The following is a 60948-nucleotide window of genomic DNA, read 5'->3' on the forward strand; positions in this document are numbered from 1 at the left end:
TGTCACTTCTGCTAAACTCTGTTGTCAAGGCCACTCACCAAGTTCCACTCAGATGCAAGAGGGAGAGCACAGAGACCTCCCCACTTGATGGGAAAACATCAAGGTCACAACATAAGATGTGAGATGCTATGACAGGGAAGCGTTGTGGTCATCTTTGGGAAATATAGGCTGCCACCCACAGGCAAGCCCAACATCGATGGGCAAAAAAATGTCCTCCATCGAAGTGCAAATGGAGAGTGTGGGGAGGAAGGCAGAATTATGAGTAAAGAATACACCCTACCACTGAGGTGTAGAAATAACCAACACAAAATCAAGTTGGCAGAAACTAAAACTGACCAGGTTAAGTTGGAAATTGACTAAAATTCAAACAGAATGAAAATTTGACATTTAGATAATCAAATGTGACCTGGAAAAAATTGGACCAATTGAAGATAATGAACAGAGTAGATGTCGCACAATGGCAGGAAACTGGTGAAATCAGATGTGAACTAAAAATGACTGAGAAAAGAATAAAATAGTCCTGGTAGCACTTACTCCATGAAACCATGTGATTGTCATGAAAAAATTACTTTGTAAGATTAAATTTAAAATAGGGAACATTAGAAAGATTTTAACTTTGGCATAAAATAACTTATCAAAGAAATTGTCTGCATGCAGCTTGCTCAAGAAAACTCTGTCCTGATGTATTAGAATAGTGTAATTCTGATAAAAATTACTGGGTTCAAAACCCAGTCAAAATAATCTTTTGGTAAACACATCTATGAGGTCAAAACATTTGGGTCAAAATATCGTGAATAGTAGAATTTTCTGTAAAAACCAGAGGAAGAAATTCCAAAGACAAGTGAGGAACTCAAAGGTATTTATATGTATGAGAGATAAAGGGTTGATTTCTCTAATATGTTTTTTAAAAAACAACAAACCCGATCTGAAAAATCAGTAAAAAACAAAAAACAAAAAACAAAAAAGGAATGCAGCCTGGCAGGCACGGCTCAATGGTTGAGTGTTGACCTTTGAACCAGGAGGTCATGGTTTGATTCCTGGTCAGGGCTCATGCCCTGGTTGTGGGCTTAATCCCCATTGTGGGGGGTTCAGGAGGCAGCCAATTAATGATTCTCTCTCATCATTGATATTTCCCTCTCTCTCCCCCTCTCCCTTCCTCTCTGAAATAAAAAAATCCTATCTAATAAAAGAGTAATATGCAAATTAACCATCACTTCGAGATAAAGATGGCGGTGCCCACAGCCAATAAGGAGGGCATATGCAAATTGACGTGACAAAGATGGCGGTGCCGGCTGGAGCCACAGAGCCAGCCTGAGAGCGGGCAGGAAGGCTTGGCATCCTCGGTCGCCCCCACAGACCCAGGAATGGGATTAGGGGTGATCAGGCCAGGAGGGGAGGGCAGTTGGGGGCAATCAGGCCAGTAGGGGGCGCATTTGGGGGTGAGCAGGCCAGCAGTGGGGGGCAGTTGGGCATGATCAGGCTAGTGGGAGGGGCAGTTTGGGGCAAGCATTCCGGCAGGGGGGCAGTTGGGGGCAAGCAGGCTGGCAGAGGGGGCAGTTGAGGGCGATCAGGCCAGCAAGCGGGGGGCAGTTGGGGGTGAGAAGGCCAGTGGCGGCGGGGCGGGGGGGGCAGTTGGGAGCGAGCAGGCTGACAGGCAGAGTGGTTAGGGGCAATCAGGCAGGCAGGCAGGTGAGCGGTTAGGAACCAGTGGTCCCGAATTGTGAGAGGATATATTTGTCCTAAACTGGCAGTCGGACATCCCCCAAGGGGTCCCAGATTGGAGAGGGTGCAGGCTGGGCTGAGGAACACCCTCCTCCTAATGCACAAATTTCGTGCACTGGGCCACTAGTCTATAAATATTTCAGTATGTGTCTCTAAACAATAAGGACTATTTAAATACATATAAGCAAAATATTATGAATATACATAAAAAGTCTTAATCTTTCCTTAATATCAAATATCCAGTCAGTTTACAAATTTCCCTAATTGCCTCATAAGTTTCGTTTATTTGAATTTGCTTGGAATGAGGATCTAAAGATTGAGTTGACTTGTCTGAATCTTTGTCTAGTTTTGATATTAGGGTAATTCCCTTCCTTCCTCTTCTATTTTCTGGAAGAGATTGGGTAGACATAGTGTTAATTCTTCTTTAACTATTTGGTAGAATTCTCCAGTGAAATAATCTGGGGCTGGAGAGTGTTTTGGGTGAGAGTTTTTAAATTAGTAATTCAATTTCCTTAATTGTTATAAGGCTATTTAAATGATCTATTTCACATTGGGTGAATATGGTAGCTTGTGTCTTTTAAGTAATTGATCCATCTACGTTGTATTTACTGCTAAAAATTTCCCTCTGAGCACTGCTTTTACTGAATCCCATAAGTTTTGGTATGCTGTGTTTTCATTTGTCTCTAAGAATTTTCTAATTTCTTTGTGATTTCTTCATTGACTAATTGGTTATTTAACAGTGTGTTGTTCGATTTCCACATATTTGTGAATTTCCCAGTTTTCCTTTTGTCATTGATTTCTAGCTTTATTCCATTGTGATAAAGAAGATACATTACATGATTTCAATCTTTTAAATTTATCGAGACTTGTTTTGTAGTCTACCATACAGTCTATATTGGAGAAAATTTCATATGCACTAAACAATGTGTATTCTGCTGCTGGTGGTGGACAGTCCATATCTGTCTGTCAGGTCTAATTGGTTTATAGTATTGCTTAAGTCTGCTATTTCTTCTCACTTCTTTTGTGCATACTTTTTAAAATATATATATTTTATTGATTTTTTTTTACAGAGAGGAAGGGAGAGGGATAGAGAGTTAGAAACATCGATGAGAGAGAAACATCGATCAGCTGCCTCCTGCACACCCCACATTGGGGATATGCCCGCAACCAAGGTACATGGCCTTGACCAGGATCGAACCTGGGATCCTTCAGTCCGCAGGCTGATGCTCTATCCACTGAGCCAAACCGGTTAGGGCCTTTTGTGCATACTTTAAAGGTATTTTCTTAATAGCCATCATAGGGATTACAATTAACACCTGAAATTTATAACAATCTAGTTTGAATCTATGTCAATTTATCTTTGGTAATATACAAAAACTGCTATATAGCTTCATACCTCCCTCTTTGTATTATCTTTGTCACAAATTATATCTTCATACATTGTGTGCCCATTGACATAGATTTAAAATTTTTTAAAAATATCTTTTATTGATTTTAGAGATGAAGGGAGAGGGACAGAGAGATAAGAAACATCAATGATGAGCCAAACCGGTTTGGCTCAGTGGATGGAGCGTTGGCCTGCGGACTGAAGGGTGCTGGGTTCAATTCCGGTCAAGGGCATGTACCTTGGTTGCGGGCACATCCCCAGTGGGAGGTGTGCAGGAGGCGCTGGTCTATGTTTCTCTCTCATCGATGTTTCTGACTCTCTGTCCCTCTCCCTTCCTCTCTGTAAAAAATCAATAAAATATATATATATAAAAAAAGATACATCAATGATGAGAGAGAATCATTGATTGGCTGCCTCCTGCACACCCCACACTGGGGATTGAGCCCACAACCTGGTCATATGCCCTGACCGGGAATTGAACTGTGACCTCCTGGTTCATAGGTCAATGCTCAACCATTGAATCATGCCAGCTGGGCAGATTTGTAACATTTTTTATGCATTTGTATTTTAAATCATGTAGGGAATAAAGAGAGTTACAAACTGAAAATACAGTAATACTTCTTTTATAGTTACCTATGCAGTTGCCTTAATCAGAGTTCTTTATTATTTCATGTCTCCAAATTTCACTGATTTCTGTTTTTAATCTTTACAACCTTCTTCCTTCTGCTTGCTTTGAGCTTACTTTGCTTTGCTCCCTCCCCCCCACCACATAGGTCTTGAGGTGGAAGCTTATGCTATTGTCTTAAGGCTTTTATTCTTTCGTGATGCACACATTTCTTGCATAAAGTTCCCTCTCAGCACTGCTTTAACCATGTCCCACAATATTTGATATATTGTATTTTAATTTTATTCAATTCAATGCATTTTTAAAAATTTCCCTGGGGACTTCCTTTTTGACTCATGAATTATTTATTTATTTATTTATTTATTTATTTATTATTGTTTTTTTAAATATATTTTATTGATTTTTTACAGAGAGGAAGGGAGAGAGATAGAGAGTCAGAAACATCGATGAGAGAGAAACATTGACCAGCTGCCTCCTGCACATCCCCCACCGAGGATGTGCCCGCAACCCAGGTACATGCCCCTGACCGGAATCAAACCCGGAACCCTTCAGTCCGCAGGCCGATGCTCTATCCACTGAGCCAAACTGGTTTCGGCGACCCATTAATTATTTAGAAATGTGTTGTTTAGTTTCCTAGTGTTTGGAGATTTTCCGTTATCTTTCTGTTATTAATTTCTAGTTTGATTCCACTGTGGTCAGAGAACATACCTTTTGTGATTTAAATCCTTTTAAATTTATTGAGTTTTCTTTTACAGCCCAGAATATGATCCATCTTGGTATACACTTAGTGGGCATTTGGAAAGAATGTGTTGAGTGTTTGATAAGTGTTAATTGGATCCTGTTTGTTGGTGGTGTCTTGAGTTCTATATTGCTGGTGATTTTTCTGTCTAACTGTCCTATTAAGTGTTGAGAGAGGGGTATTAATTGTAGATTTGCCTGTTTCTCTTTTTAGTTTCATCAGTTTTTGCTGCTTTCCTTTGATTGGTGATTGCATGATAAATCTTTTCTTATCCTTTTTCTTTCAATCTGCCTATATATTTAAATTAAGTTTCTTATAGATTTATACTTAATATAATTATTGATAAGTTAAGACATATCTCCCAATTTAAAAAATATTTTTATTGATTTCAGTGTGCATGCCCCACACTGGAGACTGAGCCTGCAACCCAGGCATGTGTCCTGACTGGGAATTGAACCGTGACCTCCTGGTTCAACTACTGAGCCACACTGGCTGGGCTCTCAATTTTTTTGGTTTGTTTTCTGTGTGTTCTCTCTGTTATTCATTTCACTGTCTTTCTTTTTTTCTGCCTTCCTGAGGGTTATTTGATATTTATTTTTTAGAATTCAAATTATCTATACTGTTATATTTTTTAATAAAGATTTTAAAATTGATTTTTAGAGAGAGAAGAAGGGAGAGGGAGAGAGAGAAACATCAATGTGAGAATGAAACATGGATTGGCTGCTTCCTGCACTCACCCCATCAGGGATGGAGCAGGCAACCCAGTCAAATGCCTTGATTAGGAATGGAACCAACAACCCTTTGGTGCACGGGACTATGCCCAACCAACTGAGCCACACTGACCGGGGCAATAGTGGGGGGTTTTTAGTGTCTCTGTACAGCTTCTGTAGTGGTTGCTGTAGCTGTTATAGTACATACATATAACTTGTCACAGTCTACTGGTGTCATCAGTTTCCTGATTTGAGTGAAACATAGCAACCTTGTCTTCCTTTATGTTTCTTTACCCACTTTTGGATTGTCAGGTAGGGGTGGAATTCCAGGCTCCCGAAGCGTTTTCTACCGACAGTGTGGGGAAGGGTGTGGCAGGGTAGGGCTCATGAATGGCCAGCAGAGATCAAAGCTTTGGCCTTCTCTCACAATACCCTACATTGGTGGGGTAGTTGAATACTTTGACCCATGAAGCTGGAAATCTAGGCTCCCCACTTGGCCTTTGCTGATGTGGATAGGGCCATAGTAGAGCTGCTATTGTCTAAAAAGTTTCTGTCTTGCTAGGTTGTTCCTTTCCTAATCCTTTGCCCAGAGAGAATGGGCTGTTTTTTCTTTTCTGTGCCCATTTGCTTTTTGGACAGCCAGCTCCAGCTTCTTCAGCTTCAAGTCTGGGATCTCTGAGGCAGAAAAAACCCACTTGTCCAAGGGCACCCAGCTACCCCCGGCAGTCTAGTTGCGGAGTCTTGTTCTTAACCTGTTGCTCCTCTGTCCCCGGCTGCTCTACCAGGAGGAGCTGAGCACCACCAAGCTTGGGCTCTTCCCTCCTGGACAACTACTGCAGTGGTCGGCCCAGAGCACATGGCCACTGCCCTGGGAAGGCCACGTGCCCTCCACAAAGTCCATGGAGCCACTACAGTTTGTTTTCCAGGGGCCCAGGGGGCTTGGCACAAAGCCTAGGCGAGATTGATGTGCCGTGCCTAAAAGCGTGGGCCAAGCAGCTGCAGTGGGGTGTTCCACCACATACATGGTTTGCCAATAAGGCCTTGACGTTATTTTTATTTATTGTTATTATTTTTACAATGTAATAGGACAGGGCACAGTTTTTTTTCTAGGCCACTACATTATGTTTATAGTCTTTATTTTCAGATGACTTTTTTCTTACTTTATGTCCATTTTCTCAATACTTTAGTGTTTTGTTTTTTTGTTTTTTTAATTAAATATTTATTGTTGAAAGTATTACCTATGTCCCTTTCCCCCTCATTGACCCCTTCCAGCCCGCCCCTGTACCCGCCCCAGGTCTTCACTACCCTATTGTCTGTGTCCATGGGTTATGCATACATGCATACAAGGTCTTTGGTTGATTTCTTCCCTCCCACCCCTGCCTTCAGTACTTTAGAGTTTTAATAATGGCTTCCCCAAAATTTAAGATTGGCTTTATAGTAAAACCATTTAAATTTCATAAGAATTCATAAGGCTCTTTCTCATGGAATTATTCAAGCTACTTAGTCATCTGTGAACCTACTGAAATGGAATGGTTTAAATAATTAAGGAGGGAATTGATACTCCATATGCCCAAAATTCTAACATTAGTGCATGGATAGTTATTAAAAATCAAAGAAGACAAATTTATAGAGATCATATGAGTTGATTTCTATCTTCTTTGTATTAAGAAAAAGTTCTTGTTATTTTTGCCTCATGACAAAAGCTGTGGTGGAAGAGAGAGAAAAATGCATAGCAGGACATTATGTAATGAATTTGATCATGATATAAGACCTGATTTTTCTGCATGACTTGTTTTTAAAAATTGCACAGAAATGCATACAATCATTATTTTAAACTTTTATAGAATTCAGAAGCATGCAAAGAAGTCAAAGTTAACTTTCAATCCTTGCCTTGCTAAAAGATATATTAAAAAAACCCATTTATAGCCTTAGCTGGTTTGGCTCAGTGGGTAGAGCATTGGCTTGTGGACTGAAGGGTTCGATTCCGGTCAAGGGCATGGTCAGGATTCGCCTAAGAGGCGGCAATTGATTTGTTTCTCTCACATCAATATTTCTCTCTTTCCCCCTCTCTTCCAATCTCTCTAAAAATCAATGGAAAAATATCCTCAGGTGATGATTTTTAAAAAGCAAGGCACAGTCTGTTACCTTTTGTGTTAAAAAAAAATCAAACTGTATTGATAGCTATATATTTGCCTGTGTGTGAAAAGAGTTTCTGGAAGGATATCGAGAACCTGGGGAGGGGACTTGAATGGCTAGGTTAAGGGCCGGGGACACTTCGCAGACGTAGAGGTGGGTGGGAAGCTGGAGGCTTTGGTCTTGAACTAAGAATGGTGATCCTGAGCCCCGGGAGAACCCAAGGGTTGGAAGTGCAGACGTCCTTCAGGTGAGCAGGAAGGACTGACACCAGAGAACGCTGGCCAGGCAGGAGACAGGCCTGCAGGGAGGTGTCTTGGGGTGGGAGTGGCTTTCAGGTCGCATTCCCCGGCCACCAGGGGGCAATCAAGCCCGCTCCTGTAAGCGGGTGGGTCGGAGCGCCAGAGGCAGGTCCCGCCTCCAGGCCCGCCCGCTTTCCCAGACCTCTCCCCGACCCATCTCAGGTCTCAGCCACTTGGAACTTCATGAGGTGCACCTCCTCCCTCCTCCTGGGGAGTCCGCCTATTAGCGTTTCTCTCACATCAATTGTGAGAGAAACAAATTGGCCGCCTCCTGTGCGAGTCCTGACCATGCCCTTGACTGGAATCGAACCAGGGACCCTTCAGTCCACATTAGTGATGACCTGCAGCCCCTTCAACATCCAGTCCTCTGTTGGGGTTATCTCATTCAATCTTGACCACCACCACCTAAGAGGAGTGCTGCCATCATACCCATTTCATAGAGGGGAAAGTTGAGGTACAGCGGTTGGTAATTTGCCCAAAGACCAGGAATAGTGACCCAAGATACACACCTGGCCTATCCTCGGAACTGGAGCGTTAACCAAACCACGTCTTCTTTTTGACTCAGCTCCTCCTCCGGAACTTTCTTCACACAGCAGCCAGCGCGCTTTGGGGGCCCTAAGGGGCATGTCATTCCCTAGCAGCCTCTCTGGCTGCACTCAGGATCAAGCTCAGTCCGCTCTCCCCATTTCTCAACTCGACACCCCAACTTTCCTTCAGCTCGAAGGAAACTGTTCAATCTGGACACCTGCTGCTCCATCAGGACCCCTCGCCCCTGCTCCCCTCTTAGTTAACCTGTGTAGTCTTCAGGCCTGGGCCTCTGGGTCACCCCGAGGGAGGCCGACTTCCTGACTCCCAGATATGCCCAGGCCCCGAATGAAATGCTGTTTAACCAGACGTGCGCTTCGTTTTTGTAACTGTCATGGCATCATTATTTCAAAAACTCAAATCACCCTTGACTCCTTACGCTCTAGAACTCTCTCTAAAACAGCTGATCTTGTGATATCTACCTTTAATGTTACCTCAAGTCTGATCCCTTATCTCTTTCCCCACTAGGTCCGTCTGGCCGTGCTTCCTCATGGTCGTTTCCACCTCTGCAACAGCTGTCTTTGTATTTGTCTGTCTGTCTGTCTCCCTGACTAGAATGAAAGCTCCGTAAAGGCAAGGACTTTGTTCACTACAGAATCCCGTGTCTAAGACTGTGCCTATGGCCATCTGACTGTTTCTCCCACCAGAATGTCAGCTCCTGGGACCAGGAACTGCCTGTCCTGTTCACATACAGCCCCAGTGCCCAGCACACAGCAAGTGCTCAATAAAAAGCCCATCAATATGCAGGTGGAGAAACTCAGGCCCAAGGGAGAAAGCAGCTTGTCCACAGGCCTCCCCGGAGGGCAGCTCAGCCAGCACCAGCACCCAGCTCTCCTCCGGCCTCTGTGTCGGGCAAGCAGTCCCTTCTTTCCCGTCCCAGAACACACAAGAGCGCAGGCCCTTTGCTCAATGATCAACACAGTTTATTACTCCACTTTCACCGTCACACAAACTATTTCAAAGAGCTGGGACAAGTGTGGGGTGGGGGTCGGGGGAGGGATAGGTGCCCCTCAGGAGCCAGGACCCCTGGTTGGCTTCCTCGGACCAGGGCAGGGAGGGAGCGTCAGGCTGTTCAATCTCTGGGCACCAGCTCTCCATGTGCACACGCACAGCAAGCCAGCAGCTCCTCACACATAAATACAGACACGCTTAACAAAAATAGTATATCTTCACAAGGAATAAAAACTAGTTTTGAATATGTACAGCAGAGAGCCCAGAGGGTGTGGGTGGGGGGGCAGGGCTGCTAAGCCGGGACCCCCAGGGATGAGACAGGCTATGGGTAGAGCAGAGGAGGGAGGGAGGCCTGAAGGGCTCCTGGCCAGGCCATTCTGACCTGGCAGCCCAGCTGCCTAGGCTGAATGGGGGTGGGGCACAAATCTGTTTGGCCAGGCAGGACTGGCCCCTCCAGGCAGCCCTACTTCCACCCTGCACACCAGGCTCTCCTTCCTGCCCTTCCTGCCTGAGGTAGGGAAGACCCTAGGGCTCCCATAGCTACTGCCTGTAGCTCCCCTTCCCCCCTGGGCCGAGGCCTCTGAACCCCATGGGCAGCAATCCAAAGCAAAGATGCCACAAGGCTGATCTCCTTGCAGGAAGTGAGGCAGCTGAGGCCATAAACAGCTCTGGGGCACCTGTCTTGGGCCCAGTTGGTCCCTCAGTCACGGTCATGGGAGCCAGGGGAGGGGAAGGGGAGGGAAGCTGGGGTAGTGCTAAACTGCAAGGGACACCCAAGCTTTGGTATGGGGTGCTTCCTGCAGTACAGCCCCCTCCTCCTGGGTTAGGCTGGCCTCTAGCCAGACACCTCTAGAGGACATTGGGGCTGGGGTGGGAGGGGAGACTTTGGTCAGGCCAGAGTTGGGGAGGGGGTCCTGGTCCTTGTTTCTTTATCCCAAGCAGCCTGAATCCCTAATTAGTCAGAATGGGCCCCTAAGTGGCCACTGGAGGGTGGGAATGAAAGAAAGGGGAGCCCAGGTCCTAGAGGGTGGGGTGGGGAGGGGATAAGAAATGATCAATTCTGAGGCCACAAACATGAAAACGAAGGCAATCTAGTCTTTCTAGGAAAAGGGGTCAGAAAACTTTCTAGCTCCCTGGCAGGAAAGCATTCTAGGGGAGGCTAAGGGATAAGGAGGTCCCACCAATCAGGTAGGGCCCTTCCAGCCATCAGCCATGAACTCCCACATGCCTGCCAGCTCCATGGGGCAGATTTTGGGGAAACTTTGTGGGTTTTGAGGCCAGGAGAACTGAGGTGTGGGGGAAGGCAGCTCTCACAGAAGCATAGTAAATTCTAGAAAACTAATTGTGGGGGACCAGGTCTAGGCCCAACCCTGTGATGTGTAGGGTGGCCATGGGCTATATGTAGTGGTTCTCCTGGTGGCAATGGTGGCTGAAAGGAGGGATGTGGTGGGGGAAGGACGGGCGTGGGAGGGTGAGTGGATGGTCAGTGTCTGGTCATTTCCGACTGAAGAGTGAGCCCAGCAGAACCACGCCAGCCACAGTCATGCCCGTCAGGAACCAGCGATTGAAGCGTTCCTGGCCCTTCCGGCTCTCGGCTGCTGCGTTGTTCCCGTAGAGTTCCACAAAAGTGTCCTGCAGGGAGAGAGAGAGAAGGAGAGGTGCTATTGGAATCCTCAAACAGTAATGTGGGTGGGCAGGAGAGGGGGCCATCTTCATGCAGTGGCCTTAATGTGAAAAACTGCTGTCATCCTTGCCCACTCTGGGCCTGATAAAGGGTTAAGAACTGCCCTCCTTCTTGACCTCCAGTTGGAAATGACCAACCCATTTTATTGCTGAGAAAGCGAGTGTGAAGTAGGAAAAGAGCCTTGTTCCAGGTCAGACAGGTAGGAAACGGTACTCTAGAACCTGAGGTGGGAAAGAGATGGGCAGGAAATGACTGGAGGCCAATTGCTGGAGTGGAGTGCAGAAGGAAGGGATAGGAGAGACTAGGGTACAGGGGTGAGCAAGAGCTGACCACGTGTGATCTAAGCCGCAGAGAAGCCTGGAGTAGAATCTGAGTGAGGGCAGGGTGGAGCCATAAGCTTTCCACTGCTGTGATGGAGAGAGGGAGGGAGAGAAAAGGGAAAGTGAATTCCCAGAATGATTCCTGGCAGAGGATGTCTCCCTCTTCCTCTGCCCAGGGAGGCTGAGCAGGGCAACGCAGAGACCAGAACAAGCACACAGGCCTGGGGTGGGTCTATGAGCTCCAGCCCTGTTCCCCACCCCAGGGGGACATGATTCTGTGTCCAGGAGGAGGTGAGCAACAGCTCTGGGCCCTGAAGCTAGTCAGGAGGGAAGCACATGATATGGGAGGGAGGGGCTTCGGGTTAAATTACCCAGCCTGGGGTGGAGCTGGCCTGTGGGGCAGGGAAAGGGGAGCTTAGAGTACCCTTTAATGAGAAGCTTCCCACCTCATTTGTCCTTTAATCCTCCCCACAATGCTGCAAGGCAGGCTGTCTCTCCCCATTTACAGACCAGGAAATTGGCCTCTGAGGGCGGAGGGACTTGATCAGGTCACCCAGCTCTGTCACTGGTGGAACCAAAACCCAAGCCTAGCATGTGGCACCTAAAAATCAATGCGCTGTGTGGGTCCAGGGAGGGAATGAGATGAATTCCTGGCTGGTTCCAGAGCCAGTGTTCTTGCCTCTGCCAAGCGCTCACCCCTTGGGCCACAGTTCCACCTGGTCCCAGCTGAGGGTGCCTGCTCCTCAGACAGGGCCTGCCGTCTCCAATTGGCCCCAGGTCGCACCCAGCCAGTTTGCTCTGATGCTGACTGGCCCACCTCTGGTCTTGATAACCCCCCTCAGTCCATGCTCCACACAAAGAAGATTTTTAAAAACATAGATCATAGTACGCCTGTGCTTAAAGCCCTCTAACAGCTTCTCTCCGCGCTCAGAAAGCCACTGTCATGTCTGTTCATATCCCTGGTATCCTAGCAAGTGCCACGTGCACTGAGCTGCCAACTTGACTCAAAGAATCCTCAACATTTATTCAGCCATTAGGAAGGTAGCAGGGACACATAAGCCACAGCCCTTACCAGAAAGCTTACCCTTCTGCTGGGAAAAGTCCCATTCAGACCACATCACTCCAAGCTCTTAACCTTCCCGAGGTTTCCCAGTCGTACCTGGAATCAAGTCCTTATCACAACCAGCAGGCTTAGCAGGGCCCCCCCCCCCCCCCCCCCCACTGCACACTCCACACGTAGCACGGCCTCCTCGCTGTTCCGGAGTATCTGCTGAGCTCAGGAGCTTGTTGCTCTTGCTGCCTGGAGCGCTGGACCCGAGATCATCACCTGCCTCCCTCCCTCACTGCGCTCCTGACTCTGCTCAAACGTCACCTCCTCAGAGGCCTTCCCCGGCCCCCGTGTCTAACATGGTATCCACCCCCATCTATCTATCTCCTTACCTTCCTTTATGTTTCTTCTCAGCACTTTGCATAACCAGATTCTACACTTTGTTTTTGTTTGATTTATCTCCTGCACTCGATGTGGCTTGACGAGGCAGAGATTCTGTCTTGTTTCTATACACCCAGAACACCATCTAGCACATCGCTGCTAGTCGATAAATACATGGGTAGAATACAAGTACTGCATGTCTACTAAGTGCCAGGCACTATCATCTCATTGCACCTTCATCATAATTCCCAGACTAGCGATCTGAAACTTATTTCACAGGTGAGACAACTGAGGTTTACAGTAGGAAGGCCTTGCTAAAAGGCGGCAAAGCCAAGATCAGAACTCAGGACTGCCCCGCTCCAAAGGGAGTGCTGCTCCATTCCCTGTGCAGGGCACTGGGGAGGACCTGTCCTGTCACTAGTGCTGAACGGATTCCCGTTTAAAAGGATGTGGGGTGGGGTGGAGGGGAGCCTTGGGCCTGGGGAGAAGGTATAGCAGCGGCAGCAGTCAGCCCCCCTTGAACTCTTGGCCTTGTTGCTGCCAGGCATGGCTGGTGTGGATATGCATCCCTGTCTCTCCATCTTTATCCTGGCTAGCCTCCATTTTTGTTGGCAAAAAAAATTCTTATAGGAGTTTTAATTTTTCTGATCCGAAGCAAAGTAGGCCCAGGTGAATTCACAAAAAAGACAGACCTGTGATGGGGGGAGTCCCTGGCTGTGGGGAGGCATGGCCAGAAGGCCATGGTTATCCCAAGGGGCCAAATGTCCCATAAGAAGCCCGGGACATTGGGGCTGTAGCCAAAGTGGGAGCGGCCTGGCTCCCTCAGTGGGAACTTTCCTGAAGTAGAGGGCTGGCAGCCACAGGACATTTTCGGCTCTGGGGCTGGGCTGGAGTAAACAGGCTCTGTCCCTGCAAAGGCACAAAGCACTCACTGTCCAGGAACAGTCATTCCAGGGTGGAGGGAACATTCTCATTTCGGTGCCATCAAGAACAAGGCTCTGACCTGCCCAGCCCCCACGAGTGCATTCCTGGCCAGAACAACACTTCATCTCCACTTCAAGGAGCGCCTTCTCTTAGGGGGGTGGAGGGGGGCAGGATTTCCAAGGCTGTGGATTCTGCGAATTGCTTTTGTAGACAGAGCACCAGCAGAATGGGGCGTGCTGTTCCAGGGCGGGTGCCGGGAGGCAGCGGTGTGGGTATATTTAGCCCACGGTTCACACGACACACTTGGAAACAAACACAGCCATTTTCTCAGCGGGCGGCTGCTCTGGATAAATAAACAGGATTGAAAGCAGCCCAGTCTGGAAAAGCAGAGATAAGCCCCCAGTGCTCCTCAATGGCTCCCACTGGTTTTAGCCAGAGCTGGCATGGTGGGCAGAGAGATGAGAGGTAAGGGTGAGTTGCAGGGAGGTCTCTGATGTCACAGAGGCTTTAGGAGACCCAGGCCTGGGAGACTGTCTACAGCCTCAGTGTGGGTTACAGCAAATGGAGGAAGTTCTCTTTGCAGCTGTGACTGCTACCACAGGAATCCACGTGGGAGTTTTCAGGGCCACTGGCGAGAGGCAGTGGCTAATGACCCCCATGGGAGAATCATGGGCTACTAGCCAGGCAGACCCCACAAGTCAATAAGGCCAGCACACCTGCCCATTCTAGTGTCACACAGCCAGTTTGTGGTAGAACTTGGATAGAAACTGGGGTCTCCCCGCTTGGCATTGGGGCCTTTCAGAATGGTAAGACAAGAACCAGGGTCCACAGAAGTCAAGGCTGGGTCCACTTTCAAGGCCCTGCCTCCCACAGTCCTGGGCCCACCCCACATGCTCCAGAGTGCTTCCTGGCCCTGTGCCTTTGCCAACACTGTGTCCCTCTAACTGGTCACCCTTCTTGCATCTCTCTTCCTCAGTTAGCCAACCTCACGTTGGAGTCCTGTCTTCCCAGAATCCTTCCCTACTAGTCCCTTCTCCAACTCTGGGACAAAAGTCGTCTTTGTGCTTCCAGGGTTTATGGACTTTCATTCACACCATAAATATTTACTGAACACCTTCCATGCACCAAGCTCGGCTCTGGAGACACAGCAGTGAGCAATACAAACAAGGTTCCTGCTTTCCTGGAGCTTGTGTTGTAGTCTGTGCATGCTCAGCTGGGGTGATATCAACTCCAATGGAGCCAAGTGAAAAATTCCGGGATATTGCAGTGGTTTGTGGCTTTGCAGCACCACAGCACATATAGACATACAAGTACAGTGGTGGTATTCAAATGTAATGGGAGGGCAATTAGGACAAAAATGTCTAAGAAGACTCCTTGGGGATGGTAATAAGGAAAAAAAGGCTGAGAAACACTGTCATAGTGGGAAGCAGAGAAGATAAGAAACAAGACAATTTCAGAGGTGATTGGGTTTTGAAGACAGTAAGTTATGGGGAGGTGACAATGCCTGGGGGACTGATGTAGGTGGTGGAATGCTCAGAGATCTTTCTGGAGAAGTGAGGTTTGACCTGAGATCTGAATGAGGAGGTGGAGGTGGCCAAGGATCAATCATCTCAGGTCAGCCCTAACCGGTTTGGCTCAGTGGATAGAGCATCGGCCTGCAGACTGAAGGGTCCCAGGTTCGATTTCGGTCAAGGGCATGTATCTTGGCTGCGGGCATATCCCCAGTGCAGGGTGTGCAGGAGGCAGCTGATCGATGTTTCTCTTTTTTTTTTTAATATATTTTATTGATTTTTCACAGAGAGGAAGGGAGAGAAATAGAGAGAGTTAGAAACATCAATGAGAGAGAAACATCGATCAGCTGCCTCTTGCACATCCCCCACCGGGGATGTGCCCGCAACCCAGGTACATGCCCTTGACCGGAATCGAACCCGGGACCTCTCAGTCCGCAGGCTGATGCTCTATCCACTGAGCCAAACCGGTTTCGGTGAGATCGATGTTTCTCATCGATGTTTCTAACTTTCTATCCCTCTCCCTTCCTCTCTGTAAAAAATCAATAAAATATATTAAAAAAAAATAATCATCTCAGGTCAAAAGAGCATGTTCCAGCAGAAGCAAGTGCAAAGGCCTGAGGCAGGAAGGGAAGGCAGGGCATCCCTACGCTGAGGCTCTCTATCTGTGTGTCAGTCTCTCCCATCAGTCACGGTGCCTCAGTGCAGCAGGAATCAAGTCTGATCCATGTCTGAAGCCAGGGGCCCATCCAAACCGTGATGACTAACGTTGGATAGATCTCTGCCCAGAAGCAGCCAACTGAATAATGCAATCCACCTGCAACCCTGGAGAAGCCAGGAAAAAGGCTGGCACAAGGATGTACCTACCCTATCAGGGCAACAATACAGTCCCTGCTTGAACCTGATCAGCTCTCCAATTCCCATTCTTCTCCTCTCTCACCTCCCATGTTTCCACGCTTCTTCCTAGGGTTATGACTTTGAGCAGGTTACTTCACCTCTCTGGCTCCTAGTGTCCTCACTTGTCAAATAACAATAAAATAATAACTGCTTGTATGGTGGCTACCCTTTACTGCACATTTAAATGCTTTACCTATGCCAGTCACTGAGCTAAAGCAATTTACCCTGACTGGGCCATATCCCTGATTACATGTCAATCATGGTCACCTGAGTGATGATTTTTTGTCCTTTTTCACACCAGACAGTGTGTGATTTTGTCACTAGTATCTCTAGAACCTGGTACTGTGCCTAGAACACAGCAGGTGCCATTCTAAATGAATCTGGTGACCTGGCTGGGTTGCCTACACCAACAGTCTGGCTCCAGTGTCTTTGCTTCTAACCTTGTACATCTCTCTGTCCACTTTCAAAGGGACAACACTTCTTGAGGCCCCACTGTGGGCCAGGTGCATATACTTCTGTGACTGAAGGAGGTCCTCATTCTAAACCCAGGTAAACTGAGGCTCAGAGACAGAGACCTGCGCAAAGTAAGTGGGGAGCCAGTTTCAAGCCCAGCACGTGCAGCAGCAAACCCCACTTTCTGGGCCAGGGCTATAGTCCTGAGTCCCTCTAGGAAGGGGAAGGTGGCCAGAGGCCACACGCTGAATGAATAAGCCCTGGCCCTGCCAGCTGAGGGGGAGCTGGTACCACAGGAAAAGGACGTGACGAAGACCAGGAGGGAAAGTGAAACCCTTCCGTCCTGGCTTCAGTGGGGAACAAGTGCCTGTGCCAGACGAGCCCTTCCTTCCTCTAGGGTGACCCAGGCCCCCTGCTTCCTTCCTGCGCGGTTATTTCAGGAAAGAAGTAGGTGGAGAAGAGGAAGGGGCTCCTAGCAGCCCAGAGAAAGTGCCAGGGACTCGCAAAGCCCTGCATGGGCAGGCTGTGACTCACAGTCTCCTGCTCCCAGCCTCAGTGTCCCTGGGAGAGAGGTTGATAAATGCCTGCTGAGTAGACCAATGAGGCCTTGTTAGGCGGTCCCTAGGAGATGGCAGGAAGGGTGGGGGGGCAAATGGAGAGGCTTTATCACTCTCTTGGCAGGGTGTTGCAGGCGGAGAGTGGGAAGAAGTGAGGTTTGTGGTTGAAATCCACTTCCCCTGACTTTCCCAGGGGACTTGGGCCTGGATGTGGGCAACTCAGAAGGGCGGCTTAGTGGGGCAGGGGCAAAGAGATGGGTGGCCAAACTCCGCCGGGCCTGACACTCCACTCTCGCCAGCCCAGCTGTGGGTGACATAGCAAGTCTCTCTACTTCTGAGCCTCAGTTTCTCCTGCTCTGACCCCATCCACAGGCAGCAGTGGTAAGATGAGGGGATGAAGGCACGTGGTAAAATAAGCTGACCTTGGTATTACTGGCTGAAGAGGGTGTCATCCGGGGCCCAAGCCATCTGGGCTTTAGGGGATATTTGAAGGCATCCGCACAGCAAACTTTGTTTTAATCTTTCTCCAACTCTGCCCTGTCAGCTGCCAGCCTCTTCTCTCCCTCCTCCTCCTCCTCCCCACCATTAGTTCTAAGAAGTTGAGCCTGACAGATGTGCTCATTTCTCAGAAAAGGAAGTGGTTGTGCCGGGAGGAGATAACACCTCAGCTGGGGAATTGAGAAAGCTATCTGGCCCAGCAGTGCGAGCGTGGGCTCTCCCCCTCCTTCCTCAGCTCAGAAACTGGGTGCTCGCCTTGGAGGCAGAGATAATTCAGAAAAGCATTTACTGGGGGCACAGATGCTCCTTTGGGGGCTCACATCCTTTCCTGGGAGTGACAGCTGATATTTACTGGGCACTTACCTACTAAGAGCTTCACTGTGTATACAAATGCACTTAATCCTCACAATAACCCCCTGAAGAAAGTGCTACTAATATGCTCCATGTTGCCCTAGCCGGTTTGGCTCAGTGGATAGAGCGTCGGCCTGCGGACTGAAGGGTCCCAGGTTTGATTCCGGTCAAGGGCACATGCTTGGGTTGTGGGCTTGATCCCCAGTAGGGGGCGTGCAGGAGGCAGCTGATCCATGGTTTTCTCTCATCATTGATGTTTCTACCTCCCTCTTCCTTCCTCTCTCTGAAATCAATAAAAATATATTTTTTAAAATTACTCTCCATGTTACACAGTGGAATCAGGCTCAGAGTTCAAGTGATCCTCCCATGGTCATATAGTTCATAAATGGCAGAGTTGGGATTTGAACCTAGGGAGTCTGGATCCAGAGCCTAAGCACGTAATGGCTCCTGGCTGGCCGCTGCATGCTCATATGCATCAATTCCCTGGAATTCCAAGGCCTGCCTCATCTCAACTCTTTCAACCCTGGTGACGCCCTATTCTTTCATGAGTAGATGACCACAGCCTTTCACTCTTCTCCCAGTATCTATAGTAAGAAGGACCAAGGCACACCCTTGACACACAGAAACTCAAAAGTGACCTAACAACAAACCCACCCACCTTCCATGGGATGCGCAAGCTCACCCCTAACATCGTCACTGCCCAGATGGGGTTCAGAAAGGTGGAGCACTCAGGTCACATGGTGGGGGTCTGCTTTACTCCAGATGGCCCATACCTATGGGAGTTCACAATCCTCTCTAGGGCATTCTCTGCTTACACACTTGTCATAGGGGCTCCTTCTCTCCCTATGGAACATTTACTTTTTGGACAGATCTACTGGAAAACATTTCCCTTTGTCAGCTCTACTGGAAATCCTCACCTCTTTCCCTCTATTCCTCCTTACCCCTGCCCCCATTGGCTGGGCCTTAGTTCGGCTCCTCTCTCCTCTGTTGCTCTTGTCCAACTGTCCCAGGGGCTGCCCAAGAAGGCAACACAAGCTGACAAGGAAACTCTGGTGGCCTTGCTCTGGGCCCTAGACCAGGTTCTGCTCCTCTCTGAGTATCAGTTGCCTCATTTGTAAAATGGTGGCACTATTGGGTGAAGCCAAGGCGGGTGACAAATTAAGTTCTATTTCTCTACCAAGCTGGACTGCCAGAGCAAAGAGTGGGCAAGGTACCAAAACAGACGAAGGTGTTTAGTTATGGTTCTCATCTGTAAAGTGGGGATTAAAAATCCCCATTGTACTTATTTCACAAAAACACTGTGAGGATTCAAAACATGTAAAGCTCTTAGAACTGCACAACACATGGTAGATTTTGAGTAAATGGTAGCTATATCACTGAGGCTCAGTTTGAGTCCTAGAGCCTTCTCCGTGGTCTGCAAGACCCTGCCAGGCTTCCTCAGCTTTGTCTAGGCCAGGCTGCTTCACTGCTCACATGCCATGTTCTGTTCAGCCTCAGGACCTTTGTCCATGCTGGTCCCTCTGCCTAGCTCTCTCCTACTTATCTCTTAGGTCTTAACCTACAGGCCACTTCTCCAAAGAGGCCTCCTGCTCTGTCTCCCAGTCTTCTTGAGCTCTCTCACCAGTTTGCTGAGCTGTTCATTTTTTACCATGAGCTCTGTTCCCCCAGCCTAGCCCAGTCAGTGCTGGGCCTAGAGAAGGTGCTGATGAGTGCAGCTGATTGGTAGACAGTGAGGAGGGAAGAGAAGGAAGGCCAGTTTTCTCTTTCTCTCCATCCCCATCCTCACTGTCTGGCAAAAGTAGGAGGAGGACCTGAGACACCAGATGATTGACTGGGTAGGGTGCCCAGGATTCCCCAGACACCAAGTTCTCCCAGGCTCAGGAAGAGGGACAGAACGCTATTGGAAGGTTGTGGAAAAGGCATCTTTTGCATTGTGTTGAGGCAAAAGGCAGGAGGGACTGTGGTAGCAACCTACACAGAACAGAGACTTGGTTTCTGGGGCCAACCCCTTCCCTAAAACTGCTTCATTCTGGGATTTATGCTTCCAAGTACTGTATTCCACAGTCTAAAGCAGCCACTCCCTCCTTCCTGCCCAATGTTGCATGCTATAAAGAAACCAGCACTGGGCTGAGAGTCAGCAGATGCAGGGGCCAGGTCCCAGCTCGATCACTGACTTGCTTGGGATGCTTGGAAAGCCCAAGACTTTTGCCATCTGGAAAGTGAAGAGGATCATCCCAAAGGGCTCCTCCTGTGCTCCAGCGTGAGGAGGATGAAAGTAACACACACACAGATGAATGAGTGACACCTGGGTTCTCTCTCAGGGGTATCTAAAAGATGAAGTAATTAGTGTGGAAGCTGACAGGTGACATTTTGGAGTAGAAGGGCTTGTTGCTACAAGAGTCCAATCCTCCTCCACCTCTGTTGAGCCTTGCCCTGAAACCTGCAGGATTCCAGGGGGAAAGAGCAAAACTGGGCCCACGTGACCCTGGACAAGCGCCTCAGATGGGCCAGACCTTGCGGGTCTCTGTCCCTGTGGCCTCAACCTCCTCACCCCAGCACTGCCTCCAACTAGTCCAGACAAGTCCAGGGTATTTTCAGCCACCTTTATCTGATTGGAAATGTTTGGAATTCCAAGCAGAAGGGGGTGGGAGCAAATCCCTGCACCACCCTTCCCTCCCCCGGAACGTGTGAGTGCTCACACACACCCAGGAAAGCAAAAGCTCAGCTGAAGGCTCCTGTGGGGCTTCATTTCCTACATTTCCATCCCTTCTATCCTTTTCCTCAATTCACCTCCATCCCAGTCCAAACAGCAAGATGCCTGAGATGGTGCCAGGAGAGCTGAAGTGCTCTTCTGCAGCGGATGATGTTGAGCCAGGGGCCACCTGGAGGTTTGTTATTCACAGTCAACACCCAGAGCACCAAGAAATGTCAGATGACCACCACCATCATGACCACCAGGAGACCCAGAAACCATGCGTCATAATCTGTGGTTCACAGAGATGTGAACTGAGATCCAGAAAAGCTGCTGGGACTCCCCCAAAAGGCCTCCTGACCCTTGAAGTCAGACAGTGTTGGTTCTGACCTCAGCACTGTGACTGCCTACTTGTGGGACTTGAGGCAAAACCCTACCTCTTCAAGCCCGGTGTCCTGTCTATAAGCAAGAACACTACACTCCACAGGCTTGGCAGCAAGAATTAAATGGTTCATGGAAAGTGCTCAATAAATGTTAGCTGGTGGTTTTTTTTAAATAGCTAAAAATGAGTGGCCCCATTGGTGTACCTCATTATTTGTAGCTACAAACAAAAAAGTAACAGCTAATATTTACTAAGCCCCTGCTTGATTCTCAAAATCTCCTAAGAAAAGTTGTCCCCATTTTACCAATGAGAAAGCTAAGATCAGAGAGGTGATGAAACTTTGCCCAAGATCACTGGTTACTGAGTAAGGGTGTTTGACTCCACAGCACATTAAATTTAGCCAGTGCAATAGGACAGACGCAGGAGGATGTTACTAAACTCCTCTTGGCTTCCCCATTTCACCCCACACACGCCCACTAATTACTGAGTTCTGCTACTCTTGGGCCCGAAAGTCAGAAATTACTTTAAGGACAGGGAAGAGATATGCCCCCTGGTCCCCTCAGGGTTGGGAAAGGGAGAGATGTGCTGATGGCTGCTCTATGCTTCTCCCGACCCCCAACCCAGCCTTGCAAGGCCAGTCCGTGCAGAGAGGGTCCCTCTCACTACCTGGTCATTATCTTGGAAACAAAAGTGATGCCAAGTAGCTTTGGTAGAGCTGTTAGCTGAGTTTTCTAAGGCAGACCATAACCCCTTTGTGGGTGGACTTGTGGAGTTGCAGGAAGGACCACACAAGCTGCCCTGCTTAAGCTCTGAACACTCATTCATTCCATACATCTTTATTATTAAGTGCCCACTAAATGCCAGGCACTGTGCTAAGTGCTATGGATAAAGCAGAGACTAAGTCAGATGAAAATTCTTACCTGCATGAGTTTACAATTTAATGGAACAGACAGGCAATATATGTGTCAGATGGCAATAAAGGAAAAATAAATGAGAAAAGAGGTTAGAGAAAAACATGGAAGAGGGCAGGATTAGAACCCATGGTCAGGGAAAGCTTCTTGAGGAGGTAACATTTAATCAGAGCCCTGAATGAAGTAAGGAAAAAGGCACTCTAAGGATCTGAGGAAAGGCAGAGGGAATAGCAAGTGCAAAGGTCCTGAGGTAGGTATATACTTGAGATATTCTAGGAACAGAAAAGACACCAGTGTACGGTAGCTGAGGCCGAGTGAATCAGGAAAGAATGGTAGTAATGGGGTCAGGCCCCAGATTGTGCAGGGCCTGAAGTCCATTTAAGGCCTTGGGCTTGTCCTTTGAGTGATACGGGAACACTGCAGGGTTTTGAGCAGTGGAGACCTCCAGGGGCAAGGGTGGAAGTAAGAGGTCTGGCGAAGAGCTGATGCAGTCATTTGGGAGAAATATGATGGTGGCTTAGCCAGGATAGTGACAGGGAAGCTGGTGAGAAGCAGGCAGATTCAGAATTTATTTATTTTTATTTTTATTTTTTAAATATATTTTATTGATTTTTCACAGAGAGTAAGTGAGAGGAATAGAGAGTTAGAAACATCAATGAGTGAGAAACATCAATCAGCTGCCTCCTGCACACCCCCGACCGGGGATGCGCCCGCAACCAAGGTACATGCCCTTGACCGGAATCGAACCTGGGACCCTTCAGTCTGCAGGCCGACGCTCTATCCATTGAGCCAAACTGGTTAGGGCTAGAATTTATTTTTAAAAGTAGAACTGTGCTGATGGGATGTGGACTGTGGGAGCTGCTTGTCTCTCTGGCCTTCTGTTTCTCATTTACAAAAAGCTGAGGAAGAGCCTTTGAGCATTTTCCCCCAGCTTGATAACTATGAGAACCCTATGGGATAAAGTAAGACAAAACCATTTCTGCTCTCATTGAGGCAAACCCAATTGCTCTCAGGCCCCAAAGGGTAAATGACAATAAGAGAAGGGAAGGCCCTAACAACGGGTTTGGATCAGTGGATAGAGTGTCGGCCTGCGGACTCAAGGGTCCCAGGTTCGATTCTGGTCAAGGGCATGTACCTTGGTTGTGGGCACATCCCCAGTAGGGAGTGTGCAGGATGCAACTGATCGATGTTTCTCTCTCATCGATGTTTCTAACTCTCTATTCCTCTCCCTTCCTCTCTGAGAAAAATCAATAAAAATACTTTGAGAGAGAGAGAGAGAGAGAAGGGAGGGACTGGATAGAGACAAAGGGAGGGCAGGGTCTGCCTGGGCTAAGACTGCCCACTTTTAGCAAACATCATTGGAGCTCCAGGTACGTGCAGGATCATGGAGAAGCCAGGCCTGGGATGAGGGTAGAGGCAGAGACAGCTCTATAATAGGAATTTGAGGACATCAGACCTGTGTTGTCTCCAGGGCCTACGAGGCAAGGTGAGGTGTAAGGTGCTCAGTGAATCAGTGCGTGAGTGAATGAGGCAATGCCAGGAGGCCAGGATGGGAGCAAGAACTTCCCAAGTCCTTCCAAATTAACAAGAGGTAAGCCTGGAGCAAGGGATCCCTTTCCTGTCATTCCTTCTCCATCGATTACATTCTAGGCTGAGTCTCAAGTTCCCATTCTTCATGAATAGGAGACTACAAGGCCGAATTTTAGAGCTGGAAGGGAGAACAGACACATCTAGTCCATCCTAGCCACAATTTCAGCCATCACTGTGTTGGCCTTATTCATGTATCACTATTATTATTAACATTTTTTCTGCCAATTGACCCACTTTTTAAAAAATGTTTTTTTAAAAATTGACTCGAGAGAGAGAGAAAGGGGGGGGGGGAGGGAGAGAAACATTGATGCATTGATGCAAGAGAGAAATATCGATCGGTTCCCTCCTGTACGCACCCTGACTGGGGACGGACTCACATCCGGGCAGCTATCTTTCGGTGCATGGGACAACGCTCAACCAAATGAGCCACACTGACCAGGGCTCAGTTGACCCACTTTTATTTTATTTATTTATTTTTTATATATTTCTTTATTGATTTAAGAGAGGAAGGGAGAGGGAGGAAGAGATAGAAACACCAATGATGAGAATCATTGATTGGCTGCCTTCTGCACACCCCCCACTGGGAACCAAGCCCGCAGCCCGGGCATGTGCCCTTGGCCGGAATGGAACCCGGGACCCTTTAGTCCGCAGGCCGACGCTCTATCCACTGCGCAAAACTGGCTAGGGCAGTTGACCCACTTTTAAAAAATGTAAATAAATTTAATGAAAATTCTTAACTCCCCTCCCCCTCAAACTTTTCTTTCTGTATCTTTACCCTTTTTAGCAAATGGTAGTAGTTTCATAATTCTAAGTGCTAAAGCCTGGAACACCTTGAAGTCATCTTTAAAACCGCTCTAGCTTTGAAATGTCAGCAAATTCCATTGGATCTCTATTAAAAACTGATCCAGAATCTACCACTTCTCATCATCTTTACCACCATCATTTGGTCCAAGACAACATCATTTTCTGCCTAAACTGTCATCGCTTCCTTACTGGTCTCCCAGCTTTTTACCTCCTGCTATGGTTCTTCACCAAACAGCAGCCAAAAAGGGTCCTTCTAAAAGCAATCAGATCTGTGGGGTCAAAACACTCCACCACCTTCCCATCTCACCCAGAGGAAGAGCCCGAGTGTCTCACCAGGGCTCACACAAATCTTTACCTTCTACCGCGCTCTCCTCTGCTCACTGCTTAGCCACACTCCTCCTCTGCTCCTCCTCAAACACGCCCAGCACACCTTTCTCACCTTGGGGGTCTCTGTACCTGTTCTGAAGGGTCTGGAATGTTCTTACCACAGACTGTTACATGGTTTACTCCCTCAGGTTATGCAGATCTGTCCATCCATGACTCCTCCTCAGAGAAGCCTCTCCCTTTCATTCTTTACTAAAAAAACACATACTTGCCCTGGCCCGGTAGCTCAGTTGATTAGGGCATCGTCCCGATACACCAAGGTTTCGGGTTTGATCCCAGGACAGGGCACATATGGGGTCCATTCCCGATCAGGGCACATACTTGGTTATGGGGCATGTACAGGAAGCAACCAATCAATGTTTATCTCTCACATTGATGTTTCTCTTTCTCTCTCCCTTCCTCTCTCTCTCTCTTTAAAAAAAAAAAAAATCGCCAAAACCGGTTTGGCTCAGTGGATAGAGCTTCAGCCTGCGGACTGAAGGGTCCCGGGTTCGATTCCGGTCAAGGGCATGTACCTGGGTTGCGGGCACATCCCCAGTGGGGGATGTGCAGGAGGCAGCTGATCGATGTTTCTCTCTCATCGATGTTTCTAACTCTTTCTCTCTCTCCCTTCCTCTCTGTAAAAAAATCAATAAAAATATTTAAAAAGAATCAATAAAAAACATATCTATTCTCAAGTGAGGATTAAATTTTTTTTTTTTAAAAAAAGAATCAACCAGTGAATGCATAAATAAGTGGAACAATAAATCAATGGTTTTCCCCCGCCCCTTCCTTCCTCCCTTTCTCTAAAATCAATAAGTAACAAAAAATTTTTAAAAATAAAATAAAAAAGAAAAAACAAATACCAAGAGCTGCCTAGTCACCCTCCACCCCCACCATCATTCTCAGTCTTCTTAGAATGTAATCTCCATGAAGACAGATATCCCTAGTGGCTAGAATAGTGCTTGGCATAGAGTAGACACTGAGTATTTGTTAAATAAATACATAAAATGAAAAGACAACTTACATTACTACCATAAGTAGAAAAGCAGTATCATTTGCCACAGATGAAAATCAACATAAAATAAAAATACTGACTATTAAAATAAAAGTATGTTCATTTGCATATCAACTATACATTATCTTGAAGACCAGTGGGTCCATAAACCAATCTTGGTCCCATATCTTTACAAAGGAGATAAGTGAGTCCTGGGGCAGAAGAAAGCTCAGAACAGAATGGCCAGCCAATTGGAGGCCAGTCTAGAGCAGCCACACAGGCGCCCCTTTCGTGCCTTAGAACCACAGCCCTGCCCACCGGGGGGTGCAGACACAGGGAAGAATGCAGCGAGGTTGACCCAACAGAGCTTGTCTGAAGGTCCAGCCACAGAACTGGCAGCTGGGCTGAAGAGAACAAAGGCCAGAGGAGTATGCTAGGCTGGAAGAGCCTCATGGGGCTGCATCGTGGGGACAGGCACACAGAAACCTGGAGGTGAGGCCCGTGGAGACCAGACAGCTGAGAACAGAAATGAAAACAGATCAGGTCCCAAAGGGTCCAAAAGGGTGGCAGCGTCAATCCCGTAAACACCAGACAGGCGTTGGGGTTCAGGTGCGGCCTGGGGGCACAGCTGAGCCGAGGGGGAGGACGGGACCTTTCCAATCAGCTGCGTCCGTGATGATGGCTCTAAGCTGAGCCACCCTCTCAGTCCCCGCACTGCAGATGGCCTCTTCCAGCACCTCAGTCCCAGCTAGCTCTGCCTACAGGATCCTGAAGATTCGATCCGTTTGGAGGGGAACCTCCTTTTCCCATCCCCATGAGGCTCAGCAAACATGGCAGCAGGTGCAGGAGGTAAAGCTAGAGCTGTTGTAACTGCCAGGCCAATAATGTCTAACCTAAATCGCCATGGTTGGTTGCATGCAAAGAAAAATACCAGGGATTTCCGTTGTTGTTCACCAGATACAGCTGCCAAGGGAACGCTGGGCCTTCTGAAGGCCTATTGTGAGTGGGGAGGACAAGTGCTGAGCTAGCTGGAATAGGTGAGGGGCTATAGCCTATACTTTCCTGTCTTTGAGGACCTCCCTAGATTTTAGAGACTATCAAATTTTTATATTTTTTTCTACCAAGACCTTCCACTGAAGCCCCACCCACTTCTAGTATATTATCCTTACTAAGAATGAGAGAGAGAGAGAGAGAGAGAGAGAGAGAGAGAGAGAGAAAGAGAAAGAGAGAGAGAGAAAGAGACAGAGGAAATGAGATTGTATTTTGGGGGAAAATTCCCCAAACCAGTTGTTCTGTTACTGGCATTTGGAGTGAGGATTTAGATTTGCATAGAAAAAAGGCAATTTGGAAGTTTTACCTGGTAGTGTAAAAAGACCAGCGGGCTTACTCGTGCTCTGTGGTAGCTCCATCTGGTAATGGACATGTAAATTAAGCATCCTGGGCCTCACTTTTCTCATATGCCAAGTATAGAGACTAGATGATGGATCTCTAAGGCCCTCTCTCTAGCTAGAAAGTGCACTGACGGATCTCTAGGCTTTTACCCCATGCCCTCTCAGGGAGCAATGCTGTGTAAGGAAAAACTAGTAAGCTCTCTTAGGAGACCAGAGACCTGAGTTCTAATCCCAGTACTGCCGGTTATTAACTCACTGTGTGATCTTGGGCAAGTCACTTCATCCCTGGGGGCACCTCACTTTCTTCATACTTAGAATTGTGACGTTATTATGCCTCCCTTATGTTGTCCACTCCTTAGCATATGCTTGCCTCTCAAAAGTCCTGTTCTTTACCTGGAATCACCCAACTTGCACACCTTAAGATCTTAGAGAGATGGGGGAGGTGGGGTTCAAACCCAGGTGTGTCTGATTGCAAAGCCTGTGCTCTCCCACTATAGAAATGTGAAGAGAGCATGGATGAGACTTAAAATCAAAAGACCTCAGCTCCATCCATGGCAAGGGGATGACCTCCTCTACCTCCTAGCATAGTCGGAGGCTAAATGAAATAATGTATGGACACAAAGAAGCATGGGACAAACCTTATTTAATAATCATGTGCTATGACTTTGTGGCCTAAGCCTGTATTTCCCCTCATCTAAAAGGAGAACAGAAGGCACAAGTTGTAATACTTTAGGGATATTATGGCTCCACTTCTTACACTTTTGTCCTACAACATCTCAGGCTCTCCCTTCTTGACCAAAACTGATCTATCCTTCCAGACTCTTCACCTAGAGCGCCCAGGCCACCCAACACAGAGCCCAGAGTGCTCTCCTTTGAGAAGCTGTGGAGGGGGTTCAGAGTCCTAACTCTGACACTTATTTGCTGTGCAACCCTGGGCTGATCATGTAAACTCTTGAGTCTCAGGGTCCACATTTATAAAAAGGGCATAAGACTGACTGACCCTATAGTTCTCAAAATATGTTTGCTACTATTGTAACCGTCATGCTTCCTCTCGTCTCTGAACGCTTCTAACCCTTGTAGGCTTTTCATTTACTTTAGTACTTGCAGTCTCATGATCTAAGTTGTGCTAAGCCTGTACTTTATACTCCTCTCCCACTGGAGTGTAAACACATGACAAGTGTTCAAAGAGAACCTGCTATATGATTGGGAGATGGGTCCTTTCTGAGGCAGTATCAGTAAGGGTCGTCACCAAGGACCACCCACCAAGCCTCAGGTGTCATGTAGCAGCCCACTCTGGCTACTCTGTACAAATTACTGGGGTGGAGGATATGGGGCAAATGGAAGCTACAGGTCCTCTCCTTTAAAGCAGTCAATGTGAAGTAGAGAAGCCAGATTCACACTCTGGAGAAGCCAGACTCAAAAAAGAAAAAATAGAAGCCTGGCCGGTGTGGCTCAGTGGTTGAGCGTTGACCCATGAACCAGCAGGTCATAGTTTGATTCTGAATCAGGGCAATGCCAGGGTTGCAGGCTCGATCCCCAATAGGGGGTGTGCAAGAGGCAGCTGATTCATGATTCTCTCATTACTGATGTTTTTCTCTCTCTCTCTCTCCCTCCTTCTCTGTGAAATCAATGAAAACATTTTTAAAAAAATAGAAGAGACAGAGAAAGCCCAGGAAAACCCATGGAACCAGAGTGAGTGAATAAGGGCTTCTGAGTCTAACAGGTTTGGATTCTATCCTTATTAGAATTTGACCTTAGAACTACTATTTAACTTGTTATACTCTCGGTTTTTTTAATCAGGACAATAATGTTTCCCAAGCAGGATTATTGTGAGGGTTAAAAAATATAGCACAGTGCACCTTACAGCATCTTCCACATGGTAGGACTCATTCAGTGGCAGCAACTATATTGTCATTAGTATATTAATCACAGCGGGGTTATGTCTATGGGCCCTCTGATGCCAATAGATGAACACCAAGAACCAGTGACTTATGGCTCTTTATAGCAACTGGAGTTCTGGATGGAGAAAGTTCTCTTGATGGAATCCTAATTAGATTTGGAAACTCCATGGAAGGAAAAAAGTTAACTCTAAAGATCATAGGCCTCAGATCAGACATATGTAGGTTCCCCCCCCTGGAGACTACACTCCATAGCTTTCTGGATGTGTGTTCTTTTGGCCAGTTACTCTCAGAGAGACTGATTTCTCATCTGTGTTAGACTCTAAGTCCATATGTTATTTCTCTTGAGAAGCAGTCAAGTGTGCTCTTTAAGAGCATAGGTGTTAGGCAGTGGTTCTCAACCTGTGGGTCGCAACCCCTTTGGCGGTGGAACGACCCTTCCACATGGGTCGCCTAAGACCATCCTGCATATCAGATATTTACATTACGATTCATAACAGTAGCAACATTACAGTTATGAAGTAGCAACGAAAATGATTTTATGGTTGGGTCACAACATGAGGAACTGTATTTAAAGGGCCAGAAGGTTGAGAACCACTGTGTTAGAGGCTTCAAACTGGGTTTAAATTCCATCTATGCCACCTAGCCGATTTGGCTCAGTGGATAGGATGTCAGCCTGCAGATCTAAGGGACCCAGGTTCGATTCCAGTCAAGGGCACAAGCCTGGGTTGTGGGCTTGATCCCTAGTGGGGGGCATGCAGGAGGCAGCCAATAAATGTTCTCTCTCATCATTGATGTGTATATCTCTCCCTCTATCTTCCTCTCTGAAATCAATAATATATATATGGAATCTTAAAGAGGAAAAAAATTACACATAACTATTATACCATTATCCTAAATTTGAAAAATCCAACAGAAATCTTAGAAGGGTTTTAAATGTGATAACTCTTTTCCCAAAGAGGGCACCTTTGTTCAATATGAAATATTAATGTGGTATATATAATAAGCTCTAGGTACAACTCAAGTTATAAATAATTCAGATGTGTAGACATTTAAAACCTACTGAAATAAAGTTTATTCCACCAAGAAAAATACTAAGGTAACATGAGAGTCAATTCCAGATCTATTAAAAACTTTAATGTGAAAGACAAAACTCTAAAACTTTTAGAAGAAAATATAAACAAATGTATTTAGGATCACAGGATAAGAAAGGATTTCTTCAACAAAATATAAAAGGTGTGAATCATAGAAGACAAGACTCAACTACATTAAAATTAAGAAATTCTAGTCATCAAAAGACACTACTATATAAAAAGGGAAAAGACAAACTACAAACTGAGAGCCTATATTTGTAACGTGTAGACAAAAGATCAGTATTCAGAATACATAAAGAATTCCTACAAATTCATCAGAAAAAAAATCAAAAGAAAACAGAGCAAAGACTTAACAGGTATTTTACAAAAGAGGAAACATGAATGGTCAAAAGGTGTAAGAACAGATTCTCAATCCCATTTGTACTCTTGAGAAATGCAAAACTAAAACAACAAGATACCATCTCACACCCACCAGCTCTATAAAAAATTTAAAGTCTGACCATACCAAGTATTAAAGATATAAAGCAATGAAAACTCATTTGCTGCTGGTGGCAGCATATATTCTTAAAAACACAAAGAAAAACAATCAAGCATTACCTTTCATCAAGCAATGTGTGACTCCTGGGTATATACCTTACAGCAATGACTCTCAAAGTGTGGTCACAGGACCTGCAACAGCATCACCTGGGAACTCCCTATAAACTCAAACTCTCAGGGCCTCAACCCAGACATACAGAATCTAACACCGTGGGGGTGGAGCCCAGCAAAGCGTGGTTTAACAAGCCCTCTGGGTAATTCTAATGGGTAGCTAAAGTCTTTGAAACCACTGCCCTGGAGAAACCCTTAAACATGTGCATGTGCAGGAGACACCAGCAAAATGTTCAAAACCACACTGTTTGAAGTAGCGAAAACAGGGGAAGGACCCAAATAACCACTGATAGTAGAATGGATACACAACTTGAGACACATCATTCAAAGGGATATGAAAATGAATGAACTACAGGTGTACACAAAACATCAATGGATCTCACAATGTTGAATGAAAAAAGCAAACTGCAATGTATACACAAAGTATAACACTTAATGAAGTTTAAAAGCCTGCAGAATATATATATATACATATATATATATATATATATATATATCAAAACTATTTTTTAAATTTATTTTTAAAATTTATTTCAGAGAGGAAAGGAGAGGGAGAGAGAGATAGCAACATCAATAATGAGAGAGAATCATTGATTGGCTGCCTCCTGCACACCCCTATTGGGGATCGAGCCCGCAACCCTCGCATGTGCCCTTAACTGGAATGAACCGAGGACCCTTCAGTCCGCAAGCCGTCGCTCTATTCACTGAGCAAAACCAGCTAGGGTGCAAAATTATTTTTTTGAAAAAGGCAAAGAAATGATAAACACGAATCTCAGGAGAATAGGTAGGAGTGGCTGTGATTGGAGAGGGACACACAGGGGGCTCTAAGGTATTCATAAATGTTTGATTTTTTAAAACTGGGTATTGAATTTACAGGTGATCCTTTTCCTATTTTTGAAACTTTACATATGCATTAGATATTCCCTATTATATATATGATAAATTTCTTTTTTATTTTTTTTAAGTGTGCTCATGCAATACTCAGAGTTAGAAATGCAACCACAAACTCTGGCTACATGTATGGTGTCCAAAGGGTTAAGCTTGTTCCTCTGCCTGTAGGTGGGAGGGCAGGCGGCAGCTGGGGCACAGTGGGAGTCCCTGGCTCCAGCTGGCTTCAGCCCGGATCTGCCAGGATCAAGCACCACGCCCAGGAACTGGCACCTGGGCAGGGAGGGGGGTGTAGGGGAGAAGGCTATAGACAGGTGGCACCTGAAGCCCTTGGTGACCTGATACATGTGAGGGACTGGGCCCAGTCAGATGGATGGTGGCCTCCTCTTGTCGGAGCCCCTCCATCTGGTAAGGAAGTGTCCTGGTGGCAGCTTGGAGCTGGTGAGAAGGGGAAGAGGGTCTGGGACTCAGGGTGGGGAAGGAACTGGGTGGGCTGGGCTCAGATACCAAGGGAGTCTGCTGGGATTAGCACCTGCTGAGAATGAGATTAGGTTTCCTGGGAAGAGCTCATCTATTTAATGTCCCCCAAAAGCTGTCTCCCTGTGGCTTTTCTCTGCTGGACAGATGGTGTCTGAGCTGCATCTTGGAGGGTGGGATCCTTGAGGGAGTGGTTGAGGTGGGGGTGGGACTTGCTGCCTGCTTGGTCATGGGATTCCCTGCTTTCCACAATAATGATCAGAGCTAACTCTCTTTTACTATATGCTTGGCACTGCATCCTAAGTCCTTTACACAAATTACCCCCATTTAGTTTTCAGCACCCAAACTGCCTATAGTCTAGAGAATAGGTTTACATTTGAGTAAACTGAGGCTTGATAAAGTTCAAATCTTACCCAAAGTCAAGCAGGCCTGAATGCAGGCACTCGACTTCACAGCCCTCTCAGGAAACCATGACTGGCCTTAACATCTTCCCCTTCTCATTAAATGGCAGCAAGCTCCTTCCAGTTGTTCAAGACAAAAACCTGGACTCCTCTCTTTTTTTCTATCTCACACCCCTTATCCAATCATCAACAAATCCAGTTGGCCTGACCTTCAAATTATATCAAAGTTCTGCTCACTGCTCACTACTTCTACCACACCTCCACCCTCATACAAACCACCATCACCTGCCAGGCTGCTTACTGGTCTCTTGGCTCCGCCCTTGCTTGCACAGTGAAAACAGGGACTTTGGTTTGTTCACACTTTATGCCCAACCTATAGCTCAGTGCCTAACACATGGCAGGCATTCAATATTTGTTAATGAACAAATGAATGAATGACCAACGTCTCTCTCAGGAAATGACTCAGATTCAAAGGGGAAGATCTGCCTTAGCTTTCACAGCACTCATGACCTTCGGTAGCTGCAAGGCAGTGTAGTCAATGTCCTTTACTATTATGAACTGTCCTGGGTGTATACATATGCCATCATCACTGAGTCATCCACTTGTGCCTGCATACATGTGCGTGCGTGCGCACACACACACACACACACACACACACACACACAGGGACATGGAGCTGGAGCAGGGCTGCTTCTGAGAAGAAATGAGCCCAGGGCACTAATTTTTAGGAAACTGTCCTCCTCCTGTCCCTGCACTGTATTCACTTTGGTTTTATTCTCATGAATGAAGAGTCACTGGAGGGTTTTGAACTGAAGAATGACAGGGTCTGACTTCTATTTTAGAAGGATCACTGGTTGCTATGTGAATTTGAGGGGGGCAAGGACTGGGCTAGTTCCCCTGACAAATAAGAAACAGCAATGGTACATACTGAGGACTTTACTCAGCAGTAAATATAGCACAATTGACAATTTCCATTGTCAATATAGCACCTCAATAACTACTCCCTCAATAGTCCTGTGAGGTGGGTTCTAGCAATAGCCACACTTTACAGAGAAGAAAACCGGTGAGGCTCTGAGCTGTAGAGTCATTTATCAAAGATTACACAGCAGAATGCCAGCATCCAAAGTCTGTCCTCTTCACACTTGAATAGGCTGCTTCCAGCCAGCATCCATCCACAGCCTATCCAGGCTCCAAAACCCAGTTCCAAGTTCACCTTTTCCAGGAAGCCTTCCCCAACCTTCCCCAATGGGCTGTTCCCTCTTTTGAGAACCTATCTACAGGGCCACCATTCATTGAGTATTCTCCGGGTGCTGGGTACACTGCTGAATGCTTTATATATTGTGTAATACTCCAATAACCTAAGGAGCCACATACCCTGATAATATCCATTCTTCACATGAACAGTGGAGCTGAGAGAAGCAAAATCACAGAGCAAATAAGCTGTCTGCTGTCCTACTCACCTGGCACTGAGCCATCTTTTTATTACTTTCTTTTGATTTTCTTTCTTTTTCTTCTTTAATGTATTTCACTTTTTTTTTCTTTTCAGTCATTGGGTCAACGGGGATATTCACTAGATCATAGTGTGGTGGCTGCTCTGCTCTGAAATCTGTCTTTTTGTCCTCTTGACCAGACTTTAAATGCCTTAACACAGTGGTTCTCAACCTTCTGGCCCTTTAAATACAGTTCCTCATGTTGTGACCCAACCATAAAATTATTTTCGTTGCTAATTCATAACTGTAATGTTGCTGTTATGAATTGTAATGTAAATATCTGATATGCAGGATGGTCTTAGGTGACCCATGTGAAAGGGTCGTTCAACCGCCAAAGGGGTCACGACCCACTGGTTGAGAACCGCTGCCTTAACATTAAAGTCCACAAATAACGTTTTGTTTGCCCATTTTACAGTGTTGGGCCTGAGCCTTGAACTTAAGGCAAACGAGATCAGAAGGATGAAGAGTTCTCGCTGAGGTGGAGGAGAGGGATGGGGGCCCTCCTGTAAACCCATCTATTCCTCAAGGGTACTCTGTCCCCTAAGCTCAAGAAGTCTTGAGGACAGCTTTCTCCAGGAAAATGCACCTTCTAGCTCTTTAAGAGCAAGACCCTGTGGAGAGGTGAAACACCCACACCCCAGCCTTGTTCCAAAGAGATGTGCAGAGTGGGAAGGAAGGGGCAATGACTTTCAGTTCCCGTTAATGTGTCTAGAAGCAGCAGCTGATTCAGCTAGATGATGTCACCTTCCCAAACCTCCTGACCAGCAGCTGAGATGGGAAAAGCAGGAAACGGGGAGACTCAGCTGGCTAAGTCCAAACATGCCTCTGGCAAAGGCCAACAGCAATCCCAGGCTGGAGCACCTCCTGCAGACCAGCCGAAAGTCCTCAGTTGGGAGGACTGTAGGTGTCCTGTAAGACTCACATTCCAAAATGTGTTCCCAGCCCTCCTTTTGCTAAGTAGCTTTCTGCATGTCCTGAGCTAACAATGCTTCATTTATTCCGAGGGTGGAGCTGTGGAAAAAGCCTAGGTTTGGAGCCAGACCAATCTGGGTCTGAATCCAGATTCTACCATGGACCCTGGGCATGGAACTTCATCTCTCTGAACCTATTTCTTCATTGGAAAAGAAACTGGAGCCAACAGAGCACATACCATATAGACCGGGTGGGAGAATTAAATGAGAAAATTCATATAGAGTGCCTGACATGGGATATGTGCTCAGTAAATGCTAGTCATCATTATTCCCTTTGGATCTCTGTGAGGGAGGCGTGAAAGGTCATCTTCATCCGTGACACAAAGGCCCAGACTGGGCCCACAGAGCATCAGTTGAGTATCTGTGTGGGTCTACAGCTCAGATGAGCCAAGTTCAGTCTTGCCTTGCTTTTCTGTTTGTAAAATCTTTGCTTCAAATCTTCCCAGGCTGGCTCCTTCTCCTTAATCTACTCTCAGGTCAAATGCCATCTCCTCAGAGAGGCGTTCCCTGTATAAAGTTGCTTCCCTAGACACTCCATCACTGTTTCATTTTCTTTACATCATTTAACCTTCTATCTGAAATCATCTTATTTGTTTGTTTCTCAGGCTAGCTGTCTCCCCCAGTAATATAAGAGTTCTATGAAAGTAGTGTCCTTGATTGTCTTATTCATCACGCACCCCTGACACTTAGCACAGGACCTGGCATGTAGTGCATTCAATCAGCGGTTGAGAATCCATGTACATGGAGGGCCAACTTAAGTTATACATGGATTTTCTACTGGAAGGGGGTCAGCGCCCCTAACCCCCTGCATTGTTCAAGGATCAACTGTAGCTGGTGCTCAATGAGCATCTGCTAAATCACCAAATGAATGCACATGGGATGGCCAAAGGCTAAACTGACAATGGCCCCCATACTTACTCCTCTGCTCACTGTCAGTTCAAGGTCCTGGCTCCCATTTCAGGTGCTGGCACTGCTATCTGGGAATCAGTGGACCGACAGGTGGCCAGGATGGGCATCCATACCTGGCAATGACTCATCTATCGGGATACCAGGACTCCCAAGGAAGGTCTTGGAATCTTTCCCTGGCATTCGAGGCTCCCACAAATCTGGCTTCAGCTGACTTTTCTGGCTTTATCACCTAATAAGAGAGACCCTTCCACACGTACTTCATACTGACCTGCCACTGCTTATGGGTTTCTTCTTGAGAGTCCATCCCAGCCTGCACATCTTAGCTCTTGCAGACCTCCCCTCCCCTAGCTTGCTGGGAGCACCGGCCCCTCTTTACCCTGTCTCTGTGATGAAGTCCCAGCACAAATCTCACCTCTTCTATTAAATACTTTTCTTATTTGGCATTTAGCATTTATTGTTACCTTTCACAAAATCTCTTTTTTTATATATATTTTATTGATTTTTTTACAGAGAGGAAGGGAGAGGGATAGAGAGTTAGAAACATCAATCAGCTGCCTCCTGCACACCACCTACTGGGGATGTGCCTGCAACCAAGGTACATGCCCTTGACCGGAATTGAACCTGGGACCTTTCAGTCCGCAGGCCAACGCTCTACCCACTGAGCCAAACCAGTTACAGCCACAAATTCTCTTTTTATGTGTATTGTCTTTTCTAATTCAATTGGAAGTGCCTTGAGCGCAGAACTGGATCTTCAATGGTGATCTCTCAGTTAATAAATCTTCAGGGAAAAAGGCCCTCCTTGAAAAAAGTTGGCTGGGTTCAGAGAGGGTTGGAGAGAGGGCCAGGCTCCTCCCTGCTGGACTGGCTCCTTTGGTAGACAAGGAGGAAGAGGAGATCATACTGCCTCAGTCCAGGAGCCAGCTGATGAGGCAGTAAGGGAGCCAACAAATCTGACACTATCACATGCAGCCTGGGACAATCCCCAGGTCATGTGTGTGACTGGGGTTTTGAGAAACCATCACTTTCAAGAATCTGGGCATAATTTAATTATCAATCATAAAGAATAGTAGAAAGACTTTGCTCAGTTCAAAGGACTTGTGTGGTAATCCATTTCTGTGAACTAATCTTAGTTCTGGTTCCTGTCCTCTTACCATACTCTCCTTTCACTTGACTCCCCCTAGATATTTTATCCTTTTGGTTCTATACTTTGGTTTATTCTATCGTTCTGGAACTTTTCTAAGTTGCCTCCAACTCTGTGTAAAACAGAGTGAGGTCCAATAAAAAAATAACAGTTGGTCCAGTTTTCTTTAGAATGTTACAATGGTGTACAAAAAAATTATTTTCCAAATGACTCTATAACAATTAAAGATAAATGACAAAAATAATACATGTAAATCGTTCAGTATAGTGCTTGGCACTTTTAGTAAGCATTCAAAAATAAGGCGAAAAAAAACACTGTCAATTCTTACTAGCTTCTCTTCTCTGGGGCTCAGTTTTCTCATGTGTAAATGAAAACAATGTCTTAGATTTGTTCGTTTGTTCATTCATTCATTCCAAAATCATTCACTGAATGTTTACTATCTGCAAGGAACAGTTCTAGGCATTAAAGATGAAATTCTGAACAAACTAAAGTCCTTAATATCGTGAAGTGTATATTCTAGTAGAAGAGACAAACAAAAAACAATTAAACAAAAAGAAAATTTTAGATAGAGGTAGTGCTATAACAAAAATACAAGAAGGTTAAAGACTAGAGAGTGACTTAGAAGAAGTGCAGCTACTTCAGACCAAAGGCCAAAGAGAACCTCTTAGAGGAAGTGACCTGTGAGCTAAGTCAACTAAAAGAACCAACAAGGCAAACACCAAAGGCAGAGCATTCCTGGCAGAGGAACTACAAAGTCCCTCAGGCAAGGACAAGTATGCCAGGAACCAGAAACAGCAGGTCCCTGAGGCTTGAGTGCAGAAACTGAGGGGAGAGGGATGGAGGATGAAGAGGCTGCCAGTATCAGATCATGCAGGCCTGAGAGGCTTTGGGAAGAACTCTGGGTTTTATTCCAAGTGGGTGGAGGATAGTAAGCAAGTTGTGATAAGCTCTGAACTTGGTTTTTAAAAGATCACTTTGGCTGCAGTATTGGGGTAGAAGTGATTTTTAAAGATTCTTTCCCCGTTCCAAACTTCTTTTTCTCTGTCAATCGACGGTCCCTTGAACTGGGTGCCTGAGCAAGAAAGATGATACAGCCTCTTCACGAGAGGGAGCCAAGGAGTAGTTTCTGCTCTGGGCAGGATTAGGGAATGTGAGTCACCTGGTTCTGCAAGTGATGGAGGGAGTGGCCCAATCAGGGAGGGGTGGGAATCCCAGTTTGGAAAACATCCCTAAGCCACCTGTATTGTCTCTGCCTCCCAGTGTGGAAGTTTCTGCCAATGACACAGTGCTCTGGAATGCTTTCCTCCCCTCCCCCCACAAACACACCCAATCTTCCGGTTACAGAGACATAGTTGTACTTCGCATTCCTCCCAGGATTTAGCTCAAATCTAGCCTATAGGAAATGGTCGATAAAGAGCTACTGATTGATTAATGAAGAGAGGGAATATTCTCAGCCATTAAGCAAATATTAATGAGTACTGTGCATACTAAGTTCGTCTCTGGGGATGCAAGCTGATTACGATGGGTTTCTTGACTTCACTGAGCTCAGAATTCAGCAGACAGAGATGTGGTTATTATTCCATTGCCCCTGAAGATCTCCCAATAGTAGGTGCTGTGGAGCCCAGAGCAGAGGCCTTTTACCCTGACAGAGTCTGAGAAGAGTTCAAACGTACTAAACATACTGACCTGGGTGCCAACCACAGGCTTTGCTCTGGAGTTCCATGGCTTCCCATCACTGAGATTTGAAGTACTAATTTGGAACCACAACCAAGTAAATCAGACTCAGAAACTGCCCCAGGTGCCCAGACAGCTGCATGGATAGGCAGGTTGTTTCCTCAGGGTTGACTTCTTATCTGGCCCTACCTATCTCTCAGTTTCATTACTTAGGCACCAGCCTCATACCTGCACCTGCTGGTTGACCTAGTCCCAGGAGACCCCAAGTCTTAGGCTTGGGCCCCCCTCCCTGGATCCTGCCCCAAGGGGCCATTTCTGAGTGATTCCCTGGGGACTTCCTTGATATAGTAACCCCTAGGGTTCCATATGAATGTGAGTACTTTGAGCAAAGGGAAAATCTCCCCAAGTAGCAAATTGAGAGCAGGTAGGACAAGGGGTGGGTGTTCTTGTTCTGAACCAGAGGTAAGCGCAGGGTGAGGCCTGCTGTGCCTCCATTTTATGTTTAAGCAGCACTGATCCGGGCCAGGTTAGGTCTCTCACTCAGCAGTATACCCTAGATCAGGGGTGGGCAAACTTTTTGACTTGAGGGCCACAATGGGTTCTTAAACTGGACCGGAGGGCCGGAACAAAAGCATGGATGGAGTGTTTGTGTGAACTAATATAAATTCAAAGTAAACATCATTACATAAAAGGGTACGGTCTTTTTTTTTTTTTTAGTTTTATTCATTTCAAACGGGCCGGATCCGGCCCGCGGGCTGTAGTTTGCCCACGGCTGCCCTAGATGGACAAGAACATCCAGGGGTTAGAAATTAATGCTCATCTCTACTTCCCATTTGAGTCACACTCAGAAGCCTGGCCTTGCCTGGTAATCTGCCCACAGAAGGCAACTGATGGCTGATTCAATGAATGACCAAATTTCATCATGAGAGGAAAAGGAAAGACCCAGCATTTGGTAAGCTTTTACTCTACATCAGGCACTGTGCACACAGCATTCATCGTTATGAATGTTAGTTAACTCAGTCACTAAACACTTAGCCCCACCAAATGCTAGGCTTAATAGTAGCTGATAACTGTGAGAGTTTCCATCCTTAATAAGCTCAGAGCACCTTGCTTAGTCTTTCTTCCAACAATCCTGTGAAATTAATATTATTTCCCATTTATAGATGTCCAGGCTTAGAGAAGTTACTTGTCCAAACTCATGAAGCCAGATAAGTGAGAAAGCTAGGGTATTACTTCCACTCAAAAAAATGCTTGTTGGCCCTAGCCAGTTTGGCTCAGTGGATAGGGCATTGGCTTGCAGACCAAAGGGTCCTGGGTTTGATTCTGGTCAAGGGCAGGTACCTCAGTTGCAGGTTCCTCTCCACCCTGGGCCCTGGTCAGGGTGCATACAGGAAGCAACCAATCGATTGCTTCTCTCACATCAATATTTCTCTCTGTCTTTCCCACTCTCTTCCACTCTCTAAAAAAAAAATCAATGGAAAAATATCCTTGGGTGAGGATTAAAAAAAAAAAAGAAACTTTTTGGTTGAATGAATGACAGAGCTAAGGCTATGATCTCAGTCAAGGAGCAGCAATAAGACCAAACATTTATAGTTCTCAAAGTGCTTTTTCATCTATCATCTCCTTGGGCTTCACAGCTCGCCCATGAGGGAGGCAAGTTGGGTGTTATCTTTCTTCAACAGATGAGGCAACAGGCAGACTTTGGGCAAGAGACTTAGGGCTGCACAGTAAACAAGGACTGGGGCCATCCTGGAAAAACTCCAGAGTCCCCAAAACACCTGTTTGATCAAACACATGCCAAGCACCTACTGTGTGCTAAGCATGCTCCTCCACACTTTAAATACTCAGTCTACTCAGTGAACAAATATGATTGAGCACCTTCTATATTCCAGGTTCTGTGGCAGGATCTAGAGATATAGCAGCGGATAAAGCAGAGGAAGAGTTCCCTGTTTATTGAAGGTATTTGGCAAAGATAAAAGGAAATACGCTGCCCCATTGCCAAATGCCTATTCTGCAACACTGGCCAAACCCGACAGTGTACAAAACATGACTTGGGGACCTTGTGGAGGAGGTTGGGGGACAAGGTTGAGTCCGACCTGAGCTTCAGGAATCTTAAGATCTCCAAGCTCTTAGTTCAAAAGATAATCCACATACTTTATCAGCCTAAAAATTTGCTTTTTAAAAAAAAAATTATTTACTTATTTGAAAGAGCAAGAGAGAGACAGAGAGAGTGAGAGAAATTGGTTTATTGTTCCACATATTTATGCACTCATTGGTTGATTTTTGCATGTGCCCTGACTGGGGATTTAACACACAACCTTATGGCATCTGGTTGATGCTCTAATCAGCTGAGCTACCCAGCCAGTTTGCTCTTAAAGAGTAGCTCTAGCCGAAACCAGTCTGGCTCAGTGGATAGAGCGTCGGCCTTCGGACTGAAGGGTCCCAGGTTTGATTCCGGTCAAGGGCATGTACCTTGGTTGCGGGCACATCCCCAGTAGGAGATGTGCAGGAGGCGGCTGATCGATGTTTCTCTCCCATCTATGTTTCTAACTCTCTGTCTCTCTCCCTTCCTCTCTGTAAAAAATCAATAAAATATATTTTTTTTAAAAAAAGAGTAGCTCTAATAGCAATGACAGCAACTTGATCACCTGTGAAGGCAATATGATAAAAAACAATAGTAGGACCATACTGAGCAGTAATTATTATATGCCAGCCTACATGTTAAATGCTCCATGTATCTTACAAGTTATTCTCATGCTTATAAAAATCTTTCAAAAAAAGCATTATGTATTATTATCCCCCCCCCCTTCTTTAAATATATTTTATTGAGTTTTTACAGAGAGGAAGGGAGAGGGATAGAGAGTCAGAAACATCGATGAAAGAGAAACATCAATCAGCTGCCTCCTGCACACTCCCCACTGGGTATGTGCCTGCAACCAAGGTACATGCCCTTTACCGGAATCGAACCTGGGATCCTTGAGTCCATAGGCCGATGCTCTATCCACTGAGCCAAACCGGTCAGGGCTATCCCCCTTTTGATAGATGAGGAAACTAAGGCTGGGGAAGATTAAGTAATTTGCCCAAGGATAACCATAGAGAAAGCAGGATTCAGCACTGGTTGTCAAATTTTGTACCTGACTCTTAACAGTGATGGATTTCTCCCAGGGAGACAATGGAGAGGTAGGCATCAGGAATACCAGGAGCAGCTGCTGCTTGGAGGGCTGGTGCCTCCAGAGCCCCCAAAAGATTCTTCCTCACTCCACTGAGATGAAAAGGTTAAGGTGGAAATTGTTAGGTATGCTCAAGCTATCCCTAGGGCAATAGGAGTGTCTCCCATTCTGCTGAACCTCCAGGGAAGAAGTTTGTGACCTCTAGTTGCCATCTACCAAGCTCTGAGGGAGAGACAGAAGGGGAGCTGTTGCAGAATAGTCTTTCCTCCCTGGGATGGGGTGGGGGAGCATACTAGGGAAGAAGCCTGATTGGTTCTTTACTCTCTTGGGCAAGAAGCCTATACATGTGATATGGTGCATGTCCTTCACATGGAACTCCTTTGGGGGAATGTCAGGGCACCTTTTGGACTCAAGTAGCCTCAGAAAGGAGAGACTGGCACAACTCTGAACTGCAAGCTAAGCTAACAACTTCTAAGCATTGTAACTAGGTCATCAGGTTCCTGGAGAAGCCAGCTGTGGCTGGGGGTTGGGGAGGGAAATTTTTCAGCCTACCAAGATCCCTACTTCCCTTCAGGCCCCACCCTCCCCGAAATCTGCACCTGCTCCCAAGTGGACCCCTCCCCCGAGCTGGGCCCAGCTGTCAACGGCTCCCAATGCCCCGCCCCGGACTTCCACAGGCCAAAACCCCAGAAGGGGGGAGGTTGCTGTTGGGCAGGAGGCATCTTATTGCCACCTGAACTCTTCAGAAGGGAGCCATGGGGCAGGGAAAGAGTGGCCTCTCTTGGGGGCTATTTCTTGCTCTATTAGGACAACAAGAAAGCTGGCCCCCTTTGGGTCGTCCAGGGTACCTTCCTGGCATTGTTGCCACAGGTGGCAAGAGACAGGTGATGTTTACCCGGCTGAGACCAGAATTGCCAAAAGGCTTCAATCAAGCTTTTGAATCTGCACCTGGCCCAGAGCCCCAAAATAACAACCAGGGCAGCCTACCTGATCTGCAGGTCGCAGGTGCCTTTGTCTGCTGAGCCCCGCTGGCAAGGGATTCTCTTTCCCAGGGGTTACTGGAGACCTAGTTGCAACCCTCTGGTGATGGGCCTCTCCCCACTGGATCCCTGTCTACCATCAACCATCCCCATCCCTCTTCCCAGAGGCCTCCATCAGTCACAGCCCCCTTTTTCATGACCAGGTGTACTGACAATCCACACCCTTTTCAGCCAGTCTGTCTCCTCACTGTCTCCCAAATGCTTCATACACAATCCACCTTCCAGACCTGTCTGGGTGGTTCTTACCTACTGAGCCCACCCTTGCCACATTCTTTTCACCTACTACTGGCAGTCTTCATAGCCCACATCTTAACAGATAATAATGATGCCTTACATTGACTGAGCTTACTATACTACATGGCAGGCACTATGCTGGGTGGGCTACAGAGTCACTCACTCATTCAACAAATATTTGTTGAGTGTCTCCTATGTGTCAAGCACTCTGCTAGATGCTGGGGATAAGGGTAAAAATGAGACAAAGCCCCTACACTCTGGGAGTTTAGGTTTTACTGGAGGAGATAGACAGTAAACATGTAAACATGGGCAGCCTCTGAAGAGGTGATATTTGAGTTGAGACCTAAATGATAAGAACACAGCCTTAATTAGAGCTCGGGGGAGAGTAATGTAGGCAGAAGGAACACAGCAGCCTATGAGAGAGAGATTATTGCTATTATCTTCATTTTATAGATGAGGACACTGAGGACTCTGTGAATTACACAAAGCCACATTGCTGAGAAAACTATTATTCAAGTCCCTAGCGACCTTTCCCCTTTCTGACATTCCACAACTGGCACAGAAGAGGGTCTGGGTTGGTGATGCAGTTGGCGAGGGAGAGGGTACACACTGATGACGCAGGCTGAGGGTAGAGGCCTCTGAGCCGAGTCATCAGCTGAGTAGCTGATGGTGGAAACGGGTTGGTTTGGCAGGGGTCCAGGGCACCTGTAGGACACAGCCAGTGGGTCTGTCCTCTTCTGCTTTGGAGTCTACACCACAGATTTGGCACAGTTTGCCTGGAACCATTCATCGAGGGTTTTGGGTCTACTCCTAATGCTTCAAATGAGTTTGCTTCCTTAGAGACAGAGACGTTTTTTGTAGCCTAACCTGCACCTAATAATAACAACCCTTCATGTTCATTGAGCACACCCTTGCTGAGTCCTTGCCCAACCCCAGGCCCTGTGCCAAATACTCAAAATGAAATAAACCAGTCTGGGCCTGCAAAAAAGCTATGACGCAGTGGCTTTAGGGTAGGCTTTGGCACCAGATCTATCTGAGTACAAGATGTACAAGGTGTGTTACTGTGGACACATTATAGAGCCTCTTGAAGCTCTGGATTCTCCATCTTCACATTAGAACAGTTGTGAGGACCAAAGAAGACGATTATGTCAAGGGCATAAACATAGCACCTGGCACAGAGCCAGCAGTCAACATAGACTGTTATTATTACTAAAAAACACTTTTGTGTTTCACTTTCTGGTTTAAGCCTCACTTACTCTGGTAGGTTGATATTACTCTCTAAGATTTATGAATGAAAATTTGAAGCTGATTTGCCTGGTGTTACGCCACCAGCAAGATATCAAGCTAAGTTTCAAATCGGAGTTGAGTGTTATCTATGGGTGTGTTGAAGGAGATCAATACATACTAACTAGAATAAACCTTGCCTGGCATGTCCGGGAACTAAAAGGTCAAATCGGTAATGTATACAGCCTGATGGCAGAAGGACACCAGCCAGGCCCAAGGTGTGGGGTATAAAAACATACCGTTGAGGCATGCCACTCACTGCAGTATCCAGTGTCCCTAGCATTCAGCACATATAAAGCATTCATCAGTATTGGCTGATTTAACAAATGAAAAACTCCGAAGACATTTCTGAGCAATTAGGCAACATCGATAACACCTGCCTTACAAGCCAGACCTCGGATTCTAAATCTGGCTCTGCCATTTACTGAGGGACAAACCCATGCCTTAGTTTCCGCCCTGAACTGGGACTGACCACCTAACCTACCTCACTATAAAGTGATGTATACAAAGAAGTCTGGTAAATAAAAAGTATTATCATGCACATGAAAGCAATTATCACCAGACAATAAGGCGGTGAAGTATGAAGTCAAACGCCTGGAGTTTAAATCCCAGGTCCTCCTGGTACTGGCCTGTGAGGCCCTGAGCATGTCACTGTTCACTAAGCCTCCGTTTACACAGCCATAAAATGAAGACACCACCACCTACCTTGCCGGGTTTTAAGAAGAATTAGAGATAACGTAGGCTTTGGAGTGAGACAGAACTGGTTTCACAGACTCTGCCTCCTGCTAACTGAGTTCTTCCAAATCTGTGTCCTATAATGATAAGACTTTGAGATAATAACACAGAGATGATGTTGGTAAAGGCTGCCACACAGTGAGCACCGGATAAATGTCAATGATCATCTTGGCCCTGGTACAGTGCGGGGAGGGGGCACAGTACAGTGTTTAAAAGTGGGAGCTTGGAGGCTATCCTCCCAGGCTTTGCCACTTACTAACTGTGCTACCTTGCATAAGCTGCTTAACCTCTCTGTACCTCAGTTTCCTCATTTGTAAATGGGGATAATAATAGTACCAACTTCAGGGTGTTGTCGTGCAAATGGAATAAATTAATACATGTAAAGCACTTGAACAATGCTTGGCATAGAGTAAGCACTTGATAAATGTTAGGTGCTATTAATAGTGAGGTTAACAATAATATTAATCACCAACTAGAGTAAGAGGGAGAGACTGGGACACAGGCGTCCCATGGAATAATTTGAGGTAAGTTCCTAGGCAGCTGTTTCTGGGCAAGTTCTTAATCTCTGACAGAAAAACTTCTATGGAAAGGACCTGAGGCTGGAGGCTCCTGAGCAAAAAAAATCCCTGTCCCACTGACCAGGAGGTGAGCCTCTGGGGAGGCAAGTCAGGCTCCTTGGAAGGGACACTGTGTTCCCAGCCGCCTGACTCAGGGGAACAAAGGCACGTGTGTGTGGCCAGGGAGGAGGGAGGGCAGTGTTTCCCTTTCAAGAGCAGAACAAAGGATCTGAGGCATAGTTGAGTGTGTTCCAATCCCCTCCCAAGCTATATCCCCTGCCTCAGATGATTGTCCAACAAGGTTTTCAACCTAGCTTCCTGAAAGGTGCTGGGGATGGGGGTGGAGTGGGTCAGGGTAGGGGGGCAGGCTCCACTTCACTCTACCCTCTGTCATCAATCTCCAAGAGGCAAGAGTTATATGTGACAAACCTCTAAAACCTCTCTTAGGAGTCTCCATCCTGTGCAGGGGTGGGGTGGGGACCCCTGGGGGAACTCAGGGTTAATGGATGACATAAGCCACTGCAAGTGACAGGCTAAATGGCCCTCTAGGGCAGCGGTTCTCAACCTGTGGGTCGCACCCCTTTGAGGGTGGAACGACCCTTTCACAGGGGTCGCCTAAGACCATCGGAAAACACATATATAATTACATATTGTTTTTGTGATTAATCACTATGCTTTAATTATGTTCAATTTGTAACAATGAAAATACATCCTGCATATCAGATATTTACATTATGATTCATAACAGTAGCAGAATTACAGTTATGAAGTAGCAACGAAAAGAATTTTATGGTTGGGGGTCCCCACAACATGAGGAACTATATAAAGGGTCGCGGCATTAGGAAGGTTGAGAACCACTGCTCTAGGGGAAGTCCAAGATTGGAACTGCTACTGAGTGAAGGAGCCATGGAGAGAACCCAGGAATGCTGACCAATCCCCCAGTGTGGGGTTGAGAGAAAGGTCTGATAGTACTAAGTAGAAATGCATTTTCTAAATCTTAAAAGAATGATCAGAGGCTGGAGAGAGAAGCTGGGTGAAGGGTGAAGGGGAGGAAGCAAAGAAAGTAACTGACAGGAGGAAAGGGAGGGACACATCCAAAAAAAGCAGGTTGCGGAGGGGGAGCCTTTAGGGACATGACTTCCCAGTTTCCATACTCTCGCCAGCAGGAATCTGGCTGCTGGGCTGGGACAGGAAGCAGTCCATGGAAGTCATGGCAATGGCATTTCCTGAAGAGCAAGAAAAAAACCTCTAGTTCCGAGGGGAGCTCTGGAGTCTGCCCAAAAAGCCGTGTAGCTTAGAGCTAGCTGTAAGGCTAGCTGTAAGGCTCCAGCTTGCCCTGAGAGCGTCATCAGGGATGAAACCAAGTAGCAAAGGTTCCAAAGGTAGTTTCTTTCCACACAATTATTTGCAAAAATCAGTATGTAGTAAACGGGAAGCCAGATGATGTGATTGAGGAAGCCCTAGGATGCAGCTGCTGTTTGCCGCTGATCCTAATAGTCACTACTCTGAGAGCCTTAAGACTTGAACTAAATCACTGAATCTTCAGAAAGAGGCACTTTATTATAGCCATTTACAAGTTAAAAGACTTGCTCAAGGTCACGTAGCAAGTGAGTGGTCAAGCCCTGATTTGAAAGGCCCAACCCTGCATCTTCCTCCTGATGTAACTTCCGGCAAGCTGCTTCATCTTTCTCAATCAGATTTCCCTCTGGCTTACCACCCTGGGTGGCCATGAGCATCAAAAAGACCAGGTGGATATGAAAGTGCTAAGTGGTAAAGTGCTACATAAATCTGGAATATTGTTAGTATGGGGTTGGTGATAAATTGCCATATATTGATACTGAGATTAGTTAATTTTTGCAGTTAAAGCATTGCAGCTTCTAACAGAAAAGAGCCATCCTAAAACATAACTAACGTGAAATATAATACCGGAGGAATCTGCCACAAGGCCTAAGGCCAGTGAGAACCAGGATTCCTAGACTATCTACTTCAACCCTCCATCTTACAGATGGGGAAACAGGCTTGGGGTTGAAGTGACCTGGCCGAGGTGAGATAGTGAGTTGGAGCAGACTGAGAGTACAATTGGGGTCCTGACTCTAGACCACGGCTTGTACTACATGGCACAGGAACCCTATGGTGCTCCTGCTCTGACAGGAACACTGGTAAGGCATGTCTCCCCTGAGGGTCACTACTGCATCCAAAAAAAGGAGGCTGGATTACTGAAGATTCTGTGAGTAGGTCTGACATGAGTTATGTGGCAAAGAATAACTACACCACCACCATGTGCCAGGATCCGTGCACCGTAGGCACACCTCAGTAGGTCTTTGCCATGACCTTTTGAGGCAGGTATTATTTGTCCCAAGGCTCAGGAAATTCAAGGAGTTAGCCCAAGGTCACACAGCTAGATGTGGGTGAGCCAGGACCTGCATCCAGACATGTGACAGTTATTCAGACAGAAATATTGTAGCAATGGAGGAGGACTATTCAGGATACCATATTTGGAGAGAATGACCCCTGAAGAACATGTATCTCATTTAGTCCTCATTCTGTGATCTCTTAAGTGGTTGAAAATGTGGACCCATCAATATGCTGTGTAAGCCTGGTCTTATTTTTCAGTCCCTTTTCACCACTTCCACCTCTACCTCCTGATCCAAGCCACTATTTTTCTCACCTGACAGTTGCACCAGCCTCTTCACTGGGCTCCCAGCAGCCACCCTAGAAGAATTCAGATCATTTCACTGCTGCTCCAAACCTCCTGGCCTCTCTCATTTAACCAAAGCTAAGTCCTCATCAAAGCCTGTGATGTCCCATGTGATCTGACCTCTGACTACCTCTCCCCCCCTCAATCTCAACCACTCTCCACTGTCACCTCTTACCGCCCATCCCTCTTACTGTTTCTCTCTAGCTGCATTGACCTTGCTTATCCTTGAACATGCCAAGCATACGCACTCCTGAGCCCATTTTCTCTCCTTAGATCACTCTTTATGCAGGTACCCACATCGTCCACTACTTCATCTTCTTCAGGTCTTGGCTCAAATACTAACTTTTGGTGATGCCTTCCCTGACCACTCTTAAAATTGCAGCCCCACCTCCCTTGCTAGGTATGCCCTATGCCTCAACCTGTTTTATTTTCTTCCTAACACTTACTAACACCTAATATATGATATATATATATATATATATATTTTTTTTTTTACATGTTTATTGTCTGTCTCTCCCCACTTGAATGTGAGCTCCACAAGAACAGAAAATTTGTTTTATTTAATGCTGTACCTCTGGTACCTAGGACAGCCTGACATACAGTAGGAGTTTGATAAATACTGTTTGAATCAATGAATAAATGATCAGGTAAAGGGCAGTTTCCATTACTATTATTCTGGTTTAATACATGTCTGTTTCTTCAGAAATTTAATGGGCATCTCTTTCACTAGGTGCCTGCTATGCCTAAGACCTCTGCTCAGTGCTGAGGAAATAAGTATGGACAAACAAGTATTGACTGGGACACTCAGGAAGCTTCTAAGCCTAATAGAGATATGGTAGTTTTAGAAATGTCTTCTTTACACTAATTTAAACTCTACCACTGTTATTTTCCCCTCATTAATGCAAGTTCTGCTGGGTACTATGCTGATAAAAAAAAAAAAAAAAAAAAAAAGGCTTAGCCCCTCTTCCTTCAGATATTTGAAACTGGTGATCATATTCTCCTGGGTCTTCTCTTCCCCAGGCTAAACAAAAAGACCCAGCGGGATTGTGTGACTCGAGTCTGCCAACTGAGAACGGGGAAGACAGACTGCCGGCTGGAGGAACAGAAGAGCAGCAGATCCAGGAGCAGAGTGACTTCTTCAAAGAAAAGAGATGGAGTCCTTGGGGAAGACTTCATGGAATTAGGTTGGAGGTTGGGGCTAGGGACAAGACCCTGCTAATTAACGTAGTAGGAGATTATGTTGCCGTAGAAGAGCAGCTCAGCGGGAATTACTCCTAAACTAACCATGCTAAACGCAGAAAAAAACACAGTTACTGAAAGAAAGCCCATAAAGGCAGGCTGAGGGTGCTGAAAACCAAGGCGGCTGGGCACAGAAGAGGACACTCAAGCCCACTGGCCTCAGGACAGATGCCTGTTTGGGAAGAGACAGCTAACAACTGTTGCTTCCTGTAGCCCAAACAAATCAGGTGACTGCCCACACAAAGTCAAGAGAACCCTCTGGGTTCTGTTGGGGCTCCCTGAAAAAATACCTGGGTATTTTTATACCAGAAGTTGAAAGGCTCCATAAGGATACTGGGGAAATTTGTCCTAGGAAGTCTAGAAAACCCTATGATGGTGATAGAGTTTTAACAGCAACCTCAAATGTACATCCAGAAGAACTGGGTGCTTTGAGGGGGAGCCCCTGAAACACTTCTATCTCACTTTGGGACCTGAATGAGATTACTAAAAATTTCCACGTTTGGGGTTTCTAATGGGGTTTCCCCAAGAAAACCACAGAGCTGCAACAGCTGCTGAGATCTGCAAAGGTCGCTGAGGTATCTGAGCAGACGTCTATACAGAAGCCGCCAGACCAGGCAAGAAGAAATGTAAGATCACAGATCCATGCAGACTGGAAAAGGCCAAATTATGTATTCTCCCACACACACTTCACTGCTCTCAACAATGGCATTTCCATCTAGCTATGGGGTTTCCCAGGGACAGGAATCCTAAAATGTCTTAGCCCACCAGGGTCCTCACCCCATAACTGTCCACATTCCCACTGGAAAGCCCCAGAAACACTCTGTCCCTTCAGGGAAGGTCACATTACATATACCATTTTGGGTGAACATCTCAGGGGCTGACTTTGTTTCCTCCGAAACTCTGGGGGCAAAGTTCAGTCTTCTGAGGCAGGTAGTCTATTCAGGGGGTGCTCCCACCCTACAATTAAGGCCCAGGAAGGGCCTTTGTTCTAGATCCTTTACTAGAGTCAAGCTATGGTAGGTGGCTATCATTATTTCATTTTACAGGGAGAGACGGATGAAAAAGAGACAAACAGGTTCAGCACCTTGCCAGGTGACCCCAAGCAAGCAAGCGGTGATGTAGCTATAAGTCTGGAATTCCAGTCCTTGGAGCATCCCCCACAATTAAGTATACATACCTGGAGCAGGCCACCTTCTCCCCACATGCACAATTCTTATCTATTGGTAGGGCCTGAGAGGGTCTTAACAATGAAAAACTTAACAAGGAGCCCACTCTGACTGGGCAAACTCCTGATACCTGCTTGAGTTTACCAGTGCAAGAATCTGAGTCTACATACTTGCCTTTGGGAGCCTGCTACTGCCAATAAAGGCACTGTTCTTCCTGCAGCGACCTAAACAATGCCAAGATCACAGACCAGAGTGAGCACCTCCACAGGCAGTTTTACTCAGCCCAACAGCATCTCTGGCTTTCTGTGCTAGTCACTTTATTATTCCTTGGAGAACTTGATATGGATGGAAAGAGTTTTAGACTTTGGAGTCAGGCCAACCTATCTGTAACTTCTCATTCAGTCACTTACCTGGCTGTGGGACATCTGGGGCCAGTCACTTAGCTTCACAGGTAAACTGGGAATAAACCTACCTACCTTAAAGGTTATTGTGTGGAATATATAAAATAGCATGTCATTTCCACGAGGAAAGGTACCATGTCTGGCTTATGGCCAGCATCTAAAACATTATATGTTTCATAGTAGACGCTCAATAAATTATAGCTGCATAAGTAAAAGACCTAAGACAATGCCTTGAATATAAGATATGCTCCATAAAGGCTCATTTCCTTTCCTTTTCCTGTAGGGATGCTAAATTTAGAGAATACCCAAGGATGAAACAACCCATAATTCCTACACTCCTGGATTCCCCTCAGCCTATCCTCCAGGAAGGTTATGAGATGCCACTGTAGTAGCCAATCTGTGCAGCTCAAACCAAATGGTACCCGAAAGTGGGCAGGTGCCTTCTACCCAAAAGATCCTGAGTCACCCTAGCCAGTTTGGCTCAGTGGACAGAGCATCAACCTGCGAACTGAAGGGTCCTGGGTTCGATTCTGGTCAAGGGCACATGCTTGAGTTGTGGGCTTGATCCCCAGTAGGGGCATGCAAGAGGCAGCCGATCAATGATTCTTTCTCATCACTGAATAAAAATATATTTAAAAAAAAAAAGAATAAAAAAAAAGATCCTGAGTCAATACCTTCTGGCTTCAGGGAAAATGCATGCCCAGAAATAGTTCTGACATAACTGGCTCATCTGCACACATCCCCTCTGTTCACCAAGAGGAAGAAGTATGTGGTATGTTGTCCAACGGGCTCTGATAATTCTTGGGCAATGAGAGAAAATGGAATTTCAATATAGTGGCTGTCTACTGAACTTGCCCAGTGCTGCTGTGTCTAAAACCTCTTTTCACATGCAACACTGATGACTGGAAATTCTCTGGCCCAGGTAGCCCTCTGCAGAGGCTGGCTGGTAGACCAGGCAACTCTCCCAGATTGCCTTTTGTTAATAGCTGGCAACAACCCACCTGTTATTAGGACCACTGGCCAAAGACAACAGTCATGCAAAGTAGGCAAATGACCCAAGTCTACCTAGAGATGCCTCAGAGGGTGTGTCTGAATGAAGCACTGGAATCCTGTCCCTCCTGTAATCAGCTGAACAAATATTTGCCCCCAAAGAGAATCAAAGCAGGAGGGAATGAGAGGTCATTGAACAAACCAACAGGAACTATTTAATCATTTATCCCCCCAGGGAGTTCATTTACAGAATGGCTTTCAAGTCTGGTCAGCCTTAGCTCAAGAGTGCCCTCTCTTTTACCTCCCCCAACCCCGCCCCAATCATCTGACCTCTATTGACTTATCTCTTTGCCTTGTACAAGTATTGGCAGTGGGAAGAGTTGATGAAGTTGCAAAGAAATGGGAAATAAGACAGGGGGTGGGGTTCCAGGGCAAACTCAGAGGTCTCTGCTCATTCTAAACTGAAGTGCCTGCCACGCCCTAGGCCCAGCCTATAGATAATTGCATTCTTGACATTCCTGAGTCCACGGTGCATGGCCCCTTCCATCTTAGTTTCTTCAATAGATTACTTATTTTGCACAGCCTGCTCAATTTTAGGGGTATTCTGAAGGGACAGAATACCTCTCATAAGCCCTCACCTTCCCTAGGCAGGGAGATAGCAAGAAAATATGACTGAGGTCACTGTAGAAGAGCAAAAATTGCCTACAATGACCACTGATACAGAATCTCTCACCACTGTCACATCCTAACTTGGTGGCAAGCAAAAGAATTCTCTCTCCTGGGAAAGCAATGAGGCATGACTCCTGGTCCCAACTACTCCAGCAAACATGTTGGTGTCAGTCACTGTGCTCATACTAGCTCCAAGATGACAGTACCCTGCAAGGCAAGGAGGGCTTGCCACACTTTTTTAGTGGAAGAAACTGAGGCTCAAGGTAAACTGGTCTGCCCAAGGTCACATAGCTAGTTAAGTGACAATGCTGGGACTCACACCCATGTCAGTTTGATTCTGAAGTCAGTCACTGAATCTTGATATCCCCTAGAGCCCCCACAGACTCAGTTCTTGCTTTGCCAGCAAACAGTGCTCCGTGAAGAGGCCCCAGGGCCCTGGCCGGAAAGCAATAGGCAGAACAGCTGGAGCTCCCCAACCGACTCTAGGTAGCGAAGTACAAAGTTCAGGCTTCATGTGTGACACAGCAAGAGCTCAGGAAACAGGCCAACCATATAGAAAGTTGCACACTTTAGAGCAAATGAACATAGGGGTGCAGCACAAACACAACTGGCCACTGCCCTAAAATCAGGCAATCCCCAGCCATCCAAGCCGGTGCAAACTCCTGCCTGGCCTGGCCTTCTTCTGAGAGAATATCAGGTATGCAAACTTCAAAATAAAAAGAATGTGATGTGGGGGAGGGAAGCCCAGAATAGACTGACATCCCTGAGGGAGTAAGAATGGAGGGGCTTATGGGTCACTGATACTCGCTATCTTCTCTAGGCCTTATACTCATCACCCCTTTGGGTGGTGAGCCATTATGTCAGGGTGAGGGGAACCCTGGACTAACTTCCCACTCTCAAATGAACAGGCTATGATTTCCTCCACCGAGAAACTGGAACACAGGTAGGAAAGAGTGGGGTCACGAGGGTGACCAGAATGAAAAATGCCTGGTCCTTCAAGCACTCGGTCATCTGTTGTTTAGAACCGATAACCTTTTGCAGTGCAGAGGCCAGTTCATGTCTCCTTAACAACATGTCCAAGTAACCATCCGGCACAACAGAAAGAGACCTGGGGAAAGGCTGATGAGATCTCTCTGAGCAGAGGCCAAGGAAAAGGGACACACAAGGGGTGTGGTCCTTACCCAGCCTCCGTTCTCCTGGATCCAAGGCTCTAGGTGGTCATTCAGGTAAGTGGCCATCCACGTCGCAATCCGACTCACCAATACCTGCATCTCCTTGTCCACACTTTCCACGCACAATGCCCCACCGAACGAGAAGAAGGCCACGATGCGCCCCCAGTTCACCCCATCCCGGAAGAGTTCATTCACTACTTGCTCAAAGCTCTGATACGCTGTCCCCGGGGTGATGTGGAGCTGGGATGTCAGGTCGCTGAACGCCCGCCGGTACCGCAGTTCAAACTCATCGCCTGCCTCCCTCAGCGCTTGCTTCACCGCTGCCATGGGAATCACCTCCCGGGCATCCAAGCTGCTGCTGTGGCCAGTGGCTCCATTCACCGCAGGGCTGTCCACCAGGTGCCAGGAGGGGTTGCCATTGAGGGCACTGGGGGTCTCCAGCTCTGACTCAGTCCCTTCGGGGGCCTCAGTTCTGTTCTCTTCCACATCACTGAACTGGCTCCAGCTGTATCCTTTCTGGGAAAGCTTGTAGGAGAGAAAGTCAACCACCAGCTCCCGGTTGCTCTGAGACATTTTTTTATAATAGGGATGGGCTCGACCAGTCCATTGTCCAAAACACCTGCTCACTCACTGGAGTCTGGTCTCTAGTTAGTGGTTGCCTTCTGAGATCCAAAGCCAAGATAAGGTTCTGAAGGGAGAGAAAGAGCTTTCAGGAAAAAAATGAATTAATATGCAAGCCATTTAACCTTACAACCTCGCATTTCCACCTCCAGATACCAGAACTGGCTTCTTTGTGGTTCTTAGGAACGCCTGCGACTAGCTTCTCGGAGACTCCCATCAAGTCAAATTGAAAGCACCAGTGGTCTCTGAACCATCACACCGGCCTTTTTTCCTCCCCCACCCCCGACCCCCGCCACCTCCTTTTCCCCGAAGCTGTCGGCCCCCCAGCCCCACCCCCGCTCCACCTACATTCACACACGTCTCTGGCAAAGGCAGGCAGGTGCAGTCCCCGGGCGATCTTTTGTACCATGGGGTCCGGAGAGGAGGCGGCTGCCGGTAACTCAACCGGCCTCACGGGCGGCTGGCAAAAACCCCAGCTGCGGCTGCAGGGACCATGCGGCCCGGCCGGCTGGGTGTCCCGAGGGCGACACGGCAATTACGAAGCTCAGGAACCGGCCGCCTCGCTCGCTTCCTCCTCCATCGCCCAGAATGAGGGCGGCCTCCTGCCACCGGCAGTCCAGCCCCCTCGCTCGAGCACGCTCCTCCGCTCGCTGCCTCCTACTGGGAGCCAGGAGAACTCTCCCGAAGGCGGCCGGGGCAGGCCGCAGGGCTTTTTGTTGTTGTCGTTTCTATTTAAGGGCCGGCCCCGGGTGAGGCTTCCGAAACCCCGAAAGGACTTCTCAATGGGGCTCAAGGTTTCGATGAGGGACAGAGGGCAGGGGAAACGGCCTCGCCTCTGAGGTCTGACTTCGGAAATGCCATCCCCGGGCCTTTCCGGGAGGCTGCAGGCCGGGGACCCCCCAGAAACGCCGCTGGTGTTCTCTGAATTCCCCAAAGGCCCTGGACGCGGCGGTGGCGGTAGGGGATTGCCGGCTCCTCCATTTCCCGCACGGACACAATGGCCGCCGGCGCCCCGCACAAAGACCGGGTGAGGGTGAGGGCGAGGCGCCGGGCCTCTCCGGTCGGGGAGCAGGGTCGAGGCCTGCTCGAGGACCCGACAGCTGAGACCACGTTTTCCCGGAGCCAGGCTCCCGGCGGCTTCCTGGCGCCCCCGGGAGGGCCGGGGGGCTGGGGGCTGCACCTCTCCGGAGCCGGGGTGGGTGGGCTGCGGCCTGGCGGCTCCTCCCGCGCCCGGGGCCGGGTACCCGCGGGGCCACCGCCCAGTTGCTAGGCAACCGCTCTCCCTCAGGGGCGCCCCCTAGACCTTTCTGGGAGAAGGGGGTCTCGTCCCCGGCGGCCCGCCCCTAAAACCAATCAGAGAGCCCAGTCGGCACGGAAGCGGGACGGCGAGGGCTCCCATTGGGCGCAGCGCCTGCCACACATAGGGGAGGCGGTGCTCTCACCTGCGAGCCCCGCGAGCCGTGGGGGGCCACATTCCCCCTCCGTCGGCCAGGTCGTTTCCAGATGCGAGGGCTCCTGGCGGCCGAGTTCCGCGCCGCTGACCCGGGCCGGCCTACCTGGCTGATGGCTCCCTCTGTCTCTTCCGAACGAGCCGGCCTCAGTTTCCCCTGAAGAGACCGGGGGAACTTGCAAGCTCAGTCACTTCCGGTGCCGCGGCAGCGCGCGCGAGCCCGAGACGCAAAGGGAGTGCACGCCGTGAGGACTGGCGTCAAGACCTGGGAGAGAGCGCCCCCTTGCCGTAGAGCTCGGGAACCAAGGACGGAAAAAAAACGTTTACATTTATATTTCCATTCGTTCATTTAGTCAGTCATTTTCATCTATCTGTCAGCTTATATATCGAAAAAGCATCTCGCTGTGGCTAAGGACATTGTGTTTAGGATTCCAACTCCAGTTAGTCAAGTTCCTCAACAACCCTGTGCCTCAGCTTTCTTAACTGTAAAATGGGTAAAAATCAACCTCCATCATTGAGTTACTGTGAGGATTAAAATAATTGATATTTGCCCTGTCTCCTCCCCCCCACCCCCACCCCCCACCCCCACACACACCGGTAGTTTAGTTGGTTAGATCATCGTCCTGATGCACCAAGGTTGTGAGTTGGCTGCCAGGTCAGAGCACATTCAAGGATCAATCAATGAATGCCTAAGTTAGTGGAACAATAAATGGATGTGTTTTCTCTCTCGCTCGCTCTCTCTCTCTCTCTAGTTAATAAATAAAAATAACGAATAAGAGTTATTATTTTTAAAGTCCGTAGAACAGTGTATGGTCCATAGTATATGCTGCATAAATTCATTGACCAAATGTTTATTGTTTGGGTTGCTAAAGACAAAATTGGGACCAAGACAAGACACGTTCCTGACCTTTTAAACGCTTTAGATAGAGACAGTAAACAACTAAGAAAATATACAAACAAGGTAATTTCAAATAGTGACCGGGGCTAGGAAGAAAGTAGGTCAGGGTATTGTAATAAAGAGGGTGAAGGGAGAGTTGCTACTTTAGACTGAGTGGTCAGGAATGTAAGCCCTGCCCAGTGAGGGAGAGAAGCATTTATTCAACAATGCTTGCGTAGGGTGACTAGGGATGTCCTCTAGTGTTAATTTAATTGATTAAAAATTAGGTATACTGGAAAATGGAATGTTAAAAATATACCAAAAAGCATAGATTTAAAAGTAAGTCCTCTTCTCACCCTACTTTCTAACCCCCAGTTCCCCTCATAGAGGTTCACTCTTATCTCTATAGTCTTTCAGAGATGGTGACTGTATTCACAAGCAAACTTATATGTATAAATGTTTTACACAGATACTTCCACATCTTGCTTTTTTCACTGAGCTCTACATTTTGGATCTGCCTCAATTTTTTCAAGTTAACAACTTTATAAAGATGTCATAATTTACTTGCTCAATCCCCTATTTGGGAACACTTAGGTAATTTCCTATCTTTTTCTTCCCAAATAATGCTATAACTTGTCCATTTGTTATTTTGCATATGTGGGAGTTTATCTGTTAGGTAAATTCCTGGAAATGGAATGATCAGTAAATGAGTATATGGATTTGTTTTTGCTTTGTTTTAATGGATATTGGCAAGGCGGTCTCCACCGCAGTGGTACCAGTTTGTCCTACCAGCAATGAATGTGCAGATTTCCTTACATCCCGAATTACACAGTGTGTTAGCAAACCTTTTTATCCTTGCCAATAAGATAGATTAAAAACCGCCCTAGCTGGTTTGGTTCAGTGTATAGAGCGTCGGCTTGCAGACTGAAAGGTCCCTGGTTCGATTTCTGTCAAGGGCACATACCCAGGTTGCAGGCTCGATCCCCAGTAGGGGGTGTGCAGGAGGCAGCCGGTCAATGATTCTCTCATCATTGATGCTTCTATCTCTCTCTCCCTCCTCCTTCCTCTCTAAAATCAATAAAAATATATTTTAAAAAAGATAAAAACCAAGATGCGCTTTTATTTTTTATTTATTTTTAATAAGAGTGAAATTGACTTATATTCATGTGTCTTTTTTTAGGGGGTCTTGTTCTGGTGAATTCTTTGTTCATTCCATTTGCCCTTTCTTCAGTTGGTCTTTCTGTTGAACTTTTTTTCTCATTGATTCATAGAAATATTTATCCTTTCTACATCTAAGTTGTAAATATTTTTCTGATTTATTATTTACTAGGGGCCCAGTGCACAAATTCATGCACCTTGAAAGGAACTGTGGGCTGCGAGGCTGCGATGGGCACAGAGGCGTGTCTCAGCCCATCCTCTATGCCCCCGCCTGGCCCCTCCTGCCAGGACCCTGGCCCTGGTCCCCTATCTGCTGGCAGCCCTGCTCCCTCCACCGCCGCTCCCATGTACTGACAGCGCCTGCCCTGCTTGCACCCGAGCAGGGCCGGCGCCAGCAGCGGGTGCGAGTGGCGGCTGCTGCCCCAATCACCCCTCAGGAGCAGGGTGAGATGGAGAAGCCCTCAGGGGCAATCGGGGCCGGCAGCCGCCACTCTCACCCACTGACAGTGCTGACCAATCGGGACCAGCGCCGGGCTCCGGCAGCCGGTGCGAGCAGTGGCTCCGGTGCCAGCTGAGGATGTGTGTGGGGCCAGTGCCATCAGCAGGGGTGAGTAGCAGCTGCCGGGCCTGATCGCCCCTCAGGAGCAGGGGGAGGTGGAGAAGCCCTGAGGGGCGCCATGTTATGTGTGTGCCCCCTGGTGGTCAGCGCACGTCATAGTGACCGGTTGTTTGGTTGTTCCATTGTTCAGTCTATTTGCATATTAGGGTTTTATATATACAGATTACCATGGAGAAATTTTTTATTTTATGTGTATTTTAATTTATTGGTCTTTTCCTTTGTGGCTTTCAGGCTCTGTATCATTCTTAGAAAGACCTTCTCTAGTTCAATATTATAAAAATAATTCTGTTTTCTTCTAGTTTTTATATTTTACATTTAAATCCTTGTTCCACCATAAATTCACTTTGGTATATGGTGTGAGGCCAGCATCCAAAATTTTTTTGCAAATAACTACCCTGTTATACTAATATTACCATATTTTCCCAATCATTTGAAATGTCTCCCTTATAATCTACATTCCCACGTTTATTTGGATCAATTTCCAAACTTTCTATTATGTTCCATGGGAGGATTTTAAACTGGGGTAGGACATGAAATGCTTTTTTTTGAAGGAGGGATTGGAGAGAGAGAAAGAGAGAAAGAGAGAAACATTGATGTGAGGAAGACACATTGATTGGTTGCCTCCTGCACAAGCCCCAACCAGGGCTGAGGATCAAACTTGCAATCCAGGTATGAGCCCTTGACTGGAAATAGAAACCATTTAGCCACACTGGCCAGAGCTCTGCTTTTATATATATATATATATATATATATATATATATATATATATATAATTTATATATATAAATATTTATTATATATAAATTTATTATATATAAATTTATTATATATAAATTTATTATATATAAATTTATAATATATTATAAATATATTTATTATATATAAATATATATATTTATATATTTCAGAGAAGAAGGGAGGAGAGAAAGATAAAAACATCAATTATGAAGAGAGAATAATTGATCAGCTGCCTCCTGCACAGCCTATGCTGGGGATCAAGCCTGCAACTTGGGCATGTGACCTTGACCGGAATTGAACCCAGGACCCTTCAGTACACAGGCTGATGCTCTATCCACTGAGCAAAACCGGGGATTGGTCTCTACAACTGGCTTTCTTGGGTTCAAATTCTGGCTGTGTCACATACAAAGTGTGTGACTCTGGAGAAGTTGTCTAAACCTCTCTGGGCTTCAATTTCCTCCACCTATAAAGTGGGAATGATAACATTTTCTACCCCAGGGTTACTGTGAAGATGGAATGAATTAATATGTGTAAAGTACTTCAAACAGTGCCTGGCATATAGTAAGTGCCAGCTGTTACTACTTATATGCACCCATGGGAAAAGTAGAACATTATTTTGCATATTTTTTAAAAAACAATGGTTTCACACTGCACTTATATTAGCAATTTTCAACTGGTGTGTCACAAGAATTTTTAAGACAATACTTAACTATTTAGTCAGGGGCACTGACCTCTTTTCCCTAAGATTGCCAAATAAGAAATGACAACAGCCAACACAACAATAGTCATCTGGTGTGTGAATAAGTCAAAATTATACCTATTGTTTTGGCAAAAAAATATATTTTTTGGTGTGCCACAGAATTTTAGTAATTAGTTTCTGCATGCCATGAAATGAAGAAGGTTGAAAACTGCTGATTTAGATCAATCAGTAATTTTTATTTATTTATCTATCTATTTATTTATTTATTTATTTTGGATTTCAGAGAGGAAGGGAGAGGGAAAGAGATAGAAACATCAATGATGCAAGAGAATCATTGATTGGCTGCCTCCTGCACATCCCATACTGAGGACTGAGCTCACAACCTGGGCGCATGTGCCCTTGACTGGAATCAAACCTGGGACCCTTCAGTCCGCAAGCTGACTCTCCGAGCCAAACCAGCCAAGGCAGTAATTTTTTTAAAAATATATATTTTATTGATTTTTTACAGAGAGGAAGGGAGAGGGACAGAGAGTTAGAAACATCGATGAGAGAGAAACATCGATCAGCTGCCTCCTGCACACCCCCTACTGGGGATGTGCCCACAACCAAGGTACATGCCCTTGACCAGAATCGAACCTGGGACCCTTGAGTCCGCAGGCCGACGCTCTATCCACTGAGCCAAACCGGTCAGGGCAAGTAATTTTTTTTTTTTTAACTCAAAAATGTATCTCAAAGAAAACTCCTTGTTAGTCCAGATCTATGGAACTCTTTTTGAACAGATGCTTAGCTTAGTGTCCCATTCTATAGTCAGGTTATTGAAATAACCCCCTATGTATGGACAGTTAGGTGGTTTCCAGTTCCTCACAACTACAATGCACCAGGCTCCTAATTGATTTCCCTATTTCCAATCTTGTTCCCCTTCTTTCTGTTTCCA

At 46.7% G+C, this 60948-nt stretch overlaps 1 protein-coding gene across 2 annotated transcripts; it reads right to left on the reverse strand.

The window, feature by feature from the left end:
* Positions 1-9104: 9104 nt before the first annotated feature.
* Positions 9105-56121, reverse strand: BCL2L1 (BCL2 like 1). Of its 2 annotated transcripts, none has more exons than XM_081097759.1 (3): positions 55915-56121; positions 53861-54539; positions 9105-10786 (listed from the first exon to the last, which is right to left on the reverse strand). In XM_081097759.1, exons 2-3 carry the CDS (start codon positions 54422-54424, stop codon positions 10649-10651), a joined length of 702 nt encoding a protein of 233 aa, XP_080953885.1. In that variant the 5' UTR covers positions 54425-54539; positions 55915-56121; the 3' UTR covers positions 9105-10648. The 2 variants fall into 2 exon arrangements, with proteins under 2 accessions (XP_080953885.1, XP_080953884.1); XM_081097758.1 differs by lacking the exon at positions 55915-56121 and adding an exon at positions 54821-55467.
* Between the last annotated feature and the right edge of the window lie 4827 nt (positions 56122-60948).

This window comes from Myotis nattereri, assembly GCF_964212035.1.
Source record: "Myotis nattereri genome assembly, chromosome: 8".
In the NCBI taxonomy this organism is placed as follows: Eukaryota; Metazoa; Chordata; class Mammalia; order Chiroptera; family Vespertilionidae; genus Myotis; species Myotis nattereri.

Excerpts from the sequence above, each read along its gene's own strand:
- BCL2L1 (XM_081097759.1), bottom strand. The coding sequence starts at position 54,424 with ATGTCTCAGAGCAACCGGGAGCTGGTGGTTGACTTTCTCTCCTACAAG. Across the intron at positions 10,787-53,860 it reads TCCAGGAGAACGGAGGCTGG|GACACTTTTGTGGAACTCTA; the intron begins GTAAGGACCACA and ends CTCTCCCTGCAG.